General features: G+C 40.5%; 3 protein-coding genes and 1 pseudogene across 3 annotated transcripts; all 4 read right to left on the minus strand.

Moving 5' to 3' along the window:
- Positions 1-7,525: 7,525 nt before the first annotated feature.
- On the minus strand, positions 7,526-8,210 carry LOC131250967 (histone H3.3-like; annotated as a pseudogene).
- A 14,095-nt stretch (positions 8,211-22,305) lies between these two features.
- On the minus strand, positions 22,306-25,536 carry LOC131251996 (tryptamine hydroxycinnamoyltransferase 1-like). Its single transcript, XM_058252960.1, has 2 exons — positions 24,244-25,536; positions 22,306-22,479 (listed from the first exon to the last, which is right to left on the minus strand). Exons 1-2 carry the CDS (start codon positions 25,534-25,536, stop codon positions 22,306-22,308), a joined length of 1,467 nt encoding a protein of 488 aa, XP_058108943.1.
- Positions 25,537-32,964: 7,428 nt separating this feature from the next.
- Positions 32,965-34,499, minus strand: LOC131251935 (gibberellin 2-beta-dioxygenase 1-like). The gene is made up of 5 exons (XM_058252923.1): positions 34,117-34,499; positions 33,706-33,949; positions 33,418-33,630; positions 33,227-33,305; positions 32,965-33,073 (listed from the first exon to the last, which is right to left on the minus strand). Exons 1-3 carry the CDS (start codon positions 34,497-34,499, stop codon positions 33,565-33,567), a joined length of 693 nt encoding a protein of 230 aa, XP_058108906.1. The 3' UTR covers positions 32,965-33,073; positions 33,227-33,305; positions 33,418-33,564.
- Positions 34,500-43,036: 8,537 nt separating this feature from the next.
- LOC131251936 (5'-3' exoribonuclease 4-like) lies at positions 43,037-44,253 on the minus strand. The gene is made up of 5 exons (XM_058252924.1): positions 44,224-44,253; positions 44,003-44,122; positions 43,839-43,901; positions 43,521-43,589; positions 43,037-43,425 (listed from the first exon to the last, which is right to left on the minus strand). The coding sequence occupies exons 1-5, from the start codon at positions 44,248-44,250 to the stop codon at positions 43,276-43,278; spliced, it is 429 nt and encodes a 142-aa protein (XP_058108907.1). The 5' UTR covers positions 44,251-44,253; the 3' UTR covers positions 43,037-43,275.
- Between the last annotated feature and the right edge of the window lie 27,836 nt (positions 44,254-72,089).

Below are 72,089 nucleotides of genomic sequence, written 5' to 3' on the forward strand. Positions count from 1 at the left end.
CTGGGCTTACCCTTATTTACTACAAATTTGTTATTTTAATCATTGATTATGCAATCCCACACATCTTGAATGGAGAATGTTGGTTTTATTCTTCGAAGTGTTTATTTCTTTCATGCATATGTGGCACCCACTATTACACCCCGTAAATTTCAATACTCAAGTGTTACTATGAAGATCTACTTAGGATGAATAAGAATGGGAATATTTATAATCCACACTATACTCCATCGTCTGATAATTAAAACCTGTTTCATCTTAACCATCTAAACTTTTTTTCTTTTCTTTTTTTTTTTTTTTAATTTTTTTACACACCCCACACACTCACGCTGTAGTGGGATTTCACCACCTGTGAATACTCAAACCCTTGACTGGGTGTTGAAACTCCTGAGAGTCTACCAACCGAGCAAGAGTAAGGATCCATCTTAACCAGTCGAGCGTTGGCCATCTGCGGGCTGCCCATCTCAGTTCACAGGGCTCTCCCGAGTGTGATCTGCTGGGAAATCTAGCGGGTTAGGAACTCGACTAAATTCGATCACTCAGTGGTGTCAATGGCTTCATGTCTATCCAAGATAAGATGGACGATGAGGTCGCTGTTCAATCTCTCGGCTGAGTCTGGCTCTCCCTCGCAATTGCGGCATTCCTTTTAGGCCGATCTGGGCCTCCCTGCTGCTCCTAGGAAGCAATCGATTCTGGAAGTAATCCGTTGGGTTAGTCCCGCTCCATCATGGGTGAAGTTAAACACGGATGGCTCGGCTAGGGGTAACCCTGGCCGTTTGGGAGGTGGTGGGATTGTTCGGGATGCAAGAGGCACGTTCTTGCTGGGTTTTGTGGCGGCATATGGTATCGATTCCAACAACCTAGCTGAGTTGAGAGCAGTGCATGACAGTCTTGTCCTGTGCCTCAGTAAAGGGTATGATCACATCGAGATTGAATTAGACTCGAAACTCATCATTGACATCCTCTCGGGTAGTTCCTCTATTTCCTGGCAGTGGAAGAATTGGTTGGCCAGGATTGCAGCCCTCTCAAGCAATGCCACCATTTCTTTCAATCTCATCAAGCGAGAAGGAAATGGGCCAGCAGACGGTTTAGCCCAGTTGGGGAGTTCTTCTCAATCCCCTCAGGTTTTTGAGCAAGTGAGCGACCTCCCCTCTCATATCCGGGGCCTCCTCTTTCTCGATAAGGTGGGTCTCGGCTCCATCAGGTCATCCTAGCCCCCTGTTTGTCTATCGGGTTGCCCCTGTTATATTGCTCCCGGTTTGTCCCTTTTTTTTCTCTTTGCCTGGCCTCCTATTTGATGCTGCAGTGGGGTCCAGCCTTTTAAGGATGTAAAGCATAGTTGCCTTAATGGAATACAACTTTTTTCAAAAAAAAAAAAAACCATCTGAACTTGAGATTTAACAAAGCACAGTGTATCTGTAAAGTTTGAAATCGATCCACCTCTGATTTACCTTGAACTTTTAAACATAGGTTACATCACTAATAATTACTCAACCCACGATCTAAATCACTCTGTTAAGGCATGTGAGATTGCACCCAGAGGCTTCAAATCAATCAAATTGCAAGATAAATCATGTTGCCCTAATCTGATGTATATAATCCTTCAATCTAGTCATGAATTCAAACAATACATGTAATTAATCTTAAGATCAAATCATATTCTCAATCCTATATCAATACAAGCGTTAGGAGCCATCTTCAATCATAAATTAAGCTAAGCTAATTGTTTATCTCGTCCTCATCAGCTTAATGGTCTCAGATATACACACCTAAACTATGCAATCTAGCTAACTAATATTTAAGATAATTGCTTAATCCCATTTGGATGCTTATAAGAAGTCTTAAGGCCATCAATCAACGATTTAAAATGATTGATCAAGCCGTTTAACTTCAAAATTGCCCATTACATCTTAAGATCAACTGTTAATTTAGATTATGAACCCATTTAACCAGGAGATTAGCCATCTAAACATCCATTATAGGCCAAGGAGCATCCTGATCATCAAAACATCCATTAGACTCATGACAGCATGGGTGATTGATTATACTACAATCCAACCATCAACCTCTATTGGTGTGGTCCACCTGAACTGAGGACTTGCCTCATCTTTGAACTGATGCCCTAGCAGGATTAATTGTAACCGACAGAAAGAGTAGATTTTGCAACACAATTCTATGGACCCTACCATGAGCAGTGTGTGTACACAACATGTGTGCAACCATTGTGCATTAGATCAAAAACCCAGTCAACTTGAGTTTGACCAAGCCTCTTCCAAAACAAGAGAGGTTCCTCTCTCTCCATTTTCTACCAACAACAATGTTTAATAGATAGTTGACTGATCAGGGAAGGTTTTCTTGCTTCGCTTGTGTCAGGATCCATTCTGACTCATCTAAGGGATGCTACTGTCAGAGATTTTTTTGGTGCTCCAAGTACAATCTCTTGGCAAGATTTACAGGACGTTCTCCCATCGTCCACTGTCTAACAATTGAAGGACCGCTCGGTCCCGTTGTCTAGCAGGGGGCACACGTTGGCATGGGATCTGACATCGTCTGGAATTTTCTCGCAAAAGTCGGCTTGGAATGGTATCCGGAATCATCGGCCAAAGGCGAACTAAGCGCAGTGGGCCTAGAATGATGCTCTCTCGCCAAAAATCGGTATATTCCTCTAGAAAATAATGCACAACGCCGCTCTAGTGGATGCTGTTGTCATAAAATCTGGCATGTCTATGGAATCTCGGTGTGAATGCTGTGGTGGGGAGGATGGCCCTGCTCCGGATCTCTACCCTCCTTCTCGTGGCACTGATTAGGGCCATCTCCGTCAACCAACCCACGACTCTACGCAGCAGCGATCAGCCCCATCTAGCCCTTCAGAAGAGGACCACTCAGACAGATAGACATGGGCCCAAAATCTCCAGTCTCGATCTATCCATGACCACTCTCAGGTCAAGGTCCCTATTGTGGACTCCAATGACTCTCTTCTTCACGGACCGCTCTCTCTTCCCATTGCTGATGATTCTCATCCTCCCCACCATGGTCAGAGAGAGACCTTCTCCAATCGCAATCCACCTAGGAACAGCAACAGTATCTCCATCCTCCGGGCTCACGGTGTGGAGAACTTAAACCACCTCCTCTGTTTTGGGTCAGTGGCAAGAACAGTTTGGATGCATTTCCACAGAATATTTGATGTTCCTCACATTCCTAATCAGTCCATTCAACAGAAAATTGAATTATGGTCCTCAAAAGTGTCAAATTCCTCTCGTATCAAGCGATTGCTTGGCATCGCTCCTGCGTTAATCTCCTGGGAATTATGGCTAAGCCGTAACGACTCGCGCTTTGAAGGGGTAAAGATGTCGGCCCTCAAGGTAATTGCTCGGGTCTCTCGATGGATGCAGGATATTGGCAACCCCTTGCCTCACAATGATCATCAATCTCTTAGGGAGTTGGCGACCATTCATGCTCTCCATCTGGACAGCGGCAGAGTGACACCCGCTCCTTTCCCTACAATTGTTAAATGGTCAAAACCTCCCCCTGACTGGGTAAAGCTAAACATTGATGGTTCTTCCCGCGAGAACCCTTACCAGGGACTCCCACGGTCGGGTAACTTTTGCCTTTCACAGGAATTATGGCCTTGATTCTAATACGATCGTTGAGGCCTAGGCTATGTTGGATGGAATTACTCTTTGTAGTAAATTGGGGCTCTCTAATATTGTCATTGAATCTGACTCCAATCTGGTGGTGGAGGCCGCTGCGGACCCTTCAGCCCACTGCCCTTGGAATATCTGGTACAGGTTGGGAGCCATTCATTACTTCAGCCCCAGGCTCAACCTTTGTTTAGGCATATCTACCGAGAGGGTAATTCAGTGGCAGACGCGCTTGCCAAGATGGCTAGTGATGGATGTGCCAATTCTCTCTTTCGGTCCCGCTCGAACCTGCCTAAGACCATTAGAGGTCTCTTGGTTCTTGACAAAGCAGGGCTGGGCTATTTGAGAGCATGATTTTGGTGCTGGCTCTCTTCCTTTCAGATTGGCTGGTGGGGTCGATCTTCCTTTTGCTACCTGGCCCTTCGTGTGTTGGCCATAGTTTGTTGTTTATAGTCATGTAGGTGTGCTCGTATATGATAGGTGGGGCTCCTTATCTTTTTGTGGGACCCCACCCAAAGAGGTGTTCTGTCTGTATCTTGCTTCTTTTAATAAAAATTAGGTGGCGAGCTTCCACCTTTAAAAATAAAAATAAAAATAGACAGTTGACCCATCTGATTGAAAGTGGGCCACTGTCATGATTCATCCAAAAGATCAAAACCATCCATTTTGTTGTATGTGGGATTCCGACCAAAACCTTGAAGATTTTGCACATGGATGCGCACGTATGTATGCGTAAACTTGAGTTCGAACTCAGTCATGCGGGTATGATTTCTAAAAATGGTAACTCCATTTCAGCTGCTTTATTGGCGATCCACGTGAGGAGCATTTAGAAATCTCGGCCATCCATTAGAGAACATCACAACCCTTCCTACGTCCTTGAATTAGGGTTTTCTCATTGCCTACAAAAAGGAAGAGAGATTCTTTCTGTTTAAATGCTGGCACAATTCTAGTCATTAGTTGGTTTCTAAACACCTCTCTTGGGTGCATCTTGGATGTCAAAGTTAGGGCTTCACATAGCCTCACTCACAGTTATGGGGATTTTTCGTAAGAATATTGTGGTATCACGAGATAACTTGTGGAATGAGAGATTCTTGCGAACCACAATGATCACTGGAGATATCCGCGTTGTCCATATCCACCATATTGAGGGATTAACCATCAAGTCAAAAGTTGTCATGACCACCTGGGTCTTCTTCCCCGTTGGCCTGAAAAAACCATCATCTTCTAGTGGGTCCCATTTCTCAATCAATACCATTCATCCGATGGTCCATGTCATCAAGAATAACCCTTAATCGTCATATTATAACTATGCAATCTGTTTTCCATGTAACTGATAATAAACACGATTAAACCATGGAGTTTGTGGTCGAGTGTAACTAATCCAGTGATTAATTGCATTCAAAACGTCAAGATGAACATTTTTTAAAAAAAGAAAGAATAAGCAGGGCCCATTAAATTCATATATGGAGCAAAACAAAACAACCTGAGGTTTCGGGCAAGCCGCTACACTTCAGCTACCCACTTATCATATGTTATACAAAGGAAGATTTTTTAAACCTAATAGAACCAAGGCCTGGTTTGTCTAAAAGGAAGCGGCCCTTAATCAACTGGGGGAGGAGGGAGACACTCCAAAAGGACTTAGAAGATTGGGATGAGCTGCCCTCTTTAGCTAACCCATCAACTGGCCCGTTGGATTCCCTTGGAATATGGGAGAAACTGAAAATATCCCTCCCACAAATCCTTCTGATTCTAGCCACCCAATATCTCCACTGCCAGGAGACGGTGGAAATACCGGTCAAACAATCCACTACCCACTTTGAATCAGACTCAATGATCACCCTGTCAAACCTAGACGAAATACACATCTTCAACCCATCATACACTGCACAAATCTCGGCAATATTATTGGTAGGATTCCCGTAACCCTTGCAAAAAGTGAAACACAAATTTGCTTGGGAGTCTCTACAAATACCACCTCCGCTCGCTAGACCCGAATTGGACAAAGCGGAGCCATCCACATTGAGCTTTGACTAGCCACCAGGAGGGCGGAGCCACTTGACCACTTCTACGACCAAGGGAGGGGAAGGGGAAGGGAACGATCTGCGCCCAGGATCAGCTAGGAGGAAAGATGAGGCTACTTTCTAGGGGAACCTTTCCAAAAATAGAAAGTTAGAGAGAGTGAAAAAGGAGAGAGTCGCTTCCTTGCCGCACCAGGTGACTCGGACCAAGTCGGGTCAAGTGTTGTCGAGTCTAGGCTAAGTTCATGGCTATTGGTCGCATCAGGAGGAGGATTTGAAGATTTATGCCTTCCACCTCATTGGGTATTGTTGTCAAGTCTAGTGCAATTCGTTCAGGTGGAGCGACTTGGTAAGCCACTTTATTTTGGGTAGCTGGTTCTATCCCATATTGGGTGTTGATCTTCCAGAGAGGGAGGAGAAGAAGAAAGAAAAAGGAAAAGGAAGAAAAATGGAAAGAATAAGAATAAGAAGAAGAGTAGGAGGAAAAAGAGAGTGAGAGAGGATTGGATCTTACTTAGTCAAGGTGAGTCGCTGACTCACTTGAACTTGGTCAAACTGAATCCATTCACTGGTTAAATTCACAATTTCTACTAGATTTGATTTGTGTTGAGAAACAAAAAGAAACAGGAAGAGGAAAAGAAAGGAAGAAGGAAGGGTAGGAAGTGAGAGAGAGAGAGAGAGAGAGAGAGAGAGAGAGAGAGAGAGAGGGGTTATCATCGCGTTAGTGCTGAGTTGACTCAGTTCAAACTTGAACCGAGTTTGGGTTGACTTTGGGTGGATGATAATTGCTAGTTTCTGTTTGAATAATTATTTGTATAACTGATGTTTAAATTTAAATTTGAGTATTCTAATAAGTCATGGCTCTCAAATTTCTTTAATATGGCTTAAGATAGAGTGATTTACATGTGCATTTATCATTGATGATGTATGGTGAATTGTTTGTGGCTTGTTTTGCCACTTGGATATTGTTAGATGATATTATTGGAGGTTTCCTCAAACTAGTGGCCGTTTTGTGAATGGATCAAATATTTTTTAGTTGTATGCTTACAGTCTCATGGTTTTTTTGTGCCCCTGTGGCTTATGGATTGTATTCCTTTATTGTGTCCTTAGATGGACTTGGTGCTTGTAAGTTCTTATACTCAAGCACAATTTAGTTTGTCAGAATTTGTATTCCTGTAAGGATCATAAGCTCTCATGAAGACAAGTTATCAACTTGATCAAGCATTTGAAAAAGAAAAATTAACATCTCAAGTCAAGATCATTCATGGTTCAAAGATCAGAATATTTCGTATGAGTCAACCATCAGGTGGTGTAACCCTAGATTGATCATAGGCTAGGTGTAATTCACACATGCATGATAATGATCATATTTTTATGTAAAATACACTCAAGTTAGGCCAGCTCGATATTTGGTTCGACCATCTTAACTAACTTCGGCTAGCCCTATATTATTTGGGCAAATAGGTAGATTTGAAAAGATTTTTTCACGGCTTGTTCGGCTAGCCTGACCATAGGTTATGCTAGCCTGAGCTGGGTTCGGTCAAGTTTCTAGCAACAACGCATTTTCAAATTTTGGACATATTGGGCTAGCCGAACTTGGGTTTGGGCCAGTTGAATTTTTGAAAGATATTATCCCACGAATTCGGGTTCTGTTGGAATGTAATCTTTGGAATCCAGCTAGCCGAACCGACCCTTAGGCTAGCTGAACATCCAGAATCTTTGGTTATAAATAGAGGCTCTCTTTTACTCTTTAAACCATGAAAATTCATAGATCTATCTTGTGTTGAAAACAGTGAAAGTCCAAGCCTCTTTAAGCTATTTGCACTGTAATTTTTATATTTGTTTTAGCTTTTTATTTTAGCAATAAAATTAAGGAGCACTTTAAAACCAAAAAGCAAATGAAATTAATAGAAATGGTCTTCTTATCAAATTATAGAGTCTGCATGGCTCCACAACCACTACTACTGAACTACTGCTACTGCAGCTATTGTCAGTCCACTATTCTAATAAGAAACAAAAAGAGAAGAAAAACAACATGGAGTTTTCCAGACAGATGAATACATGTGTGCTGAACAATAGTCCCCAATCATAAGAGATGATTAGGCCCTCTCACCACGGATCCTCCTGGCCAGCTAAATGTCCTTGGGCAGATTGTCACCCACTTAGCATGGATTGCACGCAGATTTGTGTCTTCAAACAGCCCCACCAGATATGCCTCTACAGCCTCTTGCAATGTAAGAACAACATGGCTCTGGAAACGCAGATCCGTCTTGAAGTCCTATGCAAGTTCATGAATAAGCATCTGGAATGGCAACTTCTTGATCAGTAGTTAGTGCACGTCTGATATTTACGGATTTCACGAAGTGTAGTAGTTCCTGGGCGATATCGATGAAGTTTCTTCACACCACCAGTTGTTGGGGCAGACTTACGGGCAGCCTTGGTTGCAAGCTGCTTCCTAGGAGCCTTCCCTCCTGTGGATTTACGAGCAGTCTGCTTAGTACGAGCCATCTCAAAAGAGGGGGAGAGAAGCCTTCAAAACTCAAGAATCGTCCTAAGAAGAAGATCGCTGCATTCAAGCTACAGCTATAATTTCGACTCACCAATCGAAGATAAGTACTATCTTTATATTTATTTTAGTTTAGGTTTTTTGAGATAGCCTGAAAATCTTAGCGAGTTTGTTTGTGGTGATCTCATAGAAATTATAAAGTGGGTTTAATTGTGATAGCCCGTGAAAATCACAATAACTATATCAAGTTGTTAAGGTGACCCTCGAAAAACTTTGAGATAGTAAAAGCCAAAATTACAAGAGCAATAATTTTGGGAGTGGAGTAGGTTGCGTTTATGCACCGAACTACTATAATTCTTTTGTGCATTTTGGTGATTGCTTTTAATATTTGTATGCTTATCTTATGCTTCATTTGCTCTTGTTATAGTTTTATATTTTGATTTCAAGGGCGTCGTAAAATAAGGTTGTCCTACCTAAATCCTTTAGGTGAAGGTTGTCCTACAAACTATTTGATATAAAAAATTCAATATTTTAAGTAATTGAGTTTATTTGTTTTATTATTTCGCATTGAATCGAAATATTTGGCATAATCCTATTCACCCCTCTTCTAAAACATCTATAGCTCATCCTTTTAGTACTAACGTGACTTGTTGAGAGGAATATTTTTTATTTATATATGAATTTTTTATGGTAAGGGCTATTTGATGGATCATGATAGGCCACTAGTTGTAAAGGTTTTTATATAAATGGAGTATCTGGATTTTATCACATTATAAACACTACTTATAATTATTAAAATACATTATAATCCTACTTGTTAAAGTCTCATGAGCTGGGGATACTGGTATGAGACACTACGTCAGAGCTGTCGCCATATGCTGGGTGACGAGCCCCCCATAATGACCTTTGAGCTTCCTTAAAATAGTTGTTTATAATTGGACTAATAATGGTTGGGCTAATCATGCATTTCCTGGTATAAGGGTGGTATCGAGTGGTTAATCTAGATGTTGTAGTATTTACCCTTTCTTAGGGTAATTTTTTTACTAGTTCCTAGACCACTGTCGATCGACCCAATTTATGTGAACTTATCACTTGAGCCAGTACTAGTTGTAATTTCGCTGGTGACTGGTTACTTGAGATTGCATGTGGGTTTTGCCCCACTCATGGGTTTTTTTCCCAAAGCCAACTGGATGAGCATTATCAAGCTCATGTGCATATGCATACATCTATGCATTTAAATAAGATTGTGTTGAGGGTCAAATATTGCATATTAGACCCAGTTATCACTTCATTTTATGAACATGATAATGCTTAACGCTCTATTTTAATCATGTTTTTATTGCAAGATGAATTTAAGAACTTGGACTGAAAAGGATACTAAAGGCATGGATTTGATGCTCACAAATCACCAAGGCAAGGGACGGATCCTAGGAGATCGAGATCGAAGAATTCACACGCCAAAGATCCAAGAAAATCAAGTAATTGAAGATGAAAAAGCCTGAAAATCATCCTGAATGCAAGATCACAAGGTTCTCACCAGATGTTTGGCCCAAAACTTTATATCTGCCCTAAGGATCATAAAGTAACCATACACATAAAATTTCAATCATTGGATCTTTGTGGAAGTGGTCCAACGAAGATATCAGCCATAAAACCACTGATTTGGGGCCCACTTGATCCCTGGATATGCTTCAATTTTGGTCTCAAATCCTCAAATTAGATGGTAAACCGGATGAACGGTGCATATTTCTCATGAACATCATAGTGGACCCCACGTGCATTGGTGCGTGTGCACAGAAGGTGGACAGCCACACCACACCGAACCGAAGAGTCTGGTCTAAGGTCACTGACCTGACCCGACTCTCGTTTACGAAGCAAGTGCGGACGCCAGTCCGCTAAGATGATGAGTGGCCCACCACCGTCGTCCTGATGGTTGATATGAACCGTCCAACATGTCCAGATGGTGGGGTCGACCACAGCCATGGTGCCCTTTTACAACCATGCACGTGCACACACGAAGATCACCATCAAACACAGGATAAACGGTAGAAAGATTTGATCCCTTGGGCCGCACTAAACTCGACCGAAACCGTCCATTCCTAACTGAAATTTTGCCATGAATCCAGTGGACGGAGTGGATTTCTCTTTTGATGTGTACCAGGGGCCCACCGCACATCCCAACGCAAGTTCATGCGCAGGAACGTGCGCAGCAGCGTCTGGCCCTTCGTGGGCCACTGTGTGATCAAGGGCATGGTCGGATGCAAGATCTAGACCGTCCAAAATCTCAAAAAAGGGGCCACAACCATAGCCATGAAGACAAAACAGGAGTTGAGATGCAAAATGACACTAAAATCTCTTCCAAACGTAGCTTTGTTTGTTTTTTATTTCATTGCGAAAGGGAGTGCGTAACTCCATATGCAGCAACCGACTCTCCCCACTAACACCAACCGACCTCCCTTGGCTATAAAAGGAGAAAAGAAGAGAGAGAGGAGGGCATCCAAGGAGGTGAGATGTGAAGAGCAAAGAGAGAAAGAGAGCCATGGAGCGGGCCATCTTCATTAAGTTTTTTTCTTCCTTCTTCTTTAGTTTTCTTCTTTGATGATTATTGTTAAGAGATTAGTTTAATCATGATTATGATAGGCTAAACCTCTTAGCTAGGGCTAAGAGGTCAAGCTTGTAGCGTGATGGGAGTTTTCTATTGTTTTGATTCATGTTTATTAAACTCTCTTTTGATTCTAGTTTGATTATAAGGAATATTATTAGTTTTTAATGGTTTGTTGTGACTTAAATTATAATGGATCTGCAATAGTTTTCAGTATATTTTGTTCATGTATCGAGGTTGTGAACTTAGGAATCCTGTTGTTCACCATCGTCCCATGGGCATGGTTGGATGATGGAACCCCTCCTAATGTTCATAATTCTCCCAGATTGGTTATGGGTTTAGTAAATTGTTGTTGGTGGCCATAGTCTCCTGGGCATGGTTAGGTGACGGAATCACTTCCAAATCTTTACCACTCTCATCTATTGATGATTAGATCCATGAGAAGTTTAGAGATCTAATAAATCTCTTTTTACCAATTGGATAGGACAGGACTCTGATTCCAGTTGTGTCCTTGAATCATGCAAGGTAACTTTTCGATTGCTACAAGTGGATCCTTGGCACCCTAGTTTCTCACCTTTGAATTCTATAAGTTTTAGTTTAATAATTCATCATTATTCTCTTACATTCTCCTAATTTAGATTACATCTTCTTCTAGTTCTAGTTCTAGTTACTTTTAAATTGCGTACAAGGTTCAGTCCTTGTGGATTCGACCTCGGTCTTACCGAGATTATTACTACATCACGACCCTATACTTGGGGTGGTGAACAGATTGCATTATGAATTGTTTTGTATGATTCTTATTTTGAAACTATCATTGGGTAATGTGATGTGATTGATTGTAATCTCATTTGTTATGATTATTATGAATGATTTAGTACTATAAACCTACCTTGTCAAACTATGCTTAACTATTATAATAGTTTAGTAAATCTTAAGGGGTATACCTCATTGGTATAGCAATTGATGCTATTAAATAATATTCTGTTGTTGCTGGATACATAATGCTCATGTGTAACTTGAGGAGCTAGATGATCTTGCGGCTCTATATTTTATATTTCATTTAAATTGATTTTGTACTCTCCTGTATTTGAAAATTTTAAGACATTGGTTTATATAAGCCATATGGGTAAACACTTGTATATCTTGGGCATTTAAATGTATATTTAGATTTTGCCTTTACATGTGATTTATTTCTCTTTGACCTTATATATATATATAGTAAACTGTGGGCTATCTTTAAAGGATAATAGTCGGGATTTCGAAAAATGAGTACTAAAATCAGATTACGAAATCTGGGGCATTACACTCCCAGCCAACTAAATCTTTTTCCAGATTTTTCGGAAGAAGATTGCCTGCAACACCCACCTTAGGGATATCTTGCGTCACCACATGGCCGAATCTACATAGGCCACTGTGATTGCTCTCATGCCTTAAAATGATGCAAATCGAAAGCTTAAGTGGACCATGTCATAGAAAAAAGTGGTAATTGTACGCCCACCATGGAAAACTTCTTGGTGGCCATAAAAGTTTTGATCAAGCTTATATTTGTGTTTACCCTTCATCTAGGTCTTTATGACCTTCTGAATAGGTTAGATGGCAAATAACCATCATAGTGGGCTCTAGAAAGTTTTCAACCATGGACAGCCAATCCCCATTATTTTCTATGGTGTGGTCCACTTGAGCTTTGGATCTGCATCATTTTTGGGTCCATGCTCTAGAATGAACTGGCAAAATAGATGGATGGTGTGAATAAAACACATGCATAATGGTAAGCCCGACAAAGCGTAAGCCACGTCGTGCCATAGGAATATCCTTATGGCAAGTGTTGCAGGCCATCTGCTTTCATGTTCTTCAGGCTTGTGTGGGAGCTTGGGAGGCGATTTACCTGTGTGGCCTGACCAAAGGAAGCTCATGTGGTTAAAAGCTCTCTGATGCCCAAAGAGATGCCCTATGTTGTTACCAATTCAATCAAATTGGGCCATTCGTATGAACAAGAGCCTATATTTAGTATCCGTATGTGGGTAAGATGTGCAGGCATACTAGTCTACTCGACTCAAGGTTTGACTAAATCCCTGGTGTTCCCCCACGTTAGGACAAATAGATTATAAAGTGGACATAAGATCCAGTTATCTTCTCAACCTCTAATTGCACTTCTCATTTAGGACATTTTTGAGAATTAATGTAAGACCCGTATCCTAGACCGTACTGTTCCGTAGGCTCCCGCGGTCTTTCCGGTCGAATTTTGGCAACCCGCGACCTGTAATCATCGTTTGCATGCTATCCTGAATCATACCCCGTATTCCAGAGTTGACACGACCTGAGACTTATACCCTTGCGACCGCGCCATCGTTGTGGTTTCGACGCTGCTCTAGCGCGCCAAGGCGATACCCAGGGCAGGAGATGTAGGCCCGCGTTCAGATCGACGAAAACACCACGAGTTGCAAAACCCAAGAGAATCTCTACAACATGTCCCATCAATCAAGTGCACATCAATCACCTCATGTCAAGTACAAGAGCAACCCCAAAGTCAACTCTCTCTCTTACACACCCTTACATGTCAAGTACACATCACTCACTCCCCATCACTCCATCACTCACTCACCCATCCCTCTCTCTCCTTACAACCCTCTCTCTCTCTTCTCTACCCATTCTCCATTTTCAAGTAACCGTCTAAGCTCTCTATGAGAAGAGCTTGGTGTGGCCCATCTTCTTACCCCCACATCTTTCATCCTAACCCTCCAAACTTCATCATCCTCCATCAAAGTCGAAGCTGAGGAGCTAGGGATTCCATCGGACCAAGAAGATCGAATGGTGGGTTCTTTTATTTGTTGATTTTGTGATTTGAGGGCCCACATATGTGGGACCCATCTTGATGTATGCATGTATAGGGAGGGCCCATAGTGGCGGGGCCCCTCCCCTCTTATGATCGTCTCTCCCTCTTTCTTTCTCTCTCTCTTTCCCTCTCCCTCTTGATGTACGACCCACCCGATGCATGTGACATATCCATGCCATCCATCACCGTGGAGCCCACCATGATGCATGTGTTGCATCCCAACCATTCAACAGTGGGACCCCAACCGGTTGACTGATGTCAGTAAGTTTTGTGGGTCCTATGTGATACATGTGTTATATCTAAACCGTCCAGATGGTGGGACCCATCTGTTAACTGTCGTCAGCAAGTTCAGTGGGTCCCATGTGAGTGTATGTGTTGGATCCCAACCGCCCACCTGTTGTTGGGTCACACAATGATGTATTTGTTTTATCCACACCATCCAGATCATCTGGACGGTGCTGGACAGGTTGGACGACCTTGTTGGGCCACACAATGATGTATTTGTTTCATTCACACCATCCAAACCATCTGGACGATGCTGGATAGGTTGGACAGTCCTGTGGACCCCACTCATGATATATGTGATTCATCCATGCTGCAGAGCAGCTGTGGGACCCACGCACGTGTGGACCCCACATGCATGTGTTTATCAATGCCGTCCATCTGTTTTCCATCCACACCGAGCTGTATGTGTTTTATTCCACGACGTCCAGCTTTGTGGGATCCACCATTATATGTGTTCTACACAGCTGTCCGTATAGGACGTGGACCACCCCACACGTGTGGGATGGGGCGACCTTGCACACCTGCATATCTTCATCTCGGTCGTCCGTCCATCTCTGGACGTTAGTTGGGCCTGGATGCCTTTCATACTATATATCTATCATATTATAACATAATATATATATATATATATTATAATTTATATTATTATATTATATTGTGGTGGGCCTCATGTGGGATTCACCTTATGTGATATGGATTGGTCGTCTGCCACACGCACTAGCTATATAACTGTTGTGGTGACGCAGCTATGCTGTGTGGAGCCCACTATGATGTATTTATTTCATCCACACCGTCCAGATGATATGGACGGAGCTGGACAATGTTTGGACGGTGCTGTCCAATGTTTGGATGGTGCAGACTTACATAGGCAATGTTTAGATGGTGCTGATTTACATGGGAAGTGCTTGGATGGTGCTAATTTACCTGGACAATGTTTGGACAGTGCCGATCATCATTAGTGGGCCATGTGCCCCATGGAATGATAGTGTACAGTGACACACATATTACACCTACAACTATTGAAATGATTTTTGGTGTGGTCCAAGTCCACTTAAGGCCCATGGTGCGGCCCATCCATGAGGCCCATCATAATGTATATTTGAGGGCCATGTGTAGGGCCCAACCGCTTGAATCTGAGGTCGTGGATGCGGCTCACCTATTATGTATTTCCGGCTCATATGATGAGGCCCATTGTGATGTATGTGTGGCCCATTTGATGCATATGAGACCCATGTGTAGGGCCCACATGTTATGTATTTGAGGCCCATGAGCAGGGCCCACCTGTTGTGTATATGAGGCCCATTGGTGCGACCCATTGGTGCGACCCACTTGTTGTATATGAGGCCCACGTATGAGGCCCATGGTGATGCATTTACGGCCCATATGATGAGGCCTGTTGTGATAGGTTGGAGGCCCATGGGCAAGGCCCATTGTGGTGTATTCAAGGCCCATGGGCAAGGCCCATTATGATGTATTCGAGGCCCATGGGCAAGGCCCATTGTGATGTATTCAAGGCCCATGGACAAGGCCCATTGTGATATATTCGAGGCCCATAGGCATGGCCCATTGTGATACGTTTGAGGCTCTTGTATCAAGCTCAACGCGATATATGAGAGGCGCATGAATAAGGCCCAATGTGATGTACGTGTGGCCGTTACGTTGTGTATGAATCCCTTATGTGGGCCACTCCTTTGGAGCAATGTTGGTTAGATGTCCACATTGATGGACAATGATGGTTGAATGTCCACATTGTGACATTCCCTTAGGCCTTGTTAGGCTTATTCTCGCCGATTCCGTTTATCGAGGCCGATTCCGTTTGTTAGGGCCAATTTCAATTATCGAGGCCGATTCCGTTTGTCGAGGCCGATTCTTATTTGTAGAGGTCGATTCCATTTGTTAGGTCAATTTTGATTATCGAGGCCGATTCTGATTTGTCAAGGCCGATTCCGATTGTGTTGTAGAGGCCGATTCTGATTTGTTAGGTCGATTCCGATTGTCGAGGCCGATTCTAATTTATTGAAGCTGATTCCGATTATGGAGGTCGATTCCGATTGTGGATGTCGATTCCAATTTGTCGAAGTCGATTCCATTTGTCGAGGTCGATTTCAATTGTCAAGGCCGATTCCGATTTGACGAGGCTGATTTCGATTGACGAGGCTGATTCCGATTGTCGAGGCTGATTCCGTTAAGTAGATTTCGATTGTCAAGGCCGATTTTGATTTATTGAGGCTGATTCTGATTGTGGAGGTCGATTCCGATTTGTCGAGGCCGATTCTGATTGTTGAGGCCGATTTCATTTGTCGAGACCGATTCCGATTTGTGGAGGCCGAGTCCGATTGTGGAGGCTGATTCCGATTTGTTGAGGCCGATTCCGATTCCGATTGTCGAGGCCGATTTTGATTCCGATTGTCGAGGCCAAGTCAAATTATCGAGGCCAATTCCAGTTGTAGAGCTGATTGTCGAGGCCGATTCCGATTGTTGAGGCCAAGTCAAATTGTCGAGGCCGATTCCGATTTCGATTGTCGAGGTCAATTTCGATTCTGATTCCGATCGTCGAGGCCGATTGTATAGGCCGATTATCAATGCCGGTTATTGATACCGATTATGAGTTTGTGACAATATAGCATTATGATACATGCCCATACGCATCATCTGCATGTTTATGGTTAGCCATTGCTTATATCATAGAGCAGGTTGTTCATAGAACTCCCTAATAGGTGGAGTTGTCCCACATGACCACACGGTATGCGCAGGATTGATGCATGATTGGACTGTGTAACTCATATATCTCGCATTGTGTGATTATGATTACCTTACGCCCTAACGACATCAGGGTCGAAGCCTCCAAAGGCATAATCATGGATGGCTAGATGGGATACCAAAAATCTGTTCTATATGGGGTACTATAGATATCCCTGAATGAAAGTTCTTAAACCCTCTTTGTTTCAGAGATTACTCCAACGTCTAGCCCAAGTAGATGCATGAGCGCATGAGGGCCGTATACCGTTAAGCCGCGTCTCCCACTGTGTCGTGGTCTGTTAGAAGGGGGTGAGCCCTTACCTGCCCGAGAGGAGAGGATAAAGCTAGGCTGAGTTTAACCAGCTCGAGGAATGAGTCAGTTATCGATGAACCGGGTCCGATATTGGCAGGCAGATAGTGAGGTCTCTTCTACTCACTTTGTTGTGAGCAATGAGGCGGCAATTTGGTTTGGAGTATAATAGACCCCGGTGATTTCCCAGAGAGGAACCATACTGGTATGTGGACTTATTGAGTAGGAGTTGTATACTCATTTATTCATTCATTCACTATCCACTCGGGCTGATGGTGTGCAACTATTTGTTACATGTACCTTCGCAATGGCTAGGATTTCGGTTGAGGTGCGCGACTAACCTGAGATCAGGAGTTTACCACATTGAGTCTGGCCATCCAAATTTAGGTATGAGACTAGTTTGGATAGAAGTCTCTTATGATGGATCCCATAGCATACGATACTAAGTACTATCATCCCGACTTCACTCCAACTTAGTCATTTTATTCGCACCGCATATCGTATTGCACCATCGGCATCTGATTTTTGGCTTATTGTCTCCGCATCGCATAACTAATTTACATTGCTTCATCAGTTTATGATATTGTTTTTATTATATTTTTGCATCGCATAGCCTGTATAAGGCTGATGGTATTTATGGGCTTATCAGCATGTTTTCGCATTTCTCTGATATTGTATGATTTATGAACTTACCAGTATTTCTAATATTTCATTATTTATGGGCTTGTCAGTATTTCCACTTACTTTGATTATTCTAATATTGCTTTATTGGCACTTACCTTGTGGACACACTTTCACCACCCACTAAGCTTTCTATAAGCTTATCACGATAGATGTATGCAGGTGGCGTTATGTTGCAGAAGCGTTGAGCATGGAGCATGCAGCGGTCTTGTAGAGCTTTGATTTTGACATATGTATTTTCCTTTCAGGATTGTATTCAAATGTTTATATTAGTGGATATGTGATGATGATGTTGCCTTTGTGATTTGGGTAAACATGTGGTTATGCTTCTTACGAGATAAATGTATATTGGAAAATCCTCCTTATAGGATCTTAGGATCGGAATCTAGCGTATAAGTGCTGGGAGCTGAGAATGGGGTACTACGGAGGCTGTCGACACCAGATTCGGCAATCGGGATTCCTGTGAGTCCGATCTCCGGGTTTGGGGCATGACAATTAAGGTATGGGTTATCCCTTCCGAATTGATTCTTTTTGCCTTGTGACAATACATGTGAGTTTATAGATTTAATCACTTTTTCTTTCACCAATATTTTTAGCTCAATATTTCTCAAAGGAACAAGAATGAACACATAAATAAAAAAAGGCTAAACAATATTGATTTTATTAATATTTAAATGTATGGCCCTTTAGAATTGACAAAGTTTTATTCAACTAAATAAATGAAAAGGAAAGATAAAAACCTAGGTCGCCTATCGGAACAAACATTCAATGCGGGTGGTTAGCATGATGTGAATGAATGGGTATCGTTGTGGAAACAAATAGATTGACCAATGAAATAAGGTCAGATCAAATGTCTACATGCAACATAAAGATACTAAATGATAGATAGGTTGAAGATCCTAGCTCGAGCAAGAAAGGAGCCCAAGCTTGACCATAATAAAGACCTTGGCCCCATCACTAAGCTAAGCAGGAAGGCAGCTCAGTCTCAACAATTTAAGGCAGGTCGGCAAATCGTTCATCCGCTTAATACCGAAGGAAAAAACGATCATGGTTCACCAAAAATTTCAAGTCGACAAACCGATCTTCAGGGCAGTCGTATGAATCACCTCGGATTATCCACCTCAGCTTCCTACTAGAGCTAGGTAGGACACGACTCGATCCAGCAAATCCGACTTGTTCGACTTGGTCGGATTCGACTCGACCCGAACCGAATGCCAGGGTCGAGTTTGGATCAGGTAGACCCACCCTGATTCGAATCCTGACCGAGTCAAGTTTGGGTTATGTAGTAATCCGATTTGACCCGATCCGAAATTCGATCTGGTTGGATTCGATCCGATTTGAAACCTGACTCGGACTGAAATCAAGTACTATGTATACAAAATAAATAAAAAAATACTCATTCCCCTGATCTCTACCATAACCCAAGCAGCCAACTGCCGCACCCAACCCTCGACGTCCCCTACTCTAACACCCGTTCAATTTTGAGTTCCTCCTCCTCCTCCTCCTCCTCTCTCTCTTTCTCTCTCTCTCTCTTTCATCCACTCGTTCACACAACACCACCTATTCAGCTTCGAGCTCCTCCTCATCCTCCTCCTCTCTCTCTCTCTCTCTCTCTCTCTCTCTCTCTCTCTCTCTCTCTCCTCCACTCGTCCGCATGGCAACACCCGTCCGGCTTCGAGATCCTCCTCCTCCTCCTCCTCCTCCTCTCTCTCTCTCTCTCTCTCTCTCTCTCTCTCTCTTCCACTCGTCTGCACAACAACTGAACAGCACCCGTCCGACTTCGAGCTCCTCCTCCTTCGCCCCTCTCTCTCTCTCTCCTCCACTCGTCTGCACAGTAGCACCGCTATGGCCACCCATCCCATTCTTGAGCTCAATTTTTCAAGTATTTATTTATTTATTATTATTTTAATTAAAATGGATGGCTCTAATCGGCCTAACCCGCTGTGTTGCATCCAAGCTGATCCGAATTATACCCAACTCGATCCGACTTAGTTTCTCTGACTGAGTCGGACTCGGTTTGAGTCAGCCCACCCAAGAATTGGTTCAGATCGATTCAAGCCTGCTGGACTCAGTCCCGAGTCGGATCGAGTTCGGGTTAGGGTTTTCATAATACCGGATCGAATCGAGTTGGACTTAAGTCGGTTCGACTCGACTTAATGCCCACCAATACTTCCTACTACATGCCTCCGCCAGTTTTGACCTAGCCCCAACCAACTTTATCCAAAATCCTAACCGAGGGTTTTGAATGATGATTTCAACACGGATCTACCCGAGATCTCCGCCGCGGATTACTAGAGATCAACACGATACGCCTGGGATCCGAATCCCATTGTAACGCGTCCCTACCAAATAGGGAAATCACCTCCTACAAAGAGGAGCATCCTTAATGGTGTAAGGTACGCGTAATCCAAAGCCTAAAACCCTACTCAAACTAGACCCAGATTCCATACCTGACTTAGGCATCGGAGGGTCCCCTTTTGCAGCCAGGGTCTCTTTTGTCCGCCCTTTGTGCAAGTATTCGAAGGTCCAAGGAATTAGGCTACCCAGATTTCTGCATCAACAGGTATGATTAGCTAAATTAAAACTTAATTAACCATGGATTTACAACTTAAGGTTGAAGATATAATTTAATCTACTCCTAAGATACTTTAGTGAAAGCTGCTAAGCAATACCGATCTAAGTTAGAACTGGGCTAGGCTATGCTAAGATAAATGTAAAGTAAATAGATGTATTTGACGTAGGGTCTCAAGCTCTTCTTCGTGTGCTCCCTTTATAGCTCATTAGGGCAGTAAAACCCTCATTGGGTGTACCTTTCTGAATGTGGATCCTCCGCGCTTTCTAGATATGAGAATCTTTTAGATGGATTAGAAATTGCAGGCTTCCTGGATCTTCTTCTCACAACCGATCATTTCAATGAGAGGTATTTGTGGCCCACTAATCATATATACTTGGTCATCATCATACCCGAGAATGTCAAGATTTCTTTAACGAAGACAATCGAGCCAAGATCCAAACCGCTCATCTAGTGGCCCACCTCCTCCACTTTCGGTCGAGCTGTTGGATGGTCCAGATCAAACTCTCCTACATTTTCCCCATTCACTGCAAAATGGTTTGGAGTGCTGGAGGGGATAGATGGACACTAGAATGGGTCCGGCTAGATCTTCCATTTAATTCCCTTATTCCCTTTATTCCGATTGAACCCAAGGTTGGGACTAGATCATCCGACTGATGTGTCTGTCTCTCCAAACTTAGGTCCAATTCATGGCTAGATCCGCTAATATATTTGCCTAATCCTCCAATATTTAGAACCTTCTGAAATGCTACGAAGTCTTCGAACGTTTCTGAAAGGATCTCAGACCTATAGTTGTCGTGTGTTGTGGTCCACCTGAGTTTTGGATCTACTTGATTTTTGGACTCCTGGCCTATTGCTGTCATGCTAAACCGATGGACGGAGTTAATACGTAGTGCCCATCTCTATGGGCCTACATAGCTTTCCCCCACAGGATCTTCGTGTGGCGGGGGCCCAGGCAAGTCGCCTCCCCTCACACGTGAGGCCGATTGGCTGCAGCCCCGTACAGGAATTCCTGCACCACTGAGCTACATGGGATATGATATGTATTATATCCAGGCTATTCATCCATTTTACCACCTAATCTCAAGGCAGAAGCCAAACAAACGGCAGATACAAAGCTCACATTTACTACACTACCAGACAGGAGAGGTGGGGATTAAACGGTCACCGTTAAAAACTTCTAGAGTCATACAAGTTTTGGATAAAGCCGATATTTGTTTATGCCCTTCATCCAGATGCGATTGATCTCATCTACAGGTTAGATGGCAGATAAGCATCACGGTGGGTGCTAGGAATGTTTCAGCAGCGGGTGTCGATATTCCACCATTTCCTGTGGTGTGGTTTACTCGATTTATTTTTTGTCACATGCATTCTCTAAAATGATCTTAAAAAACCGATGTACGGCGTAGATATAACAAATACATCATGATGGCCCGCGTAGCTTGCTGCTGCAGGAATCTCTGCAGTCGGCAGGCAATCCGCGTCAAACAGACCCATTGCCGGAAACGGATTGCCTATTTCCCCTGCCACCAGCCCGGTGGCTGATGGTCGGTGCTATGTGGGTCCCACCGTGATGTATTTGTTTCATCCATTTTTATAGATCATTTTATGGCTTAATCCCAAAACTAAGAGGGATATAAATCTCATGTGGACGGACACCACAGGAAAACAATAGTGATTGGATATCCACCATTAAAATCCTCCTAAGGCCCACTGTACTGTTTATTTGACATCCAATCTGTTGATTAGGTCATGCAGACCCAGATGAAGGGAAAAACAAAGATCAGCTTGATCCGAAACTTTGATGGGCTCAAAAAGTTTTTAATGGTAAACCTTCATTCAACACTGTTTCCTGTAATGTGGTCCACTTGAGATTATATACCTCATTTTTGGTCTTATACCATAAAATGATCTAGAAAAATAGATGGACGGCATGGATGAAACATATACATCATGGTGGCCCACAGAGCACCGACCACCAGCCATTGGCTGGTGGCAGGGGGAGTCCAAAATTGCTGCCAAATTCGCCCATTGTCACCCCCAGATGCTTCAATACTGTTCTTAGCCGTCAAATCTACTTTCAAATATTTGAACTCATTTTAAAAAAAAAATCTTTTTGACCTACTTAAACGAATTATTTGGAACCAATTGATCAACGTTCGGCATCATCCAATCAGGAATATTATGGAGGAAACCTTTTATCCGGTATTTCATGCTTTTCACCGCTGGTAAAAGACCCTTTTCTTGCAGTGTGAATTCCATTATATCCATGGTCTCGATCACCAAAACATGCCCCTGTAAATCCATGCCGTTCATCAATATTTCCTATTGCGGATCGGCCATACACTAAGAATCACACCATTAACATGATGTTAGCTTACCGATTGGAAGACTTTTCCCATTGAAGGTTAATCATTGGTGGTAAATTTTCCTAATAGGCCAACTATATAATATGTGGCCGGGATCACCAAACTCGTGTGATGTTTAGGGCACGCCCAATCCATAGTAGAGATCAACAGATGAATGGCTCTGATCTAGCGAATGTGCGCTGGGTGGACAGATAATGAACTGTTGATAGCTATTGGATACCTGTTATAACACTTCATCTCTCAAGAAATTAATGGACATTTTAGTCAAACAGCAGCAATTGGTCTGAAACGTCTGCAAATGGTCCACATACAATGGATTGATGGATGGGGTTGTGCAATTCATACGACTATTGGTCTAAAGCCATCAACCGTGGGACCAAGTACTTGACTGACGGTTCAGATCAAGTGTACCATAAGTCATGGGCACAAAATTCAAACGGTCCATCAGAGTTGAAAATTGGGCGAGCGTATTTCACGAGGTGCCGCATCACGTGGACCAATCAGATTTTTTACCCATGACACGTGTGTAGAAGTACTCACAGTTGCTCACCTGAGAAGGTGCGGGGCTGGGCATTTTCCACGTCTGGCACTCAGGTTGACGATCTAGACTGATCATTTGTTTGGCCCTAATTAGGTTGATCGTCCATATTCCGAATCACACTGGTCTTTATATCGGATGATCCTAACTACAATTACAGGAACTTTTCTCCTTTACTATCAACCATTGCTTGGACTTCTTATTTCTTCTCTAATTATCAATTTTTACTCTCGCAAGTCCTCCAGCCAATGGCTGCAGTGAGTCAACCAGTATGGTTCTTGGGTGAAACCCCATATATTGTAAGGCCCAGGAGATGAACCGTCTAGATCTGGCACATGTGTGGGGAGTGCAAAAATAGACTACTCGATCTAAGAAGTAACCACACCATAGCATTTTCCCAACAGGCTAAAAACTGGAACAAGCACATTTCTTTCGTCACTCTCTTACACGTAACAACATAGCACACGAGTTTAACATTCAAGGCACTTCTTTTTTTCTTTTTCTATAAAAATTAAAAAAACAAAAAAAAACATCCAAGGCACTTATACGGTAGATGATCACACTGATAAACGCCCCATCTCAAAATTCGGGCTGATCAGATGATAACAAAGACCACACATCCACGAAAGCACTCAGACGTCCAATTACTTTGCACGGGTGCGGCAGACCCAATGATTGGACTAGCCTGATATTTTAGGCAAGGAATATAGACAGTGTGGTAAGGCTGATGAGCGGCTAGGATCTCGCATATACCACGTGCCCACAAACTAATCTAAGGAATGGGAGATCTGCGTGAAGAGCTCTCCATGACATGGTATATTTACGGGGGTTTGAATTTAATTACTAAATCAATTTTAATATCCCCAATTAGTGAGATATATAATTTTTGACACTATAGTTGTAATAAGCCCGCTAAAATATATGCTTTGCCTAAAAATGATGAAATTCCAAGTCTCAGATGGACCGTAAGCACAAGATCATGTCCGAGTGACTAACTAATGATTTTTAACCGTTGATTAATATGGACAATGTTTGGATGGTGCTGGACAATATTTAAACGGTGCTGATCTACATGAACAATGTTTGGACGGTGCTAAGCATTTGAAACCCCCTCTAATCCCCTCCAATCCCCTCCAATCCAAGGTGCCAAACGACCCCTAAGGAATGGGAGATCTGCCTGAAGAGCTTTCCATGGTCTTCAAATAAGGTGAGCAAGACATCCACACCACCATCACCAACCCCGTGCAACGTAGGCATCAAGACCACCACACCTTCCACTGGGACCCACGTAGGTGCAAAAGCACATAAGTTCCCTCCTTCCGCAAAATCCACTTCCCGAAAAGGAAACCCTAACCAGCTAACAACTTCCAGGTTCGGGCACAGAGCTGGCCCCTCCAAATCAGTAACGGGCACCAGTACATCCCCACCGTTGATCGCACCGAAGTCAATCAACGACCGGATATACCCATCCCCGATGCGATCCACTGCATCATGCAGTAATCGCGCCGCATCGGCGACACTCCCTTCAGTCAGCTCCTTCACACGCGCCCTTGGGTAGGCGTTGACGACCATGTTGCCAAAGTACTCCGATGGTGCGGCTGGCCACAATCTTGGCCGTCCATTCACGGCCACCCTGATCTGAGTAAGCGTATCAGGATCAAGCCCACGAGCCCTGGTTATGTTCTTCCAAAGGTGGCCTGTCAAAACGTCAAAAGTAGAATGTTTCCGTGGCATTTGAGCTTTGATCTTTGATATGAACTCTCCACTATAGTGGACCATCATGTTGTGTACTTTTTTCAATTTAAAAGTAGAAGGAAGAGAAGATGGTGGTTGTGGAAGTGGCTGAAAATCGATCCCCCAATGGTCATGATCACATCTTGGTGGGTTCCGGGGTATTAGCATGGTTTGATCATAGACCGGAAAGCTGTCTATGTGGAGGCCACGAACCAACTTTCCCCATGCGATAAAGAATGAGCTAATCGCTTTACCATCAGCCACTCGATGGTAGGCCGTTAAGCCAATCACTAGGCCGCCGCATGAAAAGCGGTTGAGCTGGACTTGAAGTAAGTGTCGAGCCTCATCGACTGGAGGGTGAAACCGCACCAGCTCTGGCGACGGCTCAAGTGGCAAAATATCTACTAATTCCGATTCCACATTCGTCTCCACTACTAGAACACCTCCACCATTGTCTCCGAGTGAAATATATGGACGGCAATGATCATCGTTCTCTACGAGCTGGCCCGCTAGAGTAGGAAAGAGCTCTAGAGCCTTCTTTAAGCCATCTTTCAAGGCGGTGTTTGTTGGCATCGGCGGCATGTAGGCGTGTAACACAGCGATATGCATGCCTGGTGCCAGCCTGTCGAAGACAGTGAGAGGTATTTTGGTATTTTCGGTGGGAGGCAGGCCTTGGGGAATGACTGTAGAACTCAATACATGAACTTCCATTTTTGGGGTGATGGACTTTCTTTGTTATGCTTGCATTGATGTACTCTCTGCATTTTATAGTCAGCCTTAGGATCTCTCTCCCACGTTTTCTTTACTTTTTCTTTTAAAAAGAAAAATCTGGGACGACATTATCTCCTATTTAATGAAACGAATCGGATTACACCACCGAAATTTGGAAACAGTCCACGCTGAAACTTCAACAACCCTTTGATTTAAATAGAGCCGTTTTCACACATTTGATTACAATGTCGGATATAGTCAGTTCCAAATATATATATATATATATATATATATATATATATATATATATATATATATATATATATATTATGATTTTCATAAGCAGTAACCTCTCTGTTTCAGATTTGAAATTTTTTTGACTGTATAGCTGATTGGAGGCAATTTTGGTAGAGATATGTTAATGGTTCTCTTACCACGTGCAGGTGGGCCGATGGTTCACTTAGACCAGTTAAGTGTTGGACCCCACTGTTGATGGACCACATGATCTTCTATAGTTGAATGATGAGGATACGTATTAGGTTCTGTGGTTTCAATGATTAGAACCAATGGCATGATGGGGTCCACTTTGGATGGACCATGTTCGATAAATCTCCAAGTTAGATACCTTTAGATTCCAATCTGGGTCATCACCGTTGTTTCTATATTTTTGTTCTTGAGGATCAACTTCCGGGCCACAAATTGAAAGGTTATCATTGTCCGATCCATGAGATTTTTGGCGGCCCACTCGACCAATGGTCTTGATCAATGAACCATGTCCCACTAGATAGTATAAGTCGATCCTCGAGTCGATCTTCTTAAGAATTTTCACCGGGGGAGTTGGTTGATACTCTAGCTTCGTATGACACTTTATACGCTGATGCTGGCATGTGAATATGGTACACGTGGCATATATTAACTCATATTTTTATTTTTATTTTTTTAACTGGCAATGCCACAAAATTCATTGATTTGAGAAATTTACAATATTTCGGGAGGGCCGGAACAAAAAGACTACGGACTACTCCTATCGTGACATGAAACTATGAACAAAAGACAAGAACAGGGAGAAGAGAAATGGGCAGCTAAGGTCGTCTCATGGAGCCAAGCCCTGTGCGATCGAGGACAAGCGTTCCTCTAATATGCACAGGGAAGTCGGAGCTGCGCCAATAAATTCTGTCAGGGCTCCCATTACTAGCCATCCTAGCTAACGCATCCGCCACCGTGTTGCCTTTGCAGAAGATGTGATCAAAAAGAAGGGTTAGATGATTCTTCTTAGAGTGAATATTGCCCATAATGTACCATGTGTTCCAAGGACAGGCCTCTGCCGAGTCCTTTGCCGCGTTGACTGACGTAGTCGAATCAGATTCTTCTATGACATTAGATAGGCCTAGATTCGAACATAATAAAACGCCATCGAGCATGGCCTGAGCTTCCGCCGCGGAGTTTAACACAATGTCGTATTGTCTTGAATAGGCGAATATTATATTCCCAGCATGATCCCTACAGACACCATTAGTATTAAGCTTCACCAACCCAATGGAGGCTCTGCTGGAATGGTTGAACCAAGCTCCTTCAGCTAGCCCGACACCTTGAAAATGATCGACTTCGCTGCCATGTTATTCCCCTCGAACCGGGCTGAGTTTCTGTTGATCCAAATCTCCCAAATTATCAAGGTTAGGAGGAGACCAACCATCGTGGGAATGCAAGAGTGGTTGCCAGCAGTTGAGAACGATTGCTGGATGAGAGGGCAGAGGAGTTGATTGGGAATGAACGGGATGCGAAATAAATTGTAGAAATAAGCCCAAACTTGCGAAGCCATGATGCCTTGGCAGAAGAGGTGATCTAAAGTTTCCGTGCTGGGGAGACTGAGCAGAGTTGAGCGTAGAGAATGGAGATCTACTAGGAAGCGGCACTAAAGATGAGGACTCTAGGGAGGGTGATCTGCAGCATTCGCACCGAGAAGCAAGGTTGACGCCAAACCTCTTAACTGCTTGATCTACCGGAACTGTTTTGAGGATAGTTTTCAAGGTAAAAATTGATATTTTTGGAGGGAGAAGCCTCTGCCATAACCAGTTGGTCCAGGGAGCTACAAGACGTTGCGATCTAGTGGCGTTCCAAGCGGATTTTAGGGAGAACTTACCTGAGGTGGTTAAGTCCCAAATGAGCTGGTCTGGGCGGTTTGGCAAGGTGAACCAGTGATGGATTGCATAGTGGAAGGGGCAATGAAGTTTTAAATGTTAGCAAAGTTCCATTGGTCATTACGCGCATGGAAGTCACTGATAGATGCTGAGAGCAGAGAGGGAGGAACCGCTCTCACAATGGCTACTACTAGGAGATCACAGCCCAACCAGTTGTGGATCCAAACGTTTATCTTACCCTCTCCAATAAGCCATTTGGAGTGCTGCAGAGCAATGGGTAAGGCTTTGAGAATCTTGTTCCATGCTGGAGAGGAGACCGACCGAACAATACCTCCATTGAAGATTAATTTCCAAAAAGAAATTTGCTGCAAAAAAGGAAGCCCATAGTGATTTACTTTCGAGGAGGTTTCAGCACATTTTAATTCTGGCCGCAAACATGACTTCTTCAATTTTCTTGATACCCAGGCCTCCTTCTTGAATAGGAGTGCAGAGCTTAGACCATTTTATCCAATGCTTTTTGTGCCCCTCTTCTGCTTTTTATATTAACTCAAATTAAACCAACTAATTAAAATCAGTTTGATCGTTCCATCACCTGAGCCAGGTGGTCACAAAAGAAACGGGCAAATGAAAATGTCTGGTTATGGTCCATAATCAATGCAATTATGACTCTTGGGATCCAGATAAGTGACAACTTGTTCTTCTTTATAAGCAATCTATAAGGTGGTGTTAACTGGATCAACAACTTGGATCCTGCCAATTGGCACGTGAGTTGTATTGTTTTTTATGTCTTAAATTAGTTCAGAAACAGGGTCTGTCGATGCCATCGAACAATTGCTCGATCTAATAAAAAATTTTCAAATTTTCTTTAGTTAGTTGTTGCCATATTTGTGTACCTGTTCGATGCCATCGAGCTTAGTTTTGATGCCATCAAAACTCAAGTTTGATGCCATCAAGACCCATCGAAGTGCAATCGAGAAAATTCAGAATTTCATGTTTTGTCTCTAGGCTATTTTGGTGTTTGTTCGATGCCATCAATGGTTTATCAATGACATTGAGACCCATCAAACATGTGTATGTAGAATTTGTTTCTGATTTTGTTTGGGATTCTTCCCATGGCTATAAATATGGTTGTAAATTGGAACTAGGGAATCCAAGAGATTTTCCAATTCATTCCTAGGGTTTCAAGGGTGTAGCTTGGGGTGATTCGAGGATTGTTCGAATCGGTAACTCTTGTAAATTTCTGATTTCATAATGATTATATGTTGTTTTGTACCATGGTTTTTTCCCGTAAATGTTTTTCCATGTTAAATTTGGTGTGTTCTTATTGGGCTTGATTAGTATGATTGGATTACTTCACTTGATTCATCTCTGTGTGCTTCTACGCTCCCCGAACAAGTTGTATGTACTATTACACATCCCCTTGTGGCTTGTAAGGCACGCTTTCTCATTTTTCACACAATGAACAGAATCGATGGGCCCTGTCCATGGCCGATAGGTGGTAGTAGGGGAGAAGGCTTACATGGAACCTTTTGGAATTTGAAGACTCCAATGTGGCAATGTCACTACGAACACAGACTGTGTCCTACCCCTGTTGTCTCTAGCCATGAATGGACAATTCTATAGGCGTGCCCACCGTGATGTATCTGTTTATCCACAACGTCCATTCCCTTTTCACATATCATTATAAGGTATGATCGCAAAAATAAGGAAGATCCAACGCTCGAGTGGATCACACCAAATAGTACGCTTAAGTCACATTAAATGTACAATGCATTAAATGCAAGAGTCATCTATGGTGTGGTCTACTTAAGCGTTGGATCTGCCTCATTGTTGTGCTCATACCTTAATTTAATTTAAGAAAATAGATGAACGGCGTAGATATACAGATACGTCACGGTGGGCCCACCCACAGAACTACCTGTTAGTTGCTAAAGATGGGCGGGGTAGTACGCAACCCGCGTCTACTACTACTATGTGCTTCTTTCCACCTTTGCCAAATGATGGTGAATGTTGGCATATATTAAGTCCATACCATCCAAATTGTGAGCCATGTTGTGGATTGAGCATAACTCAACAATCAATCAGATAAAGTCCAGACCTTTCTTTAAGGAAAAAAGGGTACTACCAAAAAACTGGGCAAAGGCTACGGATTTAATCCGTAGCCATAGACCTATGGCTACGGTTTTCGTCCGTAGTACGATCGTCGTTTAAGGTGCTGAGCCAATAGGTCTAAACCTATGGCTACGGATTTAATCCATAGCCATAGATTACAATAGCTACACATATAATCCGTAGCAACTATTTCAGTAGCCAAAAGTACCTGCAGCTACGAATAGTATTGGTAGCTAAAAGTAGTGTTGGTTCCATAGCATTACGCCAAATTTAATAATAGCTACGGTTGTCAGATTACCAGCTATGGTCAAAATCTGTAGCTATTACCTGCATTAAAAAAATTATAATTATTCATTCATTCAATTACCACCTGCATAATCATTCATTCATTTAATTACAATCATTCATTCAATAATGATCAATTACAATCCTTCATTCAATCAATTACAATTATTATCCTTCATTCAATCAATTACAATTACAATAATGCTGAAAATATAAATCTTGGTGAGTTCTTGTGCACTCGCATATGATATCATATTGAATTAATCACCTGGTGAGGATTTCAGTCTATGACTACTCCTTGAATTTTAGCTTTACACGAATATTCATAATTTCCTTCTATTAGCATGGTACGATAGTCGCAGTAGAGCTTTCCCAAAATAAGGCTGTAAATGGAAGTTGTGACCTGAAGGAAAAAATAAAAAAGAAATACACATTTCAGCTTGAACCCTATGAAGAAACAAATGTTAATATTTTCATTCATGATTTTCATACCTTGCTCCTCTGAAAAACTTCACCATCATCAAACTTAAGAGTTGGAAGACCAACAAGATCAAGCTAGATTGAACGACCCCAAAATTTGCTTTTCAGATTACTGTCTCCCCAAAATTTCCATCCTCTACCTTCACAGTGGTATGTAAAAGTTAAATATAAAGTTACCTCCTTGACTAAAACCAAGTCAACAATGTGAAGTCTTATCAAATTCTAAAACTCTTCAAACTAGTCCATTCGACAGGTTTCTGAGCACTAGATAAACCGACAATGTCAACCCTGATTAGATTCCCACATATAAATGGAGCTTACCTGCTTAGCTATTTTAATAGCTATTTTCGATTGATTTGCTTTGGAGATGTCACATCTGAATCAACAGATCCACTTCCCTAGTCATGAATAAGAATATATCACACATTGGACTTCAAGCAACATAAAACTTTCAATAAAAAGGAATAAATGTAACAAGTAACAGGTATGCAAGTTCACAGTCTTGGCTTCATCAATGCAACCCATCCATCCACCCATCCCATAAACCCATAAAATCAACCTAAAGATAGCTTGGTTAGTTTGCTGATAAATAGAATTTTACATTTGAAGAAAGATCATATACAACAAGTTGTTGCAGGTCTACAATGAACAATGAAGGAATCAAACTCTTTACAGGCTGCAGTGTAGAATCCTGACCAACTAGATGATTCTGATTATCTAAATATAGACCATTTTTCTTATAATGTCTATTTTTGGAGCAATCAACCAAATGGGAGCATAACCTTAACAATGCAATTCTTTAGAACCATACAAATCCAAGAGAGGTCCCAAAACTAGAATGATTGGACCTATTTTTCTTTAGATGGATACAAAATTCAACAAAAATATTTGCACATCCAAGTGTTGAACAAATCTCAAAGTGTGGACGTCCATATGCCTCACAAAAACATTCTCGAGAGGACAAGTGAAAAAGTGTAAAGATGTGAGTACAAGGGTATGGATAGCTTGTCCTAGGAAGGTTCTCATGTCTCTAGATTATAATATCCAAGATATATAGAACTCCTGGAGAGACACTCTTGTGCCTCTTTAAGATCCCTTTCGGCCATCCATTGGGCCCCGCCATGGAATGTCATAGCCAAAAAAATTACAGATAAGATATTCCAACTGTCCAGGTTAAGGCCTTGTTCTAACCAGGGACAATCATGTAAAAAAAGAAAAGAAAAAGAAATACATTTAAGAAGAGAGCTAGATATCAAACTCTTCACTATGACAGTCAAGCTCCATCCATATTGCAAATAATCTGGTTTCTCAAGGACCAAACATATCTAAGTGGATTATTATTTTATTCAGAAAAGAATAATGACAATGTTGTTTGTCGGTTCTAACAGCCAATTGGCCAACATCTTTATAAAGGCTACCAGTCGATGATGAATAAGGGAGGATGTCTTGGGAAAGCTAGGCATTTGTGACATCTACATTCCATCTTGAGTGGGAGTGTTGGCAAAATTGCAATGTCATGGTGTACATAATACGGGGCATTCGAGTAATGCGCCATTACCAGTTCTACTTATCCTTTCTATGTTTCTCTCTTTATAACTATACTTGGTTATTAAAAATAAGGAGAAAAAAGTGTGGTTCATGGTTAATGGTACAAACCTCTTCACCAAAAGACCATGGCTTATGGTCAATGGTACATGCTGTCATGTGTGATGTTGTACATGAGCTTTATTGCATATGCTTGTACTCTTAGAGAAAAGCTCTTGAAGCCTTACAAACCTTTTCAAAATATCAGAAGACACTACGCCAAAATCACGAATTTACGACGGACGAAATCTGTCGTAAAACCAAATAAACGACGGATTTCGTCCGTCGCTTGGTCCGTTGCTGATTACTGGGTCGTTTTTTATTTTCGACGGATAAAATCCGTCGTTTAATCTACGACGGATAAGGTCCGTCGCATAGTAGCGACGGATAAGATCCATCGCAAAAAAAAAATACGTCGCTATAATTCGTAAAATACGTGGTCATTAAAATATTAGCGACGGATAAGGTCCGTCGCTAATATGAGTAGAGCGACAGACTTCAAATCGGTCGTTTATTTCAACGTTCAGAAATTAACGACGGATTTGGTCCGTCGCTAAAATATCTCTGATTTACAACGTATATATCAGATTTTATTTATTTTTATTTTTTTATATCTTACACCTGATGGTCATTCAAAAAATAATTCACAAGATAAGAATGAATATGAAACGGGACTAAATATCAATGTTTTTGGATGCTCAAAAGGCCTAAAATAGAAACTGATCTACATATATAGTAAATAGCCAAAATTAGGTCAGCTACTGATGAAATAAGATATGTAAAGAATATCATTTTCCCTGAAAACTTAACAAATGATCATCATAATTATGTCCCATCAATTAAAATACAAATCCAAGAAATGCAGGACCTCCTTAAAAATGGTCCAATGTATTTGTTGCCTATCAACCACCCTTTGCAGCAAGTCCCTCTTTTGTCACCTGTTGCAGTAACAACAAAAAAAAAAAGCATTTTCTTCCAAACTTTGATTGTAGAAGAAAGATTTGAAAATAAAATGAGATCTAGAGTTTCACAATGTGATGGTAAGTAAGCCTCATACACATCATTTATTAGTAGTCATGTTTTGTCTGTACCTGCCGTTTATATATTTTTTCTTCCATAGTTCCATGTGCCATCAAACGATATGCATAAACTAGCTTTGTTTGCCCATACCTGCAAGAAAGCAATACATTTTAGCAACAAAGAACAACAACGAGAAAACTGCGCTCCAAAAGACTAAGCATTAATTTTTTTTTAGAAAATAAATATCTTAATTATGTCATACCTCCAAACCTGAACCTGAAGATCATAAGTAGGGTTCCACAAACCATCAACAATGATTACATGGTTAGTAACATGAAGGTTGATGCCTCATCCCATGATTCAAACAACTCCAAGCAACCTAGCCTCCTTCCAGAGATGCAACTGTACTTCACCACAACTTTTGCAGTACTGCTGCTCTCCCATTCTCAATTGGGTCCACCATATTAAGCCCATTCTTCAAAACAGAGAAACTTGGGAATTAAATAGAAAGAAGAAGAAAAAGAAGAAGCATCATTGTGCAGATTTATACCTGCAAGGAATCACCAACAATGACAAAGGAGTTGTGGTCAGGTGGGACTGAAACCCAGCTCCCATCACTGAGAGAGATTTGAAGGCCTGATGTATTGTTTGATCTCAGAACTGATATTATCTGAGGGTCAGTGCGTTCTCCAAAACCAGTTAAGCTTGGTTCAGCCTTCTGCCCTTCAGTTAAAGATCCAAGAACTCCACAAGCTAATTTCTTCACAGCTGATATGTAATCACTCACAGCAGAGCTGAAAAATAACCCACCAAAAAAAAAAGGTCATTTCATCAAAACATGAAGTATTATTGCATAAAAACAGAAGCTCCAAGCTGAAGAATTGTAGCTATAAATAGCTAATGCTATTTGAAAATTGCAATTGGGTTTGAGCTGCAAGAGAAAATGGTTGGATTTTCTTACCAAAATATTTCTGGGTTTTCTCTAGAAATGGCCCAAGATCTCTGAGAAATGGAATTGGCATTGGTTTGAAAGAGGAGATACTCAATCCAGCCCACATCACCATTTGGTCCAATCCTATTGTTTCCATATCCAAACAGATTAGCAGGGCCAGCTTTTTCCTTCTCAGATTGAGGTAAGGAGAAGAACTTCACAGCCTCAGCTCCCAACCTATCGATGAACTCTAATGGAATGCCATGGTTGAAGAATCCAAACTCTTCACAGGCTTTCACAAGAAGAGTTTTGGACTCGGGTTTTGACAGGTCTATGGTTGGAATGCCAGGGTTGGACACGGGCTTCTGGTTTCCTACAAAACTAATCTGATCTAATGCTGGTTGGGACAACATCTTTTTTTCCTTTTTCTTTTTCAAGAGGAGCTGAAGAAAACAGAGAGACAAGAGGATTCTGGATATGTTGTTGGGACAACCTATCAATGCTTTCCTAGAGTAAAGCATCCATGTTCAATTCCAGCTCTTACGTATGTGTCGTTGAGTGCAAATATAAAATAAGCAACAATTTCTTTATATTCAAGTTGAACATGAAAAATTAGTGAACTATGGGAATCTAATCACATAAAAGCATCACGATGCTCCAATCATCAACAAAAGCATCAATTGAAATTACAAGCAAAACATAAACATCTTAGAAAACACAATAAGCAGCTGGATCTTATGACCTTGCAACGTACCATCTCAAAGTTGACGCTGAGAACCAGGAGACTTCATAGGTGCTCCATGTTGCTGCAAATGAACTGTAACTCAGACAGAGAAGTAAAATGTTGCACATAGCAACAGTGATGAATTCTCCAAATAAAACATAAAAACACGAAACTGTTGTGTCATGTTTGGATTAATATTTTCTGTTATATCAATTTTTAAGACTTGGTTGGACATTTAGAAAGCATTAAGACTCAATTTTTTAATACTCAAATTATTTCTTAATATCATGAGGTCCAGCCAGCTCCAGCCCCTCCCTCCATGCCAATAAAGCATAGGAGAACAACTCCAATATAATGTACATTCCACCAAATGGTAGTTTCTTCCCCCTTTTTTCTGTGGGTAAGTAAATTGGGAACACACTTGAGACCTAAATGTTGCCTCAAAGAGCACCATCCATGGAGCAACATGATCGAACCAACTCATAGTTACTACTTACTACATTCATCCAATTGTTAAGCGAATGAAATAATTTTTTGTTAAACAAGAAATACACAGCAAGCTTAAAGAGAAGACATGAAACAATACAAATGAAAATTTCCAGATCACAATGAAGAAATCATAAGTATGCATCTTTGACCTGAGGCATTCCACGAGCTAAAACATGAGAGTATCGACAAGATTTCCATTTGCATTTTCCATGTAAAAGTCCTGGCAAACCTTCAACAGCAAAAGAAAAACCCAAGTGTAAGGACAAAAATGAATCAAAACAAACTTAGAACAAATATGGTTTGCAAAATTTTTACAAGAATGGCATCACTTATCCACTCACATACATGGGTGCAAAATAAAGACATCAATGCAAGCATGCCAGGTTACAAGGCAACTACTCTGCCTTGCCACCATATCTAATAATTTATCAACCTTATGAAAGACAATGGAACCTAGGACAAATCAACAAAGATAAGAAACAAAGAAGAGACTCAGGCTCATCTATAGTTTCACATCTTAGAAGTATAAGTAGACTTGTAGCTGAATGGACCCTAGTTCCTGTATACAATCCAGTTAGCTCAATGAATCCCTCAATATCGCTAGCTGAAAAAAATCAAAGTTACCTCCAACATAATACCTAACAATAGAAATAATCAGCACCACAGTTCAACATCATATTTGTTGTAATGCTTGGGATGGGCATCATTTTCTGGCACACAATCATATCAAATGAAGGACAGAATGTGAAAATCAATTTGCATGTATAAAAATGAATAAAGGAAACCATTTACCATTTCAACTTGACTTCCTGTATACCAGCTGCCAACCTGAGTGACCTAAAGCAAAATAAGGAAGACCATCATTATCATCATTTAAGCCTTATCCCAACTAATTGGGGTCAGCTACATGAATCATTTTCCACCATCATTATCATAACTTGCTTTTGAGTACTTGTCACTTACCACATCAACCTACATATCAGAAATCCTGGACCTCAATTGCTCGGCAACAAAGTCCTCTGAAACATGAATTCCCTGGTTAGAACAAAATAAGCAAAAATTGAATAAAGATAAAGAACAACTGATAACATCTTATAAAAGAAAATGCTTTGAAGAACGATTGCATACTGATGCAGAAAATTTTCTAAATTATATCAACAAAATAACACATAAACCTTGACTTCAAAGAAAGAAGAAAACAATACATAGAAATTCAGAACCAGCTTCATGAATTGGAGGAAACACCAATAATAGCATCTGCAGTTCCCATCTAAGGCAACACAAACATAGAGATCAATTTAACAAGAAAAAAAGCACACATAACCTTGATATAGAGATGGAATATTATAAGTGTACATATTGAAAAAGAAGAATAAGAAACACCATCATCGTCATAGCCTTGTCTCAGCTATTTTGGGTTCAGTTTACAGAACCTGTTTTGTCAATCAAGAAGAGAGAGAATCATAGCATTGTCTCAGCTATATGAATGGGATTTTATTCAAAACGCAGCAAGAAGAAATGACAACCAAAGTGATACAACAAGTAAACAATACAATTTCTTCACTGATGTTGAACTCTTTTTAAAGACCTAGTCCATGAGATTACACTACTTTTCACTCTATCAGTAACTTGATTGATACTAGGAGGTACATTCATGATTGTTTTGTGATTCCTTTAATCATATATTGACCAAATCTTCTTTAAGAATGAGAGAGACCATATATAAGATCCTCCTTTGTCCCCATTGGCAGATAAATCAATTCCAGGATCATATAATCCACTCTGAACTGCTTCATGCACAAAAACTGAATTGCAGCCAAAAAGGATCAGTGGTTTGGGAGATAGTTCGCCCTTTCAAAATTCATTAGACAAAATACAACCATGATGATGCAGAACACTACACGGACCATTTGGATCAGCCCAAGAAGATCAGATGACCAGGATTATTGTGCAATCTGGATCACTGGGGTCCACAGGTCAGACCCAAACTGAGCATGTGGATTATTGTCTCAGTTTAGGATGGACGCATTGCAGAGTACTGGGCCTGCTGGAGATGATGTGGAAGGTGCTACATGAGACTTCTCCTAAACCCAAGCCATCTCCTAAAGTCTAGCCAACCTACACCTCTTCCCTTCTTTCTGCTTTTGCTGTTTTCTTGAATTGGATGTGTTTTTAGTTGCAATCTCCATTACCATGGGTATTTTAGTTACTAGGTAGTTTGTGATTTGTAGATAGAGTCCATTGGTGTTAGGATATATGACTAGGATGAGAAGCAAGGATTATAAGCCCTTGATTACATGTTCAACAAAAGGGAGTGATTGTTTGAAGTCGCAAAAGCTTGAGTTTCTCTTGCCATTTTCTAGCACAATAGCTAATGGCTTATGGTCGAATCCAGCTGATTTAATTCATGGAAACCATTGTTCCCAATGTTGTCATAGACTCATAATTGCTATTGTTGTTATCATATTGCAAATTATAATCAGTCTAATCATAAGATTTTTTTACTCCAATTTTCTTTATAAAAAATTGGAAAAAATTTTAAAAAATTTATAAATAAATTAAAAAGAAAATCATCAATCATCCACTTTTTGTGAATATGCACCAAGAAAAGTAGTACTAATCATGGTATTATCAATTGAATAATTGTGTAGGGTATAGTTGTAAGTTAATAAATCTGTCATTGTGTCGAGTTCAAAACAATCAACCCATTGCACATTTACATGTATTCATCTATAAATGTAGAATGCAAAAAGGAAACAAAATATCTAAAAAGTATCTGCACATGTGCATGTGAACGAGCATATCTTTTTCTTTTTTTAGAAAGGAGCTAGATAAAATCCGCAAGAATCATCACAACACAATGCCATCCACACATACATACACACATCTAATAAAAAAAAATTTAATAGAAAACAACTGCATAAAATTCACAAGAACCATCACAATAAGATTCTGTAACATAGGAAGGGCAATGAAATTAATTAGCAAAAAACATGCGTGTATAGCAATGCAGACTCTACAACATCTCCCTGCCAAAATATATGACACATGAAATAGCATAACATCAGTAGTGTTCCAGGACAAAACATAAAAAGGCAACTACATGTGATTCTTATATGGAGCAATGCAGGTGAATTTTTTTAATCAGCTGTAATATTGGGGTACAGTTGAAATAGTAATTCCCACCACCAAAACCGTCCAAAGTACAGACAGGTTCCACCCTGATATTTATATGCCTTCCAATCTACTTATATGATTTGCCACACTGGGATGAATGGATTCCCCGAAAATCAGGATATTCCAAGACTCATCTTGGCCATATATAGTAAATTTAGCTTGATTTGACACTATTCCTTGTGGCGTGGCCTTGATTTTTAGGATCCATCGTGAAAATTAGAAAGAGGAGCAACAAAATGTTTAAAAAAAAAAACTGTAAAATCAGAAAATCCCCGATTTTAAAAGTTCGCAAATCCCCAAAATCCTAAAATCCCTAAATCCCCAATTTGGGGTCCACATTCAAATCTGTAAACCCAAAAATCTCCAGATCCTGAAATAAGGGTCCACATTCAAATCAGGAATCTACAAACTACGAACTCCCAAATTCCTAAATCGGCATTAATATTGAGAGAGATTGAGAGAGAGAGAGAGAAATACTTTCACCTGTGTGAATCTGATTTAACCCGAGCTTCAAATCCACCTTTTCCATCAGGCGAGTCACCAGATTTTCACCATGAAGAGAGAGAGGAGGGAGAGAGATCGACAGGAAGAGAGAGAGGAGGGAGAGATCTGTAGGAAGGGAGAGAGGAGAGCGTGTAAGAGAGGGATTGAAACAGAGACTAGTTAGGGCCGGCGCCCTAACCAGTCCTCAAAGCTCAAATGTCGATTTCGTGCTAAAGGAGGCATGCTCACCTACGCACCTACGCACGTGCGCAACTTTTCACACGTGTCATAGGTGTTGAATCTGAACGGTCCATAAGATGTAGAATCCCATGAAATCTTAGGGGGTGAATTTTCACCTTGATCTAAGATTCTGGTGGGCCATAGAAAAGAGAAATGCAAATTAAAGGAAGAAACTGTTTGCATTTTTCATGGCCCACCGAAGCCTTGGTTCAAAGTAAAAATTGTTACTAGGGGTTTTATGAGGTTCTGCTTCATGTGTACGATTCAGATTTTAGAGACTCATCATGTGTGATGAGTTCTCAAAAAAGTACGCACGTAGTCCGTGTGAACTGTTTCGCAGGTGAGCGTTCCACGTGCTCAAGCCTCTCGCAGATAAGTTCCTGCGAAAGGATGCTGGGTGGGCCCACCACCATTTTTATGGGAAATCTACTCCGTTAATCTGTTTATAGAGCTCATTTTAGAAAAATATACCAAAAATTAAGTGGATTCAAAACTCAAGTGGGCCACACGAGATGAAACAGTGGAGATTCAGTGAGATCCGTTGAAACATTCTTAAGGCCATAAAACGCTTTGTTTCAGGCTTTTTTTTCTTATTTATTTTGTATTTTCACTTCATCCCAGTGTTAATGACCTTATCAACGGTTTGGATGGCATATAAACATCAAGGTGGAGCCCAAGTAGTTTTCAACCATAGGTATTTGTTTCCCCACTGTTCCCTATCGTGTGACCCACTTGTTTTTTGGATCCAAGTCATTTTTGGTTTCTTATCTTAAAATGATATCTTAAAACAGATTAACGGAGTAGATTTTCCAAACACATGGTGTTGGGTCCCACCTAGTATCCTTACGCAGGAAATTCACGCCAAGGGCTCCTTTCGCGTCCCTCATTCAAAGCGGGGACCATCCAATGGCTGGTGGTCGGTGCTCTGTGGGCCCCAACATGACGTACGTGTTTCATCCACGCCGTACATCTATTTTTCCAGATAATTTTATGGTATAAGACCAAAAATGAGGTATATCCCAATCTCAAATGGACCACATTACAGAAACAGTGTTGAATGAGCGTGAACCATTAAAAACCTTTTGGAGGCCATAAAAGTTTTAGATCAAGCTAATCTTTGGTTTTTCCGTTCATTTGGTCCTGCATAACCTAATCAACAGATTGGATGTCAAATAAACAGTACATTGGACCTTAAGATGGATTTTAATGGGCCCACAGTAACGTTTATTTGCCATCCAACCTATTCATAATATCAAATATATATGGATGAAGAGAAAACACAAGCATCAGCTTGATCCAAAACTTCTATGGCCTCCAAGAATTTTTCAATGGTGGAGGTTCAATCACACTATTTCCTATGGTGTGGTCCACTTGAGCTTTGGATATGCTTCATTTTTGTTCTTTAGACCTCAAATTATTTGTTTACATGGATAAACGGAGTGGATAAAATAAATAAATAAGGGTGGAACCCACGAAGTTTACTCTGAAGTTTACTCTGATAAGGGTAATGACTAACTCACCTAAATGTAGAGGGGTTTCCTTAAAGCATTCATAATCATATATTGGGCTTGCCTTAATGTGATTCATATATCCAACCCACTCATTATGTGTGTCCCACTTGGATGAGGGGTCAGACCAAGTTTTAGCCGCATCCAAAACTCATGTGGGCCCCACCAAGTGCTTTTATATTTTTTAAAATGTCTTGACATGGTTTTAGATGGTATGTCCCACTTAGTTTTGTTTACGGATGATTTTTAAGATATCTCATAACCTAAAGGGGACACATTAAATGCACAGTATTGATGTTTGACACACATCATGATGGGGCCCACAAAACTTATTAACATCAATTCGTAGGTTCCCCCGAGATTAATAAGTTGGGTCACAATTTTGACAATAATATTTAGCCTATTTTATATGTATAGTCCACTTACTCTATTTTATTGATCAATACCCTCAATTTGACTAGTAACTCGCTCTAATCAGGCTAGCTACATGTGAGAAAGGTATTGGGAATACAAGATTGATCAACAATTTGAGTGAAATTTGATTTAAACATATGAAGTTATTTACTCTTCAATCTAGACTAATTCGATTGTCCAAAAATGGTTAAATGTTCGATTAGTGGATGTGCCTAATAATTTAGTAAAAAATATTTTTTTCACAGATAAATTTCAATTTCCATTTAACATTTTTTTTCAAAATGTATATTTTTTTACTCTTAATTTTTCTTCGAAAACTTTTAACAAAATATCATTTTTATTATAAAATATTTCAAAAAATAAATTAAAATACAAATTCTGATTTTTTATTTTCAAAATATCTTAAATTTTCACAATTTTTAATTTTTTTTCCCAAAAATTCCAAAATGCCGATTTTTTTCTTCAAAAGCATCATGTTGTTTTCAACTTTTCAATTTTTTTTTAAATTATATATATTTTTTTAAAATCTTAGTGTTTTTATAAATAACTTTTTCTTTTAATTTCAAATTTTGAACATTTTCAATTATTTTTCAAAATCACAAAATTTTTCAACTTATTTATTTTTCATTTCAAAATGTTTATTTTTTTTGATAAAGTATCGAATATTGTTTTATTTTAAAATTTTTAATTCTTTTTCACTTCTCCATCTTTTTAAAAAGCATTTTATTCGAACTTGTCAATTTTTATTGAACTACACAATTTTTATTTTTATTTTTCAAATTTCAAATTCTCATTTTCTTTTTAAAAATATTTTCATTTTTCAACATTCTGAAAATTTTCACATTTTTTAAAATATTTTTAATTTTCTTTTTCAGGATATTATTTTTTCTCAAAATCAAATGCTTTTTTTTTTTTTCAAATTTATCAACTTAATTAAATATTCTTTTTTGTTCCCACAAAATAGATTTTTATTAAATCACGGTTTTTACTTTTTCAAAATCTAATTTTTTTTCTCAAACATTGTTAAATTTTTTAAACTTCCCAATATTCTTTTTCATGTGATATTACAAATCATTTAAATATTAGTTTTAAATTAAAAAATAAAATAAAATTTTCACTCATTTGATATAAAAACAAAATAAATTTTCTTTTTACATTCAATCAATTGTTAAAAAATAATCTTAGATACAAATATGTACAATTAAACCACTGAAATTCTATTAAAAAACAATTATTAGGCTACAAAAAAACTTAATTTTTCACCATATTCTTAAAAACAAGGAAAGAAAAAAAAATGTCAAGGCAAAAGTCCTTTTACGACGGATCATGATCCGTCGCAAAAGCAATTGAAAAGCGTCCCGTTCGGTATTTTGGGAGGGAATTTGTAACTGTTCGTTTTCCGTTGGCCAATCAAACTTTGCGACGGATTTCATCCGTCGCCTAGTTACGACGGACAAAAATCCGTCGTAAATCAGATTTTAGCGACGGATTTAGGTCCGTCGCTAAATTCCACGACGTTCGAACTACGGATATTTGAGAAAGACGAGTTTAGCGACGGACCTTTTCAGTTAGCGACGGATTAAATCCGTCGTTAAACCAAGAGTTTTTTGCAACGGCAATACGTCGCAAATTGACCATTTTGGCGTAGTGAGACATCAATATGAAGTGCTAGAAAAATAACATGGTAATACTAATGAGGTGATTTGCTACATGTGTGCTAATGTGGCACACGTGCATGATCCTGGATCTTCAGGTACGAGGACTATTAACATGACCTAGCCCGTGACATGTTTGTTAGATATAGAGGGTTTGTTACCTTCTTTTTTAACCATCTTCTCATACATTCATGGCCCACCTGATTAATGGAACTGAAATTTGTAATCTAATTAAGATTTTGCCTAATTGGTATACTTTTGGTTGAACGCCCATTCAAGGTGGGTCGCACCAGAAGAGCAGTCAGGATTTTGTACATGTGTACTGTATATGCCAATGGAGATTGTTTGTGCAACTGCACGTGATGACTAACTACTCGAAGAGTCCATTTAACAAGACATTAGCAGACAGTTCTTTCATTTTTCTTGTTTTTATTACCACCCACAGATGATAAAAAGCAACACAGGCATCTAATAATCCGTATCTAACAATGAAGGAAATTCAGTTTTGGTTCCATTGCCAATTGAAATTTGCATTTGTTTCACACACCTTTTTCTTTGGGAAACCCCATAATGGTCGCATCTCTAAGTTAGAGGTCTCACAGATTATACCTTTTGGTAATGAATCAGTCCCATGAGGCCGACATCGACCCTGAAAAATAGAAGAACACGAACTATAGTAAACAATACTAGCATTTCATTCATGAGAAAATGCAACAAAATTGAGCCCCTATGAAAGTGTTGTACCTTGCATCTACTATCAGATTGAGTAATTGGCAACAGATCAACCTCGTTCATCTCCCATTTTGATATTCTCTGCACAATGGATCCCAAAACGCTTTGAATGTGAGATGTGTTTCCAAGATATTGAAATACTAGGAATATTAATGACTAAAATAAAGGGCAACATCATATGGCCCAAGACAAACAACCTAATCCACCATCTATACATTTCATAGTGAGATGACAGAATTTTAGCAACTTGAATCTCACCAAAGAATGATCCAACATCAAATCGAAATCGACCGACCAAAATTTAATGAGCAAAGCTTCTAACATACCAACCTCTCTAAGAATTGCAAAATGCACTTCATGTGTAGCCAGTGGAAGCATGATCAAGTCAGCATCCTGAAATGACAAATGCAGAAAGTCATGTCAAGAAGCTAAGAAAATCGACATAAAAGCTTGTAGATAGCTAGATATTTGAGACAAAAGGTGGAGACATTTACCAACCCATACAAGCAATGTTGTGTATTCGGGTCAAACCCTAGTAGATTTCTTTGCAAGCGAATGTACGACATTATCTTGTGCTCCCCCTCACCCGGCACATTGGCATCAGAAAGAATAACCTTTGAAATTCTCATGCAGTCAGAGTTGAATAAAGATTCCAGAGCTAAAGAAGAAATAGGATAGAATAAATCAATTGTAACAGATAGATTTTTGTGTGTACCTTGATGCCACGCCACCCTGGAGCCATGTTCAATCTTAGGTGTATGTAATAATGAAGAGCTGATGATGGCATGCATACAAGTGGCAATAGAATCAAGCTAGGAAAACTAAACATACAAATAGATGAACAGATCCAGAAACATACATGCTTTAACAGCAAAATAAAATATAAATATAAATAAAAACTTGAATCAACATGACCAAAAACCTGAATCAACATGACAAATCTGGGGAAAGCAGGATTCGTATTACTACAATCACAAGTAGCCATAGCACTGCCCATTTGAAAAGTCAAGCAGAAGTAATTAGACAATGCCGGTAAAGTTAAAGAAAATGCAAATGATGTATCAAATAGAGGCAGAGATTAAGAAAAAATTACTTACAACAAGAACTAATAGTGAACTGATGAAGAAAAGAACATATCCAGTTAAATTGCGCCGCATGGTATCAATCTTCGCCTCATTGTATGCTAGTATCGCAAGTGTTACAAGCGCAAATGGTTGATACACAAGAGCAAGTACTCTAGTAGGGTGATACTTCTATGAAAGTAAACAAACATTAGGCATCATTAAATTTAGTGTACAAATCCTTCACTATCCATCCTAAAGTACAATTTGTATTGGGTCCCTACTCATGCCTCAGTGGTAGACATGAGTTTCAACACCAAGAGGTTCGAGTGCCCAAGTGGTGTGTGTGGGTGTAAAAAAAAAGTAAAATTTATATTAATATCTCTACATTGATTAAAACGGTCACCCCTCAAATCAAGATACCATCTAAGATGATGGAAAGAAGCAAAAAGAAAAATTTGTCATGCAAAATAAGGGTATCATAAGCATATAAAAGGAATGTTACCATGCTATAAACAAGTAAAAGGAGTAATTTGCACTACTACATCTTATTGATTCATGTATCATTTAGCTAAAAGGGCATCACATAGAAAACACTGAAAAGAATAGTATAAGCAATTCTGCAAGAAAGGAAATGACTACATACTGGGAACAGTTCAAGATAGTAATCTCTAATTGTCAATATGCTGTTCCATGAAAAGAGGCACCGATTCCCTAAAAGCTAACATAAAAAAATTGCGGTATATTTTGCCTGGAAGTCATGGAATCTCAATGTTAGTGACTTATTCAAATGATTCTCAATTCATCAACAGCATGACAAGATCCATTTTGCCATCTGTATAAATTGACTACAAATTTTAAGTGACAAACCTCATGTCTGGTATTAAGCCCATTTTCATTGTAGGAAGATATGGCCACTTCCCACCAATAACACCTAAAAAAAATGAAGCACCATTAGACTACTTGATACTAAAATCTCACATGATCTTTCAAAGCATCACTCCTTTCTATTGGAAATGAATGAAAACACTTCCTTAAGCCTTTTTTTTTTTTAAAATATGATTGTATTGAAAGAACAAAGGTAGAGGACAGTTACAAGGATGATTCGGGGTGGACCGGATACAAAAAGGGAACGGCCCCCCTATCATGTTGTTGTACAACAAACTGAAAAATTTTAGGTGGTTCTAAGGTTACCTAAGCCCGTCCTATCGAGAAAGAGTAGCCCCCTAATATCGGTTGGGAGGGATCTCCAGGAGACAAAGTTATGATCCTGCTGCCGCTCACTACCCAACCTGGCCAAGTTGTCCGCTACCGAGTTAGCTTCTTGAGGAGTATAGGAGAATTCCGCCTGTATGGAAAGGGCAAAAGCCCGAATTTGAGCAATCCAATACTAGGTGGATGAAGGCCTTTTATGGATGGATAAGGCCTGGATCGCAATTTGAGAGTCACTAGCCACTTGGACTCGGTTGAAACCCAGACAGACGCAGTGTGAAAGACCATCATGGATCGCTTTAATTTCTGCTCTAATGTTTGTTCCTGCACCATATCCATTGAAGAAGCCAAACAGAAAGGAACCATTGGAGTCTCTTCCGATACCACCGCCACCTGAAAGGCCCGGATTCCCTCTAGCAGACCCGTCGACGTTAAAGTTTAACCGAGCCAAGGGGGTTTACCTAGGTCACTACCGAAACTCGCAGGGGTCTAGGGATTAGGATCTGAATATGCATCACATTCAACATGTCTAGAACGGAGGGATGGAGGTTTATGGGAGAGGGGAGAAGGTTGTTTGCCCATTTGATCCAACTGAGGGTCCCTACGATGATTCCTTTGGCGTTGAGGGCCTTATCCTCGAACCTGCAACAATTTCTTTCTTTTCGGAGTTCCCAAAAGATGAACAATGAGATCAAACTATGGAGAGGAGAACTACCACAGGGGGCCTGAGAGACGCCCCACCAATGGGCAGCGCGGCCTATTGCTGAGTCCAAATCCGGGTCTAACAAACGACAGCTTCGGTAGAAAAAGTCCCAAGTAGTTTTTGCCACCCAGCCTGTAGCATAGATGTGGTCGATTGATTCCGTTGCCGGGGAGTGGGGGGACGAGCAGTAGGAGCAGCGGGATGCCAAATACAATCCCTTGGATTGGAGCCTCTCAATCTGAAGGGATCACTTTAAGCATGATCTTCTAGGCTAAAAGCGAGATTTTCGGGGGGACCGTGGGATGCCACACCCACTGGCACCATCTCTGCTTCACACCCGTTGGTCTGATTGAGTTCCAGGCCCGAGCGATCGTAAGCTCCCCATCTAGCATGTCCAGCCAGATGCGTCTATCTTCAAAGGCTGATGTGCAAGTACCCTCCTGAGAGATGTAGTCAATGACTGATTGAGGGAGAGAAGGCGGGGTATCGGCGTTCGGGATCCAGCCATGAGGGCCAATGGGGTCCTTAACTCTGGGCTCGATGTCAACATTGGCCGGGGCCATAGAAGCAGGAATTTGTAGATTGCATAGAGGACCCTGGTCCGACCATTCTTTATCTCAAAAACTGATGTTTTCTTTTCCAATGAGCCACCGCAAGCCTGAGCGGAGCTGCTGGAAGGTGCCCCTAATTTTCCTCCAAATAGGAGAGACCTGGTAGGCAGCAGACCGTGTCAGGGCAGCGATAGAACCATCCCCAGACCAGTAGCAGAAATCTCCAAAGTACTTGGCACAGACGAATTGACTCCAGTAGCTACCTCCGTATCTGAAAAGAGCAGTCCAAGAAAGCTTCATTCTATAGGCTTTCATGATGGATTTTAAGTTTCTTAGGCCCAGGCCCCCCTCCGCTTTGGGCAGTGTAATTGTGCTCCACTTTCTCCATTGGTATTTATTTTTGGTGCCCTCCCAGCCCCAAAAGAAATCAGCTAGAATTTTTTTCAGATCAGCTAGGACGTAGCTTGGGACGTCAATGGCTGCTAGGGTGTGGACAGGGATGCTGCTGAGTACTTAGTTGATGAGGGTGAGTCGGCCTGCCTGGGATAGAATTCTATTCTTCTAGCTGAAGATTCTGGACTGCGGTTTGTCATAAAGAGGTTGAAATATGGCATGCTTGGGTCTACCTTGGAAGATGGGCATGCCTAAGTATTGAAATGGAGTAGGTACTTTTCAGAAACCCAGAATGGCAGCCGCTGATCTGGGTCTACCCTCAGACATACCAAAAGAAGGAATGAAGAAACTCTTGTTGACGTTGATACGTTGGCTTGAGTAGAGCTCGTAGTCTAACAGAAATTTTTTGATCGCTAACAATGAGGATTTGGATCCGTTAGCGAAGAGAATAGTGTTGTAAAAAAACAGGAGGTGGGAGATTGTCGGGCATTGGGGACGTGTCTTGAAGGTTGGCAAAGGCCTCTCTCCATGAGATTGTGGAAGCCTTGGCTGCGAGATTGAAGAGGGTAAGGGAGATGGGGTCTCCCTGGCGGAGGCCCCTCGAAGATTGGAAGAAACCAGCAGGCTCACCGTTGATGAGGACAGAAAACCAGCAGTCTGCCTAGCATTTTTAAATTGACATTATCCAACCATCATGAAGCCAAATTTGGAGAGAACGGCGTTAAGGAACCTCCAGCTGAGCCTGTCATAAGCTTTTCTCATATTCAATTTGATGAGACAATTGTTTCCTCTAATTTTTCTGTTAATATCATGAAAGACTTCCTGTAAGAGAATGCAATTTTCTGTGATGGACTGCCCCTACGCGAAGGCTTCCTGCTCGTTGTAAATAACCTTCGGTAGGATCTTACCCAATCTTACAGTAATGATTTTAGAGAAAATTTTATATAGACAATTACATAAGCTGATAGGTCTAAAATTAAAAAAGAGGGAAGGGGTGCTTATCTTGGGAATTAAGCAAATGAGCATGGCCAAGAGGGCCCTTGGGATGTTGGGAGCGCTGAAGAAGACTCGGGCTGCATTCACCAGGTCATGACAGATGATGTCCCAGCATTCACGGAAGAACACCACTGAAAACCCATCCGTGCCTACTGCGCCATCGGGCGGGATGACCATAACGGCAGCATGAAGTTCCTCCAAGGACGGCTCCAACTGCAGCAGCAAATTATCTGCATCCGTGACCATCTTGGGGATGCAGTTTAGAAATTCATTGGGAAGAGGAGTCCCTTCATCTTGAAGTTAATTCTGAAAGAATAAAACAGCTTCCTGTTTGATTTGGGACTGATTATTGAGCACCGTACCATCCATTAAAGTAATTTGTAGAATTCTGGCTCTTCTAGCTTTACCTGCCGCCGAGTTGTGGAAGAATTTTGTGTTCTGGTCCCCTTCTTGCAGCTAATGAGACCTGGACTTCTGTTTCTAGAAAATTTCTTTGCAAAGCTCAAGATGAGATAACTTGTATTTAGCATCTTAGACTACTTAATGGGCATGAGGATCAGATGTAGACTGGGCAGCCATCTCTGCTCGCCTGAGATCCTCTAAGGCCGCTTTAGCTTGAAGGAAAATGTTCCCAAACACGAATTTGTTCCAGGTTATGAGGGAGCTTTTGACAACTTTCAGTTTAGCAATAAAAATCTACAAATGATTCCCTTGGGGGGGGGGGATAACTCCCAAATAGTCCAAATGAGGTTAAGGAACCCCTCATGTTAACACCACATATGTTGAAATTTGAAAGATCTAGGGCCTGGAGGAGAGGGGGAAGATAAAAGGAGGGGGGCGTGGTCCGAATGGAGTCTAGGAAGATGTTGGACTTGGAAGGTTGGGAAAGCATGGAACCAGTGATCATTGCAGCAAACACGACCCAGCCGGGCCCACCTCTTGGCTTGATTGTTACACCAAGTGAAACAATTGCCCGAGAAGAGGGCATCCACAAGACCGGCATTGTTGATAGCAGCAACAAACTCAGCTGCCCTATAAGCATCAAAAGAAGTGGACCTATGCCACTCATCCTGAGAGAGCACCGCATTAAAGTCACCCTGACCATCCAGGGGGAGTTGCAATTCGAGCTCAACGCAGTCAGATCATCCCATAAAGATCTACGCAGGATTCTCGAACATTTGGCGTAGACAAAGGAGAGAAGAAGCTTGCCCGAGTCCTTAGTGAGATTAATTGAGAATGAAATCATCTGGTCCGAGTAGGAGATGGTCTGAGGAGTAATGGAGGAGTCTGCAAACACCCATATCTTCCCTCCTTAGACAGCATTCGAGAGGGAAGAGTGGAAACCCAATTTCAACCCAAATCTGATGCGCTTATCATCCCTAAGCATCCGCTCTAGGATGACAAGGATGGCAGGGTTGAACTCACGCATAAGCCTCTTGATGGACCTAATAGTGGGAAGGTTTCTCAACCTACCATACCAATTAGACTCGACGACCAATTTGCTGCTAAAAGATTTTCGCTTTTACACTCTTCTGGCTGAGACCGTGGGTCTGCCGCTGATCCTGGAACGAGTCGAATCAATAGCTAATGTAACAGGGCTGGCCATACCATGATTGGAGGATTTAGGGGGAGGGGTGGGGGAATGGAATGAGATAAGTAAAGGCCTCTCCACAGGCCTCTCCACAAGCCTCTTATGGGAGCTTCAGCTATTCTAGGGGAGAGGTCCAGCCCAGCTAGGGTAGATGGGAGACCGGGAGAAGCATGACATGGCGCATCGCGAAAACTGCCCCTGATGGGAGATAGATCAGTTGTTGGGGGGTCCTGGTGGATAGGGATTGATGTACTGGGTGGAGGAGGTTAGGATAGTTTGTGAGGAGAGTGCATTGGGTTGAAATATGGGGATAGGTCAATAGCCAGCTGACCTCTAGGAGAGAGTGGGTGCTTGTCATGAGCCGCATTTCAAGCTACAATTTCTGGGTCATCGGGAATTTCTTCAAAGTTCTCCCCAATCATTAAGGGGTTGTTTCCTTCGGATAAGGCTCGACGAGGGGATGGGATGGCATTGGAGATGACAGCCATGTGTAGAAGGGAGGAGGACGAGGTGGGGATTGCAAGGTGGGATTGGGGTCCACGAGTGGGTGGGATTGGATGGGGGAGTTAAGCTGCTGAGCACTAGGTAGGGGGACATTGTGGGAGAGGTCAGAGGGTGGTAAAGGGTCATTGATAAGGCTATAAGAAGGGGGGGTAGGGGGTTTTGTGGCAATAGGGGAAGAGTAGTGGTGGGTTGAGGGGGTGAGCTAGGTTGAGGATGGGTTGGGGAGGTGGTCTGATGCGCAGGTGGGGGGACTGGGTGTTGGAAGGAATGCTCCACCTACTACCTAGTTGATTCTTCGTGCCTGGAAAAATTCTCTTTATTCTCAGACAGCTAGAAGGAATGGTCTATGGAAGGCTAGATGGAAAAGGATTTACCTGCAAACTGGAGTATCCTAGGAGAGTGGATGTCTGTGCCTGGGTAGATGATAACCTTGACACAAGCAGCCACCTGATCGACTCCCAAAGTGGAGCTACTCTCTACTTCCACCACTTCCCCAAAGGTATTCTCCAAGGCCTAGAAAACCAATTCCATCCAAGCATGGGCCGGGATGCCCAAAACCCAAAACTAGATGCCTCCTCCAAGCAGGTTGAGATTCGGAGACCAAGCCTCTACTTTAATGAATCCCATCTTCGACTGCAGAATGGAGTTGAAGAAGAAGGAGGTAAGCCCAGATCGCGAATTGAAGACCAGGAGGAAAGAATTTGGACTAAGTTGCGAGACTTCCATAGCTGCAGACAAGTATCTGGCGATCCTGAATTCTTGCAGAATAAGGGAAACCTACACGGTACTATCCCGAGCTTCGCCAACCAAGGCTAGAGTCAGCGCTTTAAGTTTGAGCATTATGCTCCTATTATCAGCCCGGACAATTGGTGACTCTTGGGCCAGATAGGGCATGGCGTGGTGGACCCTCGGGTTCTCACAGACATTAGATCGAACATCTGGGGGGCATGGGAGGATGGAGTTCTCGCAGACATTAGATCGAACATCTAGGGGGCATGGGAGAATGGGGACTTACATAGCTTGGACAAATGATCTGGCCTCTAATTGAGAGCTGATGGGCTTAATGGCCTGCTCTGAGGAGGGGGGTGAGGCCAGCCGGGTAGGATTGGAAAGGGGTTGAAAGGGACGCCGACTACGGAGAGGAGATGTTCTGACCTTTGCCATCTGGACAAGCAAGATCCTACTGTCGACCCTCTTGCCGTTCAGGACTCCCAGTGTCGCTCTTGTATCGTCTTCATATAGAAATCTGATAAACCCATACCCTCAAGGTCTGTTGAGATTGGGGTTCCAAGGGATGAACGTGTCGACGACCTTGTCGTACCTTCCAAAAATCTGGAATAAATCTTCCGCAGAGGTCTCGAAAGATATATTACCAGCGAATAGAGTGAATGCTGGGGAGTTTATTATTCTAGATTTGGGTATAACCTGTTGCCAGTCTATTGTATTCATCTTCCATCTTCATTCTCAAGCCTTCAACTTACCAGTTCGTAAAACCATACTCTAGAGCTATGACTAAAAACCCTTCTTTGCAGACCATATGAATGCCTTAATTATGCAGTTTGCCAATAAAAATAAATAAAAAATCAAATAGTATAACATAATTTCTAAAATATATGCATAAAACTTTTTATAATCAATCCATATACCCATGATATAACAACCATTTTCCAAAAATAAAAAAAAAATAAAATAAATTAAATTAAATTAAATAGAAGAAAAGAAAAGAAAAAAAGACCAACTGAATTTTGTCCTTGAAAGATATCAACTCCAAAATATCATAACTGCAGACCCTCCATTCCTCTACATTTACACACTGTTTCTTTGAGCAGTGACAATGAGTTACATCTAGGCAGTGAAGAAATTCCATAGAATGACAGAGCATAACGACGCCCAGATATCTAAATCTATTTGGGAAACATGTTCAGCAAAGAAAAACAACATTATTTCCATGACTAGAAATCATATGGTGGCTCCCACATTTCCATCATCAGAACTATCCACTAGGCAGGGCCCATGATGCGTGGGTCACACCGCCCAAAACTCATTTCCATCAGTAAATCCTAGTCCTACAAGTTGTGGATTTTCTACAATTGAAGTCATTCTGGGTGTCTCCCATCCATAATGGGCCCCACAAGACATACACTCAGGATCTCCAAAACGTGGGACCCACCTATATACCATTGCTCGCCAGAGCAAAAAACACCATCCCATTCCAAAATTCCGATAAGGATAATATAATAACCTAGCCTAATAATAATAAGAGGCTTACTTCCCTATTCATTCCGAATAGGGAAATTTTCGATTCGAAACTTAGTTTGTACATATGGAGCTCATGGACGGTCTATCCAAACCATTGATCTGAAGGTCACCATCATGGATAGATGATTCCACCAAAATCTCCCAAATTGGAAGATCCTTGCCATTAAACCTTCGGCCTTTCCTGCACTAAATGTCGTTTGCCCTGAGTATTTCTTTCTAACCATGTATTTTTCATACCAAGAATGGAAGTTTAGTAGAGTTGACCAATCGAGATGGGACTTTGCGAATCATCCATCAATGGCTTGGATAAAACAACCATGGGTCCCACATTTACAAACAAAATTCCTAACATATGCCAAGTGGGATAATCTACTCATTGGGATCCATCTAATACACAACAAGGATGTCCCACGCATATGCCAAGGGGCCACGTCTGGTGTAGGGTTGCATCTGGTTTAAAAAATCTCTATTGGACAGAAATGGGAAAGACCCTTCACAACATCAATAAGGGCGCATTTGCTTATGGATCGTATTTCTACCTCTCAATGATGAACAAATACTTGATTTCTCGTGTAAGATATATATGTTGGGTAATATTACAAGATATAGAAACAGAGATTTCAACGGCGCATCCAAACGCAACTGATTTTAGAAACAGATATATATATAGAGAGAGAGAGAGAGGAGAGATAGAGAGACTAATCATTCTTCTTCTTCTCTTCCTCTTTCTTCTTCTCCTTCTTGAGGTGAAAGGGGGTTTTGAAAACATTAGCGAAAGAGAGAGAGAGGGGGGGGGGGGTCGAGAGACAGGGAGAGGGTGAGAGAGAATAAGAGATCGAGAGAGAGAGAGAGGGGGGGGGGGGGGAATGCGGTCGAGAGACAGGGAGAGGGTGAGGGAGAGTAGGAGATCGAGAGAGAGAGAGGGGGGGGGGAATGCGGTCGAGAGATAGGGAGAGGGTGAGGGAGAGTAGGAGATCGAGAGAGAGAGAGAGAGAGAGAGAGGGTGAGGGAGCCCCGGAGATGGAGAGAGGGAGAAAAGAGCGGAAGCAAAAGCATTTGTATGCGGACGGGAGAAAAGGGCGGAAGAAATTTTTAGTTTGGGGAGGGATGCATGACGAACGGCCCTTTAAGACTGTGCGTTTTAGGACCATGGGGCCCACTGTGATGTATGTTATTTATCCACTACGTCCATTAATTTTAAAATATTATTTTAAGGGTTGATGCAAAAAATGAGTCAGATCGAAGCTATAAGAAGACCACACAATATATTAACAATAGAAATTTAATTTTTATTATTTCTTATGGTGTGGTCCACGTAGAGCTTTAATCTACATAATTTTTGGGCTAATCCACTAAAATTATATATCAGAATTGATGGGTGGCTTAGATCAAACACGTATATTCCATTGGGCCCCATGAAACCCCTTAAGCACTATCAATATCTAATATGGTTATGGTGAGGATGTAGGTTTTAGCTAGAGATCAATTAGGTTTTAGCTACGGATTAAATCTATAGCATAATTGTCCGTAGCCAAAAACTTTCAAAGTCCGTAGCCTTTGCTCGATTTTTTGGTAGTCCTCTTTGTCCGTAGCCTTTGCTAGAAACCAATTACTACCCTAAGCTCCCTCCCTTCGAGACATAAGGCCAGAGGAAGCAGGAGGAGGGTCATCACCATTGTGCCCGATCATCATGATCTCTGCAGGGTTGGGCTTCAAGTCGGTGTCAGATGTGATTTCTCTCAAATCACCCCAACAGTACAACTCTTTAGGTTCATTTCGCACATAGAGGCTTAGGCATAACTTAACACACTATATAAGTGTCATGAAAGACAAAAGGTTTATAAACCCATTTACAACTCACATTACACAATACTATGAAAGACAAAATTGCCTTTTCTTTTTAAAAAATCCTTTTCCTTTTACTTTTTGAAATACACATAATTACACAAGAGTACCCAGTTTCTGATCTGATATTTGAAAAAAAAAAAATTATGCGCACCCAGGTCTATCCTCAAGCTACTAACATGCTTGTGAACCAATGTATCAATAATTATTTTGTCACATTTCTACTTTTCAATTCCTCTTTAGGCACTTTCCATATGAGTGCAACTATAGTAAGCGTATACCATCAAACCTATGGATCAAGTGAGCCCCACAATAACAATGGGATGCCAAAAAAAAATAGGATTCTTGTCCAGTAATTAAGTGGGCCACAGTAGCAAATAATAGACAACCATGCATAAAAAAAACTTTAATTTGGTAGCTTATATGATGGTTCCATTGGCCTGAACATTGGTTGTCCCACTCCCAAGGGGGACAACCTTTTCCTATTGGATGGTTGGATGGCATATATACCACACACACCACAACAGCCCCACTAGCAAAGTGTTGTAGAATAAGCTTATTAAAAATGTCAATTTAGCTAAACTCGTATCCATCCAAACATCATATACCCGTCAGGCCAGCTCAAACCATTATCACCCTATGCACGAGTTCTCTCCTTATGTGCAGGTGGGGCCCATCGTTCACTTGTACCATTTAATTGTTAGACCCATTATTGATGGACGACTTGATCTTTCAAAGTTGAATAATGAGGATATATATTAAACTAAATAGTTTTTGTTAAAATTGGTGCCTCTAATCTGTTTTGAAATAGTGAAGTTTAATCGATTCACTCTAGGCTCAATCAATCGAGAAAATCTTGAATTTCCTAATTAATGCTTTGGATAGTTTTGAACATGTTCGATCAACAAAACATGTACGCTCAATCGATCGAGATAATTATGAAAAATCAAGTTAGCTCTCTAGACACTTTTGAGCATGTTCGATTGAACACTGTAGGATCGATTGATTGAAGGATCCTCGATCAATGTTTATTGATCGAAGGTTTAATTGATGGTGTGCATAGTTTCTATGCAAATATGTATTTTGTTTCCTAATTTAGGTGTAAATCTATATAAGGGTTTGTAATTGTGTGAATTAGGGCAGAGCACAAAAGTTAAGATGTTTTAAAACATGAGAGAGAGGGGATAAGGTTTTGAGAATAGTTGTTTAGGTTTATTAGGGCAGAGCATGAAAGTTAAGATGTTTTAAAACATGAGAGAGAGAGAGAGGATAAGGTTTTGAGAATAGTTATTTAGGTTTATTAGGGCAGAGCACGAAAGTTAAGATGTTTTTTTTTTTTGTTGGGGCCCGCCCGAATGGATGTACATCTTTTTCATTTATAAAATTTGGACCTGTTCCACCTTTTCTTTAAATATTTTTTTATAAAAAATCAGCATCTATAAGTTGATCTCATCTCTTGTACTTCATTTTTATAGTGGATTGCTTGTCACTATATGTCGTGATTTTTTTCTAAAAGAATTTTTTCATGTAAACATGTGTGTTCTCTATGTTTACTTTGTTTGTGTTTTTCCTATTGCTTGTGTGATTTGACTCTTGGTTTTCCCAAAAAAAAGGGTTGTATTATGGCATACATTGGTAATTCAGTTAGAATCTGAAACATGATAACGAAGGGATTGAACGTGAAGTATGAGGCAGAGAAGTTCACCAAGAAAAATAATTTTGAACTTTAGAAGGTGAAGATGAGAGGCACCTTCTAATTTAATAAAGGTTGCACCACGCACTCCTTGGGAAAGTGAAGCGTCCAGAATCTGTGAATGAAAATGAATGAGAAGAACTTGATCAGAGGGTGATTACATCGATCCAATTATATTTGATTGATAATGTCCTTGACCAAACGACCACCACAGGCCTATGACGAAGTTAAAGAGTTTGTGCATGACGAAATCTCTCTCAAACCGTCTTTTTAAAAAAAGGAATGGTGGGAGCACATCACCTGGAACTGTGTTAAAAAGATTTTTAAAAAAAATAAAAAATTGTACACTATTTTGGGTGGGCACCACAAAAACTAGGCCTCACCTATCGTATACCACCCTGCGCAATAACAAAGGCAAATAAAAACAAAATACACAATCAAAGAGATTATCCACCTCCCTAATAGAGTTACCCTGGACAACATAACAGATACTTCCCTAGGAAACAGAATGGGACACTAAGGAGAAAAATGCCTACTCATAGCAGAGAAATGGATGAAAGCAAGGATCTTAAGACACAATTAACACCCTCTATGGTAAAACCAAAGCCTGAAAAGAGAAGCTAGAGATTGAAGATCTAGCTTCCAACTAGTAAAGGAAACATGGACCATGACTAACCTTCATCGTCAACGACCTAGCCCAAGCCTACCCGATCCAGGAACAGGGGAAAACAGATTAATTAAGCTAAGAAGATCATAAGCCAATTGAAAGTATTTCTCCTCCTGAGACTCACTGCCCAGCCTAGCTAAGGCATCCTCCACTCTATTTTCTTCTCTTCGGACAAAGCAGATACAAATGCTAGAATTCTGACAGAGAGCATCGATGCGAGCCCACCAGTACCACATCCATCAACTAGATGATCTCTCTTCGCTTAACATCTCTACAATTATCTTTGAATCATTTTCCACCACTACATTTGAAAAGTTGCTCTCCATGTATAAAGGTAGGCCTTCATACATTGCACGACCCTCAGCTCGAACATTCGAATCCAAACTGAATCCCTTTGAGAAAGGAAAGATAAAGTCACATCGGTTCTATCTGCACACGATGCCACCACCTGAAGGACCTGAGTTTCCCAGCGAGGAGCCATCAACGTTGATCTTTACCTAGCCCATTTATGGTCTCTCCCACTTAAGAATAAAAAACCTCCTCGGACAAGGCTGTTTAAAGGAAATACCTATCACTTGGACAACCAAATTTCTAGACACGATACCATCCTTGGGAGGAGGCAGGGTCAAGCTAGTATTGGCAATCGATCTTTGGACTCGAAAAATGGTCTTACTTGCATCCACGATGATATCCTCAAAGTATTGGGCATTACTTTCTAACCAGATTTCCCATAGGATGAAACATGGAATTAAACCCCTCAAGGATGTAAAAGCATCCATGTTTAAGGTTACAGACCACCATTAAGAGGTTCTTCCAAGTATGGATTCCCCAATAATAAAAAAAAGGATAGATCAAAGAGAAGGCTGAAGTGATTCCAAACTGTCTTTATCTGAAGAGGCAACTATATAATCTGAAGATAGTGAAGGGGTCAGATCTTGATGAATACATCAACACATTCAACAAACTAATTTGTAAACTGATGAGTGCGGAAGTGAATATTAATGAAGAAGATAAAGCCTTGATTATATTGACATTCCTTCCGGATTCCTTCGAGAATCTGGTGGATACTTTTTGTCATGTTAGAGATACCTTGGACCTTGACACCATTATTTCATCGCTTTCATCAAAGCAATTGAGAAGGAAGAATGGTGGGGGAGGTATATCTAAGGGAGCGATGGTTAAAAGGAGAAGAGCGTTTAAGCAAGAGAAAGGGAAATCATGATTGAAGTCCAAGTCGAAGGGAAAAGGGAAGTTGAAGTACTGGATATTGTATTAGACAGGGACATGATGAATGATTATCAAAGTCCTAAAACCCAGAAGGATGGGAACTTAGGTAATTCATCAAAGGAGGCCAATTCAGTGGAATCCCGTGAAAGTTCGGATGGTTGAGATATGTTATCGGTGTCCAAGTTAGGTCACTTCTATCAGGAGAGGATTCTGGATACTAGAGTATCTTTCCACATGACCCTCACCGGAATTGGTTCACCATGTACAGAGAGTATGATGTCATCCTGGTTTTTATGGGCAATGATCATGCATATAAGATGATTGGAATTGCATTCGTGTGCATCAGAATATTTGATCGGGTGGAACGTACTCTAATCGATGTGAGGCATGTTCTTAATCTAAAGAAAAATCTAATTTTTTTAGGTGCTCTCGATGCACTAGGATGCTCACTAGCCATGATAATGTCTTGAAAGTTTTAAAGGAGACACTCACCATTATGAAAGCACAAATGAGCGACAATCTCTACTTATTGATCAAGAATATTGTATCGGGTGGAACTATAGCGTTTGTAATGGAATCTATGTTAGCACATGTGGAATGCGAGCCTAGTTCACATGAGCAAACTCGCTATAAGGGTACTCCAAGATCGTGGTTTAATTCCTACATTTAAAATTTTTTATTTGAATGTATATGAGCATTGCATATATGGTAAACACCCAAAATTGTCATTTAAAATCAGAAAAAATATTAGCAATGGACCATTGGGTTATGTGCACTTTGACATATGAGGGATGTCTTCCATTCTTTCTAGAGGAGAGTTGTCATTCTTTATAATATTCATTGACGACTTCTCTAGAAAGATATGAGTTTATTTAATGAAGAATAAATCCTAATGTTTTCATTACCTTCAAGATGTGGAAGGCGGTGATAGAAAAGTAAACAATGTAGAAGGTTAAAGTGTTAAAGACAAATAATGGTGGTGAGTTTACTTTAATGAAATTTAATCAGTTTTGCAAGAATGGGGGGATTATGAGGTACAACACAATTAGGCATACACTAGAATAAAATAATGTGGCAGAACGTATGAATCAGACTCTTTTAGAATTGGCTCAAAGTATGTTGAGTAATATTGCATTGGGTAAGGACCTATGGACTAAGGCCATTAACACGGCCTAATATTTGGTGAATCAGTCCTCATATACAACCACTAATTGTAAAATTCCTGAAGAAGTATAGAGAAGTCAGGAAGTAGACTACTCAGGGCTGTGTGTAATTGATTACGATGCTTAATCTCATGTACCATTTGTTGAGAGTGATAAGATAGACCAAAGGGTGAAGAAGTGTTCCTTTATTATCTATAGTGATGGTGTGGAAGGATACATGTACGGAAGATCACAGTTAGATGGGAAGTCAGGTTTGATGAGGGTTCCTTATTCCGTAAAGGTGAACACAATGAAACAAAAAACTCATCAGTGATTAATGTCGAACTAAAATAGGATGAAAGATCTAAAGAAGCCGAGCCATAATAGAGGCATATGAGCAAGTGGCGCTGCCCCCCATTTAGGAGAATTCCACCGCAGGATCATAGATTACTGACAAGATACAAGAATGATTTAAACATTGCATTCGCCCCCAATATGAATGAGGGTGATCCGTCTACTTTTCTAGAGGTACTTGATGACATAGATATAAAAAAATGGATGACAACAATGCAGGATGAGATGGATTCTTCATACAAGAATGAAACATGGGAACTGGTATAGCTTCATATTGGACATAAGGCGATCAGTTGCAAGTGGATCTATTAAAAGAAACATAATATGTACAAGGTTAGATTGGTAGCAAAGGATTATGCACAAAATGAGGGTGTTGACTTCAATAAGATTTTATTACCTGAAGTTAAGCAAATATCTATCAGATTTTTATTGGCGATGGTTGCCTAATACAATCTTAAGGTGGAACAACTAGATGTTAAGACTATTTTCCTACATGGGGAATTGAAAGGGCATATCTATATGAAGTAATCAGAAGGTTTCGAGATATAGGGGTTAAAAAAAAAGTTTGTAGGTTAAGGAGGTTGTTATATAACTTGAAATAGTCACCAAGGTAGTGGTACAAAAGTTTGATTCTTTCATGATGTGCCAACAGTTTAATAGAAGTGAATTCGATCACTAACCGGGTGATGGAGAATTCATTATCATGTTATTGTAAGTTAATGATACACTTATTGCTAGCCAAAGCATGTCTAAGATCAACATATTGAATGCGTAGTTATCTAGGACATTTGAGATGAAAGATTTGATGGTTGCAATGAGAATTATCGACATTGAAATACACAGGGACAGGAAAATGAGCAGGCTATGGTTGTCTCCGGATGAGTATCTTGAAAATGTCCTACTCAAGTTTAAGATGAACATGAAAAAACCAGTTAGCACTCCCCATGTTGCTCGCTTTCAACTTTCTTCAAAACAATATCCTATTATTGATGAAGAAAAACAGCATATATCTCGTGTACCCTACTCAATCGCAGTTGGAAACTTGAAGTATGCCCTGGTATATATGAGACTAGATATCTCACATGCAGTGGGTGTTATGAGCAGATGTATGTCAAATCCTAGAAAGTAACATTGGTAGGCAGTGAAATGGCTACTGTTTTTTTTTTTAACAAAACAAAAGGAGTTTTGTATTAATGAGGAAATTAGCCCTAGACTATACAGAGACATGCTTCGTGAGGGCCTGCTATAAAAGAGGGTTTTCCCTCATATCATATAGGAAAACAAGGAGAGCTTGTTTTCTCGTAGGTAGCCCAACCCGACTTTGTCCAGGAATAGATGTCCCTTCACAAGGCAAAGAAGGGACTGAAAGGAACTAAAAATAGAATTAGACTGGTTTAAGTTGGCCATGCTGGCCAACCCATCCATCATTGCATTGGCTTCTCTAGGGACAAGAGATATCCTAATTTTCATGTTGCTTCTCAAAGCTTCTATCCTCCTTCAATACCACAAGGTCTAGTGATCCGAAATATCTGTAGACAGGGCAACCACCACCAAAGAGGAATCACTAGCTAGTTCAACTCTAGAGTGGCTAAAACGGTTAGCTTGAGGTATACCGTCGAGGACAGCCCGCATTTCTGCTCTATAGTTGGACCCGTGGCCATACCTGATGGCAAATGCGAACGGGAATTCTCCTTTCTGATTTCTTCCCACTCCTCCCCCACCTGATAAACCCAGGTTACCTCTCAAAGAACCATCAACGTTTAATTTAACCAGCCCAATTGGGGCCTGGACCATTTCACAATTAAGGGAGAAGGCTTTATAGGAGGAGGAATTATGATCCCTATAGAGATGAGGGAGAGAAGAAAAGGGTTGTTGGTGAATGTAGGACTGGGCAATAGAGGGCACACTTGTTTGATCCGGTTAAGAATTCTAATTGAAATCTTCGAATCTTGCATCTCTGTTTTCAAATCTTTCACTATTTCTATCCAGCCATAGTGGTGCGACTGACTATGTCTTGACATTTGAAAAATCATAGGAGAGACTAGTAGGTTACGTGGACATTTATTAGGCTGGAAACATGGATAATAGCAGGTTAACTTTTGAGTACTCATTCGTATTAGCAGGTGGAGCGATCAGTTAGATGTCAAATCTTCATTATGTGGTTTCTCTTTTCACAATCGAATCTAAGTATATAGCAGTGATGGAAGCTTTCAAAGATATATTTTGGCTGAGGGGAATGATAAATGAGTTGGCGCTTTAGTAGGAAGTTGTGTTAGTGCACTGTGACAGCAAGAGCGCTATGAACTTGACGAAGAACTCAGTGTACTACTCCTAGACCAAGCACATTGATGTGCGTCATCACTTATACGGTAGATGTTAGAGGAAGGCGATGTTGTTCTTAAAAAGATTCACACCAGTGAAAATCTGCATGCTTATGAATGTGGTTCTTGTAGATTAGTTCAGGTTTTGCTCAACTTCCTTGGGCTTGGAAAAGACAGAACGAAGATGAAGTGTGCACATGAATTGATGATGATAACTATGATGCAAACAATTAGAGATGAAGGAAGCAACTTAAAATAGTAGAGCATGAAAATTGAAGCCACAATGGAGATTATTGGAATTGGTGCCTTCAATATATGCTGAAACAGGGAAATTCAATCGATCAACTCTAGCCTCGATCAATCGAGAAAATTTTAAAATTTCCAATTAACTCTCTAAGCAGTTTTGGACATGTTCGATCGATGGAGATAATTCAAAAAAATCAAGTTAACTCTCGGGACACCTTTAAGCATGTTTAATTAATTAAACATTGTGGGATCAATCGATTGAAGGTTATATTGATGGTGCGCATAGTTTTTGAGCAAATGCATACTTTGTTTCCTAATTCGGATGTAACTCTATATAAGGGTTTGTAATTGTGCGAATAAAGGTAGAGCACTGAAGTGAAGACATTTTAGAACGTGAGAGAGATGAGTTAAGATTTTGAGAACTGTTATTAGGCTTTTGTATCTGTAAGTTGATCTCGTATCTTGTAATTCATTTTCATAGTGGATTGTTTATTGATTTGCACCATGATTTTTTTTCCAAGAGGATATATATATTTTTTAATGTAACCTATGTATTACCTATGGTTACTTTGTTTGTGCTTTTCCTTAATCTCTGAGGTTACTTCCGCGCCCCCCAACCATTTTCAAGTTGAACAAGTTAGGTGAATAGTTCAATGATCAGAATTATTGACACGACGGGTCCACTTTGGATGGACCATGTCCAATAAATTTCCAAGTTAGAGACCCTAGAAGGCAATCTGGGGCCTTCTCCACTGTTTTATATTTCTGTTCTTTAATTGTCCAATCCATGATTTTGGGGCATGGTTCATCTATTCCGAGGGCAACGTTCAAACTTTGAAACACGAGGATGCATTCTCTACTGGCAAACACTATAATGGAATAATTTGAACGTAATGGGTTTAAGAACGTGCACGTGGGAAGTTATGTCGTTAGTGTAATAATATAATTCGGACGCGGATTCGGTTTTCGTGAATAATTTGAACGTGGGGGTGCTGGCAATAGTATAATAAATCGAACGTAGAATCCGTTTTCCTCGGAATCTTCACATGGGAAGTCGGTTCATACGCCGGTTGCGTATGACACTTGATGCACTGGAACGTCTAGATGGTACGCATGGCGTGTACTAACTCAAATTAAACCGACTAAACTGTGGAACGTGTTTTATCTAAGTTGCATTCTAAAATCAGAATCAGATTGGTTGAACCATTCTAACCTCTGATTCTTGGACACATGTTGTTTGAAATAATATTATTGAGTACTCTTTATTTTTAACCGTTCAATAAATGTCCAGCAATTTAATATTACATTACAAGATAATAAAAATAAATTTTTTCATCATTTTCATCATCCATCTAAACTACATTTGGATGGTTGGTTTGAATCAATTGAACGTAGAGCATGCAAACTGCCAATAATTTCTAACAGTAATTGTGCCATCGGGACGCGGATTTCCTGTGAAAGCCTTTTCCATGAGGTTCTTGTGCAGGAAACCTAGATGGGGTCCACCATGATGTTTGTACGGAATCTACTAGGTTCATCCGTTTTGTGAGCTCATTTTAGGTAATAGGATAAAAATCGGGCAAGATCGAAGACTGGAGTAGGCCTTGCTAAAGGAAAATGTGGTTAGGAAAATTTCTACCATTGAAACCTCCCTATGCACGACAGTGATGTTTACATGCCATCCATACCGTTCGTAACATCATTCTTATTAGGATGAATTGAAAACACAAATATAAACATAAATCAAAACTTATGCGGCCTCGCGGTTATTTCAACTGTGAATGTTCAATTTGCACGATTTCAGCCCACTTGGACATTGGATCTGGTTTATTTTTAATCTCATTTTCAAAAATCAACTCACAGAACGAATAAATAGGGTGGATTTCTGACAAACATCACATTGTGCCCCACCTGGTTCCAAAGCGCAGGAACTTCCCGCCACAGGCTTTAGCAGGAAAGGAAAACTGCGGTGACATCTATCTGCCAGACTAGCAAAGCTACGTGTACTGCTAAGACCAGCGCCGACGGTCATCACGCTGCGAGTTGTACGAATGGTTCGACCAGCGCCGACGGTCATCACGCTGCGAGTTGTACGAATGGTTCAAAGGAGATCAAAGTTACATGGCCCCACAATTATATATTTATTATATCCACACCATTCGCACACTTTTCGAGATCATTTTAGAGCTTAAACAAAAAATGAATCATGTCCAAAGTTTAAATGGACCACACCAAAAGAAGCAGCGAGGATAATAATTTTCACCGTTAAAAAATTAGTAAGGCTCAATATAACGTTGATTTTCCATCCAATCCGTTAAAAAGATCACAAATACATGGTTAAAGGGGGAAAACAAATTTAATAATGATCCAAAACTTCTGTGGCCCCAAAAAGGTTTCAATGGTAGAAGTTCAATCCCCTGCTGCCTTTTGCAGTATGGTCTTTAGATCTGTCTTACTTTTCGGCTCCAGCCTTAGCTCAAGCTCGCGATGGATGGACAGTTTGGATATAACATATACCTGATCATGATGGGACCCACACAGATGTTAATACACCAGCTACGTAGCTGGTGTGTGGTACACCAGCAAATCCGCTTCCAGCAAAGCATATCTCTACGAGACGGATTGGCTACTACCCCTGACACCAGCCAATGGCTGGTGGTCGGTGCTTTGTGAGCCTCACCATGGTGTATGCGTTTCATCCATGCCGTCCATTTATTTTTGTAGATTATTTTATATTATGAGAGGAAAAATAAGGTATATCGAAATCTCAAGTGGGCCACATTACAGGAAATAGTGTTAAATGAATGGCGACCATTAAAAACGTCTTGGGGGCCATAAAAGTTCTGGATCACGCTGATATTTATTTTTTCCCTTCATCTGAGTCTTTATGACCCAATTAACAGATTGGATGTCAAATAAACAGTACAATGGGCCTCAGGAGGATTTTAATTGTGGATATCCAATCATTATTGTTTTCCTGTGGTGTGGTGCACCTGAGATTTATATCTCCATCACATTTTTTGCATTAATCCATAAAATGATATATAAAAATGGATGAACGGAATGGATAAAACAAATACATCATAATGGGGCCTATAGAGCATCGACCATCAGCCACCAAGCTGGTGTCTACTCCCCGACCTGGTGGTCGGTGCTCTGTGGGCCCCACCATAATGTATTTGTTTCATCTGTTCTGTTCATCCATTTTTACATATCATTTTAGGATTGGTACAAAAAATGATATGGAAATAAATCTCAGATGGACCACACCACAGGAAATCAATAATGATTGGATATCCACCATTAAAATCCTCCTAAGGCCCACTGTACTGTTTATTTGACATCTAATATGTTGATTGGGTCATAAAGACGCAGATGAAGCAAAAAAATAAATATCAGCTTGATCCAAAGCTTTTATGGCCCCCAAAACATTTTTAATGGTCAACGTTCATTCAACTCTGTTTCCTGTAATGTGGCCCACTTCAGATTTCGATATACCTCATTTTTTCTCTTATAACAGAAAATGATCTATAAAAATAGATAGACGTCATGGATGAAATACATACATCATGGTGGGACCCACAAAGCACCGACCACCAGACATTCTTTGGTGGCAGGGGGAGTAGCCAATCCGTTTCCTGTCTCTACACATGGCCACATGTTCTACAAAAGATGCTGACAGCTAAAATTTTCATCGCAATTATATCGTTTTAAATTCAGGTAAACTGATGCTAGTATTTATCTATTTATCTTAGAGATACGCGGCATCCAGATCGTTGTTTTTAACTTTGTGGAGGTAGAAGCATAGAAACGTTTTCCATGATTAGGAAAAGGGATTGGCTACTTCCCTGCCAGGTCGATGCTACGTGGGCCCACCATGATATATGTGTTTCATCTATGCTGTCCACCCATTCTTCTAGATCATTTTATTTATGAGCCCAAAAATCAAATAGATCACACAGTGTTGATTGAATGCCCACCATTAAAAACTACTCAGGTCTACAAAAGTTTTGGATCAAGCTGATATATATATTTTTTCCATTCATCCAAGTTTATATCACCTAACACCCTGATCCATAGTGCAACTGGTAAACTGCGTGGATATACCTCGTTTCAACACTTGAGGTCTTGGTATCGATCCCTAGTGGGGGTGGCTAACAGCACATGTGCTGACAGTTGGTGTGTACTAACAAGCTAACAAAAAAAAATAATAATAATTTATATGACCTAATCAACAGGTTAGATGTTAAACAACCATTACAGTGGGCCCTGATAGGTTTTTAATGGTGATGGCTAACAGCGCATGTGCTGACAGTTGGTGTGTACTAACAAGCTAATAAAAAAGTATTAATTTGTATGACCTAATCAACAGGTTAAATGTTAAACAACCATTACAGTGGGCCCTGATAGGTTTTTAATGGTGAAAATTCAATCACTACTGTTTTCCATGGTGTGGTACACCAGAGATTTATATATACCTCCTTTTTTGGTTCATCCCCTAAAATTATCTTTCAAACATACATCATGGTTGGTCCACATAGCAACGACCACTAGCCACCTGGCTGGTGCCGCCGTCACTGGCCAAACCACCTCGTCTTTTCGTATTACGTATGTACGCACGCACGCGCGTGAGTATGCATGTGCTCGGTGAAACCCTATTTTCTTAGGACTGTTTGTTTTCGGCAGCAATGAACTGTAATTTTCAGTAAATGGGTAATGATTATCCCATCACAGTAGTCCGAGCTACAGCCGTATTCATTACCTTACGAACGCAGCTTTAATTTCAACCTTAGATATGCAAATGTAAATTAAGGGCCTGTTTGGACAGCTGCTTTGGGATGGGATTCAAAAAACATAATCATTATCCATGGCAGGGATTGTTCCATGGTATAATGGGATGAGCTTAATTGCATGTTTTGTTTGTAATACGGTGGTACATTGAATGGATATACCCACCATTATTTGAAACTATTGAGAATAACATACATATGTTATATCTAAACTGTTCATTTGTTTTGTAACCTCATTTTATGGCATGGGCTTAAAAATGAGGCAGATCAAAAACTTATTTTATGGCATGGTAAGTATTCAATCCCCATTGCTTTCTATGGTGGGGTTCACTTGACCTTTAGATCTACTTGATTTTTTGGCTCATGCTCTAAAATGATCTCAAAAAATGAGCGGACGGTGTGGATATAGCCCACATATCATAGTGAGACCTACACAACTTGCTAACATTGATTGAAATTGGCATGAGACCCAATGCGACTCCATCTAATATACTTCCACGCTTTTTCATTCTTCGTAAACATGGAGTGGAATTGGCACAGGACCGGATGGAATTCCATCCCACCAGATCCTTCCAATGCAACTGGCCAAACGGGCCCTAAGGAGTGTTTGGTCGGTGGAATTGAATGGTATTAGATGGGAGTAACATTATTATTACATAGCGAAATACCATGGGATTGTAGACATCCAATCCCAAGGATAAAAATTTTTAAAAACATATTATTAAGCAAAATCATGTTTGGTGGACCATGGAATTGGAATCAACGACCAAATTCAAATGTCATAAAAAAAAAAAAAAGAAAAAAAGAAAAAAAAGAAAAAAGGAGTAAGAACTCATGTTGTATATGCATGTCAAGGTATGATAGGCTTAGATGGGAGGCATCCACAATTTTCTTGAAAAAAAAAAAAGTGTCGTTAAGTTGTACGCATATATAACTGGAATGGCACATGTAAACGATATATATGGAAAGGCAGCATGGATAAACACATGCATCAGTGTGGGGCCTACAAGTGTAAGGGATTTCAGAATCTATGGAAATCAAGTGGGACCAAATGCAATTCAATCCCATCTAATCCCAACCTTTCCCATCCTCTCCAAATGATGGATGGAATTGCTCGGGACCAAATGCTATCCCACCTAATCAACATGTGTTATATCTAAACCGTTCATCTATTTTACAATATTATTTTAGGGTATGAGCCAAAAAAATGACTAAAAAATTAAAAAAAAAATCCAAAGCTCATGTGGACCACACCACAAAGAGTAGTGGAACAATAATGCCCACTGTTGAAATCTTCTTATGGTGTACCAGGGTGTTTATTTTCGATACAACTGGTTCACGGGGTCACACGGACCTCAATGAAGGGAAAATACAAATATCAATTTCATCCAACACTTTTGTAGACCACGAAAAGTTTTCACCGGCCAGAGTTCAATATATTCCCACTGCTTTCTGTCATGGGGTCGATTTCTGCTTTGAATGTGCCTCATTTTTATTTTTATTTTTGTCTCTTCCCATAAAATGATATGACAAGATGAATAGATGGTATACATATAACATATACATTAGCATGGGGGCTGTGGAACTATACCATGTCGATGCACCTTTGCTCATCCAAGTCAGTAGTATTTCCAAAGGATTATCATGACTTAACAATAGGCTTCATCCAACCCCTGGTGTGGATTAATGATATGAGTTTTACACCACATTAGATTTGTAGAAAGTTGTGAAAATAAAACATTATTTCTTGAAAAACTTTATTTTTAAAAAATCATGGTAAAGGAAATTTCATTTTTCATGTTTATTTTTTAAAAGATTTTCTTCAAAAAATTGAAATCTACTTCCAAATTCATTATCTAGTAAAATTTAAAAGAGAAAAAATTTGAGAAAATTTTTGTGGTATTTGTTGTTGCTTGAATCTGGATAGGCAAGGGCTACCCTGTAGGCGTATAAGTAATGAAAGTGTACTGGTTTGTCAATTAGCGTGAGTGTTGAGTCAATAAGTCAAGTGAGCCCCATATGAAGATCATACAACTATCTGCCTCAGCTGGATGTGATATCTGAACTCATCAAAGGTAAACTTAGCCTCACATCTCATGTCCCAAAACACCCAGGTATATAAATCCTTAAAATGAGTAGAACAACATATGTGTTTAAGTATGAAAACTTATTTTGCAAAACAGGAAAATTTCTAAGTTTTTAGTTTTTTTTAATATATCGATATCACATCAATGACTTATTGCAGCATTTCTCATCATCATCCAAGCCTTATCATCCAATTAATTGGGATGAGGCTTGATTTGCAATTAATCAAGGTGCCGGAGATCGAGAGAGACAGAGAAAAGAGGCGGGAGATCGAGAGAGAGAGAGAGAAGAAAGCATACCAAAATCCTCTCTGACGATGCAATCTAAGGAATGCTGATGACGATTTTTCTATTTCGAACAATGGTGCGGGAGATCGAGAGAGAGAGAGAGAGAGAGAGAGAGAGAGAGAGAGAGAGAGAGAGAGGAACAATGGTGCCGAAGATCGAGAGAGACAGAGAAAAGAGAAGTGGGAGATTGAGAGTGAGAGAGAAAGGGACGGACGTGAGAGGGAAATAATAAAATTTTGAGAGAGGGGGAAAAGAAAAACGAGCGCGGTTTTTCGCATTTTGTACCTGCTATGGCCCTACTATGGTCTAAAGTTATAGCTAAAAGTCCATTAGGCCGTAGCTATTATTCCGTCCGTAACAGCCCCTCCGCGTTCACACGTTTGGCGGGATTTAGACAGACGGATTTTTCATTCTATTTGTGGGGTCTATCTTGATGCATTTGACAAATCCACTCCATTCATTAATTTTGTAATTTTTTTAATAGGAAATAACCCCAACAAATCTACAAATATTATGTCCCATTGAACCACACCAACTTTCAATGGTAGGTATTAATCTCCACTGTTTCCTAACGTGTGGTCCACTTGATCGTTCGATCTACTTCATTTTTTGGATCCTGCCCTAACATTATTTTTCAAAATGGATAGACGTATTATATGGAGCACACGAATTTTAATGGGCCTTGTAGAGTCCCTCAAGGGGCTATGTAGGTTGGATGGACGTGTGAAGGTGGTAGCTTTTAACTACGGTTTGTGCATTTTTAGCTATGGGTTTAAGCCGTAGCAATAGAGATACGGTTTACATCCGTAGCAAAAAACTAGCACAGTCTGTAGCCTTTGGTCATTTTTTTGGTAGTGTACAGATGATGAAAATGCGAAGATCAGGCTAAAAGAACTGGACCTACTCGATAAAGGCGCCTAGTGGCCCAGCAGTGGTTACAGTTGTATCAGGCAAGAATACCAGCCGCCTTTGATAAACGAGTGAAATATCTCTCTTTCAAGAGAAGCGATATGGTATTAATGTTGAAAAAACCAATAGTGATGACCCTCAGAATAGGGGGCAAGTTCAAGCCTAAATGGGATGGGTCGTACATTATAAAAGAAGTGTATATAAACAGAGCATACAGAGTGGTTGATCAAGATGGACAGTGTATCAGTATACCAGTCAAATGCGCACTTCATCAGAAAGTATCATCCTTGAAGATGGTTCCTATTTTGATCTAAAAGATTATCGCCATAATACTTTTATATCAAAAGGGGCAGAGATAAGTGAATTCATGTTCATATATTCTTTGTCAGATGATTGAATAAAGGAGGGATTCCAAATATATTGTCAAAGATTACATATTAATGATTTCTTAAAAGAAAGTAACCACTATTGTCATCATCAAATAAGCTTCCCTGAAACTCGTCGAAATTGAGCCTCACTCATGGGCCGATATATATATATATATATATATATATATATATATATATATATATATATATATATATATATATATATATATATATATATATATAATCATGAGTATAGTGCGAATATCGTCAACATTATCAGCAGTGGTGATATATCGATCAAGACACTTATTATTATTACGACAACGATGGCAGCTTTATCATCATTTAAGACAACCTAGCTAAGCCTATATGGCCAACTATGCATAAAGTCTATCTCCATTGCCATTCAGGCAGCGGTGAGAAGCTAGTGGCCTTAAAAAGCCCATGAAGGACATCGTATACATACCCATGTAGGCAGCGGATGGAGCCAGTGACTGAAAGCCCCAAAGGGCCAAAAAGTCTTCAATGGCCAATCACGCGTAACACCCATGCCATCTGTATAGCTTTCCAACAGCGTCACGGGGAACAGATGAAAATGCCCTCCCATGAATAGGTCTGACCTTCCAAACGAAGAAAATGCGGGCTGCAGTGTGCGCTCTTTGGCCATTGTATATAGATAGGCCAACCATGCATAAGAACTCCCAAATTATTGGCTTGATTTCAATAGTAACTCATGAGGAATGGCTTAAACCTACTCATTGATGGACTGGCAACCTTTGATTTGGCATCTCAAAGGTCACCTTGTGCGCCCTGTGAACTCTAAAGAGTTACTGTGGCCAACCCCGTGCGTAAATCCAACCGAGTTCAAGACCCCCATAGCTTCACTGAGCCCCTCTGATGGATCGCGGTTTGTGAACTCACCAAGTTATAAGAAGTTCAGTGAACTCATGAGAGTTACAGAGAATATCATGTAAGACCCAACTCCACTACTCAAGAGTCTAAAAAACTGCATTGCTCCACTACTCAAGAGCTTAAACTGCGTGTGATCATTTAACTAAATTGAAACCTAGTATCGCCTATCAGAACAAAAATCATATAGGGAATCCCATACTGATAATCGTAATATGTTAATGTTTTTATCTCAATTCTTCATTAAATATCATGTCGAGATTATTGCACAGATAAATATGCTTGAAATGATCTATGATGTAGAAATTTATGAAAGAACAAAATATCTCAAAAATATCATCATGTCTTCATTGATATGTGCCAAAAGTCAAAGGAAATTACATGTTTAAAAAAAAACATACAAAAATGGAATTACATACACAAAGATCGTCTGTAATTCCTAATATTCCAATATACTTTTGTAAATCT

This window comes from Magnolia sinica, chromosome 7, assembly GCF_029962835.1.
Source record: "Magnolia sinica isolate HGM2019 chromosome 7, MsV1, whole genome shotgun sequence".
In the NCBI taxonomy this organism is placed as follows: domain Eukaryota; kingdom Viridiplantae; phylum Streptophyta; class Magnoliopsida; order Magnoliales; family Magnoliaceae; genus Magnolia; species Magnolia sinica.

Excerpts from the sequence above, each read along its gene's own strand:
- LOC131251936 (XM_058252924.1), bottom strand. The coding sequence starts at position 44,250 with ATGGCTCCAGGGTGGCGTGGCATCAAG. Across the intron at positions 44,123-44,223 it reads CAGGGTGGCGTGGCATCAAG|GTTATTCTTTCTGATGCCAA; the intron begins GTACACACAAAA and ends AGAATTTCAAAG. Across the intron at positions 43,902-44,002 it reads AACATTGCTTGTATGGGTTG|GATGCTGACTTGATCATGCT; the intron begins GTAAATGTCTCC and ends TTGTCATTTCAG.
- LOC131251935 (XM_058252923.1), bottom strand. The coding sequence starts at position 34,499 with ATGTTGTCCCAACCAGCATTAGATCAGATTAGTTTTGTAGGAAACCAG. Across the intron at positions 33,950-34,116 it reads GAAAACCCAGAAATATTTTG|CTCTGCTGTGAGTGATTACA; the intron begins GTAAGAAAATCC and ends GTTATTTTTCAG. Across the intron at positions 33,631-33,705 it reads TTGTTGGTGATTCCTTGCAG|AATGGGCTTAATATGGTGGA; the intron begins GTATAAATCTGC and ends TCTGTTTTGAAG.
- LOC131251996 (XM_058252960.1), bottom strand. The coding sequence starts at position 25,536 with ATGGAAGTTCATGTATTGAGTTCTACAGTCATTCCCCAAGGCCTGCCT. Across the intron at positions 22,480-24,243 it reads TCTCCCATTCCTTAGGGGTC|GGGCATGTTTTGGTGATCGA; the intron begins GTTTGGCACCTT and ends ATGGATTTACAG.